Source organism: Gorilla gorilla, chromosome 13 (genome assembly GCF_029281585.2).
Source record: "Gorilla gorilla gorilla isolate KB3781 chromosome 13, NHGRI_mGorGor1-v2.1_pri, whole genome shotgun sequence".
Taxonomy (NCBI): Eukaryota; Metazoa; Chordata; class Mammalia; order Primates; family Hominidae; genus Gorilla; species Gorilla gorilla.
The window spans coordinates 90,985,032-91,045,734 of NC_073237.2; the positions used below are offsets into that span (position 1 = coordinate 90,985,032).

Genomic DNA, 60,703 nt, shown 5'->3' on the forward strand with positions numbered 1-60,703 from the left:
TGACGCTGCCCGATCGCCTCGGAAGTCCCGTAGACCATCACGGACGCTGAGCTTTAGGTAACTCTCACGGAGGGTAAGCCCGTCCCCTTCTTAATCAATACGGAGGCAACCCACTCCACATTACCTTCTTTTCAAGGGCCTGTTTCCCTTGCCTCCATAACTGTTGTGGGTATTGACAGCCAGGTTTCTAAACCTCTTAAAACTCCCCAACTCTGGTGCCAACTTAGACAATACTCTTTTATGCACTCTTTTTTAGTTATCCCCACCTGCCCAGTTCCCTTATTAGGCCGAGATATTTTAACCAAATTATCTGCTTCCCTGACTATTCCTGGACTACAGCTGCATCTCATTGCTGCCCTTCTTCCCAATCCAAAGCCTCCTTTGCTCCTCCTCTTGTATCCCCCGACCTTAACCCACAAGTATAAGATACCTCTACTCCCTCCTTGGCGACCGATCATGCACCCCTTACCATCTCATTAAAACCTAATCACCCTTACCCCGCTAAATGCCAATATCCCATCCCACAGCATGCTTTGAAAGGATTAAAGCCTGTTATCACTCGCCTGCTACAGCATGGCCTTTTAAAGCCTATAAACTCTTACAGTTCCCCCATTTTACCTGTCCTAAAACCCGATGAGCCTTATAAGTTAGTTCAGGATCTATGCCTTATCAACCAAATTGTTTTGCCTATCCCCCCCATGGTGCCAAACCCATATACTCTCCTATCCTCAATACCTCTTCTCCACAATCCATTATTCTGTTCTGGATCTCAAACATGTTTTCTTTACTATTCCTCTGCACCCATCATCCCAGCCTCTCTTCACTTTCACTTGGACTGACCCTGACACCCATCAGGCTCAGCAAATTACCTGGGCTGTACTGCCGCAAGGCTTCACAGACAGACCCCATTACTTCAATCAAGCCCAAATTTCATCCTCATCTGTTACCTATCTCGGCATAATTCTCGTAAAAACACACGTGCTCTCCCTGCTGATCGTGTCCGATCCCAAACCCCACGTGTCCGTGTCCCAAACCTCAATCCCTTACAAAACAACTCCTTTCCTTCCTAGGCATGGTTAGTGCAGTCAGAATTCTTACATAAGAGCCAGGACCGCACCCTGTAGCTTTTCTGTCCAAACAACTTGACCTTACTGTTTTAGCCTAGCCCTCATGTCTGCGTGTGGCAGCTGCCACTGCTTTAATACTTTTAGAGGCCCTAAAAATCGCAAACTATGCTCAACTCACTCTCTACATTTCTCATAACTTCCAAAATCTATTTTCTTCCTCATACCTGACACATATACTTTCTGCTCCCTGGCTCCTTCAGCTGTACTCACTCTTTGTTAAGTCCCACAATTACCATTGTTCCTGGCCCGGACTTCAATCTGGCCTCCCACATTATTCCTGATACCACACCTGACCCCCATGACTGTATCTCTCTGATCCACCTGATATTCACCCCATTTCCCCATATTTCCTTCTTTCCTGTTCCTCACCTTGATCACACTTGATTTATTGATGGCAGTTCCACCAGGCCTAATTGCCACACACCAGCAAAGGCAGGTTATGCTATAGTACAAGCCACTAGCCTGCCTTTCAGAACCTCTCATTTCCTTTCCATCGTGGAAATCTATCCTCAAGGAAATAACTTCTCAGTGTTCCATCTGCTATTCTACTACTCCTCAGGGATTATTCAGGCCCCCTTCCTTCCCTACACATCAAGCTCGAGGATTTGCCCCCACCCAGGACTGGCAAATTAGCTTTACTCAACATGCCCTGAGTCAGGAAACTAAAATACCTCTTAGTCTAAATAGACACTTTCACTGAATAAGTAAAGGCCTTTCCTACAGGGTCTGAGAAGGCCACTGCAGTCATTTCTTCTCTTCTGTCAGACGTAATTCCTCAGTTTAGCCTTCCCACCTCTATACAATCTGATAACAGACCAGCCTTTATTAGTCAAATCAGCCAAGCAGTTTTTCAGGCTCTTAGTATTCAGTGAAACCTTTATATCCCTTACGGTCCTCCATCTTCAAGAAAAGTAGAACGGACTAAAGGTCTTTTAAAAACACACCTCACCAAGCTCAGCCACCAACTTAAAAAGGACTGGACAATACTTTTACCACTTTTGCTTCTCTCAGAATTCAGGCCTGTCCTCGGACTGCTACAAGGTACAGCCCATTTGAGCTCCTTTTTATTAGGCCCCAGTCTCATTCCAGACACCGGGCCAACTTAGACTGTGCCCCAGAAAAAACTTGTCATCCCTACTATCTTCTGTCTAGTCATACTCCTATTCTCCGTTCTCAACTACTCATACATGCCCTGCTCTTGTTTACACTGCCGGTTTACACTGTTTCTCCAAGCCATCACAGCTGATATCTCCTCGTGCTATCCCCAAACTGCCATTCTTAACTCTTGAAGTAAATAAACAATCTTTGCTGGCAGGACTATGCTGAATCTCCTTAGGCACTCTCTAATCAGATGTCCTGAGTCCTCCCAATTCTTAGACCTTTTATACCTGTTTTTCTCCTTCTCTGATTCCATTTAGTTTTTCAGTTCATACAAAACCGTATCCAGGCCATCACCAATAATTCTACACAACAAATGTTTCTTCTAACAACCCACAATATCACCCCTTACCATAAAATCTTCCTTCAGCTTAATCTCTCCCACTTTAGGTTCCCACGCCGCCCCTAATCCCGCTTGAAGCAGCCCTGAGAAACAGCGCCCATTCTCTCTCCATACCACCCCCCAAAAATTTTCACCGCCCCAAGACTTCAACACTATTTTGTTTTATTTTTCTTATTAATATAAGAAGGCAGGAATGTCAGGCCTCTGAGCCCAAGCCAAGCCATCGCATCCCCTGTGACTTGCACGTATACATCCAGATGGCCTGAAGTAACTGAAGATCCACAAAAGTAAAAATAGCCTTAACTGATGACATTCCACCATTGTGATTTGTTCCTGCCCCACCCTAACTGATCAATGTACTTTGTAATCTCCCCCACCCTTAAGAAGGTTCTTTGTAATTCTCCCCACCCTTGAGAATGTACTTTGTGAGATCCACCCCTGCCTGCAAAACATTGCTGTTAACTTCACCGCCTATCCCAAAACCTATAAGAACTAATGATAATCCACCACTCTTTGCTGACTCTCTTTTCGGACTCAGCCCACCTACACCCAGGTGAAATAAACAGCCATGTTGCTCACACAAAGCCTGTTTGGTGGTCTCTTCGCGCATGAAATAAAGTACAGCTGGCATTTCCTCATTTAGCCTGCTGTAAACATAGGCAACAGTTGTTACTACATTACATAATGGGCATTATGATGAAGAACCTCAACAAAGATCTGAAGCAAGAGTGCCAGCACGGTGTGAAAACATCTAAAAGCAAAATGGAAGAACTTGTGTAGAATGGCATCTTTCAGGAACAGAAGTCTCTAGGCATAGAAGCAGAGATTAACAGACGAGACAGAGCAAGAGGGGTGGGCTAGGGAGGGAGCACAAGAAGAAAAGAATACAGAAAAATCATTGGGATGAAGAGATTTATAGAATCCAAAGTTTTTATCCTAAGATAACTGCAGCCCAGTCATTGCACGCTTAACCAAAAGTAGGTTTCTCTTCATCCTTCAAGCCTGCTCCCCCAAAGATGTTTGCCATCTTTCCCTTTGACTTGCTGCATTACCTATCTCATCTCACTTTCACTGGAGGTTCTGGTCCCAGGTAGATGATGGGTGACAGCTGATGACTGAGAGAAAAGAAGCTCCTAACTTCTGTCTGTAGAAGTAGATAAAGAAACTATAACTGCAACCTCTCCTGTTCCAACCAACACTTGAGTCCTAACAAAAGCAGCTCTTTTCCTAGAAAGCTGGTCACATTCCTAAAAAGAGTTTGCATTCTGACCTTTACGAGTTAGGTGGAGACTCTCTCAACATTATTCCAGCTATAAGAAGGGGATGGCCTGAGAGTCAGGCAACCTGGGGCTCTTTAGCCTCATTACTTTTTAACCCTATTATCACACTTTAATCTCTCTGTGCCTCAACTTCTCTATCTAAAAACTAGATATGATTAATCATACCCTTGCAATTTTCATAGACAGTTCTCCATGATCAATTAACGTTTACCAAAATGTTTTCCCCATAGAAAAAACCCATGAAGCCTAGACAATACTATTAGCATTCCCATGCACACCTATGAAACAAATACCTGCTTATGGCTATCAACATGTGGTGCTGGGCTGACCTCCACACAAGTTAGGTAAACTGAGTTTTGCAATCTAGCACTATGTTGTTCCAATTTAGCTTATGATGGGAGAACACAGAACATTATTGAGGAATTTTTGAGGCAATATGTTGGGGAGTCAGCAAATGTGAGTTAGGGGAAGGAAGGACTTGTCCCATCAGATATTAAAATATATTTTAAAGCTCTGTTGGTTAAAATATCATGATATACTGGATCAGGGATAGACAGATAGCTCAATGAAATGTAATGGGGACCCCATAAACAGATCTACGCACGTATGAAAATGCTTGGGAATGCAGATCAATAGGGAAAGAAAGAAATATTTAAGACAGTGTTGGAACCATTAGTTATTTGTGTATAAAAAAACTGATTCTGGATCTACACCTCAAACTACACAAACTCAATTCCAGATGGATCGATGAAAAAGCCACATGTTTCAAAATTTGGAAGAAAATACAAAATATCTCTTTATAATCTCAAGATAGGAAAGGATTTCATAAACAAGACACAAAAACAAAATTCACAAATAAGATTGATAAACTTTGCTCCATAGAAATTAAGAATTGTGTTCTTTGTGGTGGTTGTTGTTTGAGATGGAGTCTCTCTCTGTCACCCAGGCTGGAGTGCAGTGCCATGATCTCAGCTCACTACAGCCTCCATCCACTGGGTTCAAGCAATTCTCGTGCCTCAGCCTCCCAAGTAGCTGGGATTACAGGCATGTGCCACCACACCCAGCTAATTTCTGTACTTTTAGTAGAGATGGGGTTTTGCCACGTTGGCCAGGCTGGTTCAAACTCCTGACCTCAAGTGATCCGCCCACCTCCGCCTCCCAAATTTCTGGGATTACAGGAGTGAGCCACCACACCCAGCAAGAATTGTGTTCTTTGAAAAGACAAGGAGAGAGTAAAAAAGGCAATGCATAAACTGGCAGAAAATATTGCAGAACATATAACCAGGAAATTAGTATCTAGCTTATATAAAGAACTCTTCTAAATCAGTAAGAAATCCAACAATCCAATAAAAAAAGGGCAAAGATTATGAACAGGCATTTCTCACAAGAGGAAGTATAAACAGCAGGTAAACACATGAAAGGATGTTCAACTTCATTTGCAGTGAGTAAAATACTTGCACATGCACATTTATAGCAGCACAATTCATGATTTCAAATGCTCATCAATGAGTGGATTAAGAAATTGTGGTGTGTGTGTATATATATATATATATATATATATATATATACACACATATACCATTTAGCTATAAAAAGGATAAAAATAATGGCATTCACAGCAACCTGGATGGGATCAGAGGCTATTATTCTAAGTGAAGTTATGTAAGAATGGAAAACCAAACATCGTATGCTCTCACTTGTAAGTGGGAGCTAAGCAATGAGGATGCAAAGGCATTACAATACTACAATGGACTTTGGGGACTTGGGAGAAAGGGTGGGAAGGGGTGAGAAATAAAAGACTACGAATTGGATAGTGTATACTGCACAGGTGTTGGGTGCACCAAAATCTCACTAATCACGTCTAAAGAACTCACTCATATAATCAAACACCACTTGTTCCCCAAAAACCTATGGAAATAAGATAAAGAATTTTTTTGTGTGTGCATACACATATTTTTTAACTTTTTTCCACAGGTTCATTGAGATATAATTTATGTATTATTTAATTCACTCATGTAAAGTATAAAATTCAATTTTTTTAGTGTTATTAACTGGGTGGATAAACAATCACGACATAATTTTAGAACATTTTTATGCTCCTTAAAAGAAACCTTACACCCATTAGCAATTTTTCCCACTCTTTCTTTAAACCCCTCCCAGCACTAGGCAACCATCCATCTATTTCCTAAGAATTTGCCTATTCTGGAAGGATTTGCCTATTCTGGACATTTCATGGAAGTGGAATCATAATAATATACAGTTACGTGTGACTCACTACTTTCACTTATGTTTTCAATGTTCATCCTTTTCAGAGTATGTATTAATATCTTTCTTTTTCATTGTCAATATTTTATGGACAGGCCACATTTCATTAATGATGGACATTTCTGTTGTTTCCTACTTTTTGTTGCTATAAATACCTGTATGCTACTTTTTGTGTAGGCACTTGTTTTAATTTCTTTTTGAGGTATACATAGGAGTGAATTTACTGAGTCACGTGGTAATTCTATATTTAACCTTTTGAAGAAGCGTTTCATTTTTCTGCATGTGGCTTGCCAATTATCCCAGGACCATATGTTGAATAGGGTGTCCTTTCCCCACTTTGTTTTGTTTGCTTTATCAAAGATCAGGTAGTCTGATGCCTCCAGGTTTGTTCTTTTTGCTCAAGATTGCTTTGGTTTTTCAGCATCTTTTGCGGTTCCATACAGATTTTAGAACTAATTTTTCTATTTCTGTGAGGAATGGCATTGTAATTTGATAGTGGTTGCATTTAATCTGTAGATTGCTTTGGGTAGCATTGAAATTTTGACAATATTAATTTTTTCAGTTCATAAATATAGGATGTTTTTCTATTTATTTGTGTCACTTTCAATTTCTTTCATCCATGTGCTATAATTTTCAGTATACACATCTTTCACATCCTTCATAAAAATTACTCCCTAGTCTTTTACTTATATATTTGTTTTGATACTATTATAAATGGAATTATTTTATTATTTTTCAGGTAGCAGTTTGTTACTGGTGTATAGAAACAAGAATTATATTTTTATGCTAAATTTTGTAACTCTCAACTTTATTGAATGTGTTTATAAGCTTTAACTTTTTTTTTGGTGGAGTCCAAGATTTTCTCTATGTTAAGATTACACTGTCGGAAAACAGAGACAATCTTACCTCTTCCTTTCCTATTTGGATGCCTTTCATTTTTTTGCCTTGTATAATTACTCTGGCTAGTTGATTATATGTAATGTTTTCCGCATTTGTAACCTGACATCAAATCCATCTGTTGTAATACACTAATTGTTACTTTTCTAACTTGAAAACCTGGACTTTTTCACTACTCTCCCTTTCTGTTGGTCTGCTTCTTATTAAAAAAAAAAACCTATCAATGTAAACCAGGACAGATCATTATTTTTCTATAAAACAATTTCAAAGGCATTAAAAAATTTTTAATCTAACAATTTTAAACTTTGTATGTCAATGTTTAAACTGTGGTCTCGCAAAACAAATCCATTAACTTTAGTGGCAGAAATTATGCTAATTCCTACACTATCACTGGGTCTAGCCAAGAGTTGACCAAAGATGCTATTATTAGATATGCTTATTTATTACCTTGTTCTCACAGTTCTAGTGTAAGTCTTGAAAATCTAGAAAAAATTTGTAAAGATTATAGTTGCACAAACTCCCTCTCTCATGAGTCACAGTTAACCCAGAATATTACTTCTAAGTTATCATAAAGCCAACAAGTATGATATACTGTTTAAAAATAATCCTAATTTTATAAATATATTCTATAAATTAAACATGTAATCGATACTATTTATTGAATATCTCATAATTATATTTATTTACATAGAAACAAAGGAATCAAAAGCATCTCTTATGTAACATTTAAATGACTAAAAATACTTGATAGCATTGCTACATAAATGCTATGTAAAAGACAACAATAAAAATGTCATTCCCTACATTTGCTAAATATATTGAGACATTATTTTTAAAATATATCACTAATGGTTGGTTCAAGTGGGCAAAAATGATTCTAAGTATTTAATTGTGGAAAAATGTAGTACAGGGGATAGTATTCATGTGATGGATGGGTTTTAAATGGAGTCCAGGGATTAGCAGCAGCAGGAAGTTTTAATTACCAACAGGTGCAGAGTCTAGGATACAAGACAGAACTGTAGATAAGTCTGAATCTTTCCAGCATATCTAGGAGACATGGCTAACTCCACCTGTTCCCAGGCCTTACCTAGAAATTTAACAGCTCCAAGCCAGGTAAACAGAACAATTTTCCAAAGTCAAAGAATCAATTTATGACATTAAAGCACTTCTAAAATTTAACCTCTGACTTAAATTACACCAAATGGATAGATTTTGAAGATATTTTTATTCTACCAATGATTTTAACACCGTCTTTATTTTCCAAAGATTAGTGAAGTCACGTGAAATAAAAGGCATTAGAGCCTCTGTTTTTCTGACAAAATATTTAAGAGCTTTCATTTTCTGTTAAGCCGAGTACTTAGAGCTCCTTTATATATACATCACATACACAACACTTCTGGACAGGACACGATCTAGCAGTTGTAAGTTTTTCTTTCACATTTTATGAACCCTAACACAACTTCCACAGACCATCTAGGACATGATTGAACTTTGTGACTTGTCCTGTATTTCCCTCTGTTGTGATTAGTCATTCTACTTTAGGACAAGAATTTGCCATACAAGATCCTCTCTCACATAACATTTCTTTCCTTCATAATATTTCTTACTATAAATACATCTTCATATCCACAACTTTCTTTAGATCTCTTCCCTCTACTAATTTCTGATGCCCACTCAAACCAAAAAGGTCAGATAATGCAAGGCAAAACAGAGGAGAGCCTTAGATTTTGAGAGGGACCTGTCTGCTTAAAGTTCTTGGGGTTCCATGAGGAAAACAGAGGTTTCTCCTAAAATGGGTTTGTGGCACCTTCTGTTTTTCCTTCAGCAGTCTCAGGCTATCAGAAATTACCTTAGATCCTCTCATGTGGGCATCAAGAGTGGCAACAAGAAAGATTAGGGAAATAATCCAGACAACTGAGCAAAAAAAGAACTACTGTCCCTACTGTAAAGGTGGATAAACTGAGGCACCATGCAGTTTAAAAATTCATGTTCACAGAGAGTCAGGCTCCACAGCTCACTCTCTTAACCATCCTGTAATTTTGCCGACTCTATGCCCAGTCACGGATGCACCTGTATGGTAGCTCATGGCCCCCTTAGAGCTTAGAACCTGGGTTTCATTCCTGCTCTACAGCTATATAACTTAATAATTTTTCTCTGAATTTGTTGGATTCTAATCCTACATCTCAAATTTTATTATTACTGAGTCTTAAAGGAGGCTGTGATGTCCTTAGTCTTTAGAAATATTAAATCTATAAATAAAGGGCTATATGAGGTTAAACAGTATTCAAATTTCTATATGGTTTAAAACATTGAGGAAATGTATTGACAAACAAACTTAGGAAACTGCAACCAATCTACTCTGGACAAAAATTTAGATACTATCTCTTCAAAATAAGCTATCTAGTGGATTTACACACATTCTTCCATATATCAACAGTATTTCACACGCTCATAACCTTAAAAATAACTGAAAAGTGTCAGAATTATAGGCCTTACACATTTCTGTGGGCTTGAAAAATGATACAATACAGATTGTCTTTAACGCAGCTAAGAAAATGCATAAACTTCTAGAGTAATCAGTTTAAAAAAAAAAGAGTTCATACCAAAGGTATGATTAAAAGAGATTAAAAGAGAGCTCAACACTGCAGGTTCTTAAAGGCAAAAGTTAATAAAGCCTTGTTTTTGGTAGTGAATCTCTGCCTTGCAAGATTATACACATGATTCTCCCCCCTTCATTTGCCTCTTGCAAAAATGTGGTAATGAACCAGGTTTGCTCATGCAGATGATGATACTCTTCAAAATGGTTGCAGAGAAATAAAATGAAGGGAATATGGTTCACTTAATAATCTCATAAATTAGAACTTATTACCCCAGTGACTCTTACATAGCTCCAGACAAATATTTGAAAGAGATGAAATGGCCTTTTGCTACCAATATCTTATGTGATGCTTCACTTTTTGATTGCTTGGATAACTACTTACAACTCATTAGCCCATTTATGCCAGAGGTTGCAATTTTCTGAATTTTTGCATGAGTGAAAAATCAGACCTTGTCAATGACCTTGAGCAGTATAAGTAACTCCCACATGCTTAGCGTTCCAATAATGGAACACTAGGCCTAAGTGGGTTAACACAATAATGAAATCATAGCTATTCAACTAATTATACAACTTATTTGTTTACTCATCTCTAAAACATAGTAAGGGACCAGTTATTTTAAAAATACATCACAGTGACAAGTTTATTTTTCACTCAGTTTGGGCTTGTTGTTTAAGGTCATTGCTTGGCATAAAGGAAACAAAAAGAGGAGAAACAAGAATAGAAACATCAAATAGAAGCAGCAGCAGCAAAAGAAAATGAAGAGGAACAAGAAGAAAATACAGACTGGAAGAAAGGAAAAAGAACAGGTGCGTGAATTAGAAGGCCTATTATACCTTTTATCCCTTCCTCGATTCATGAAATTTGAGTTAAGTCCAAGAGTATCACAACAAAAAACAAGCAAAAAGATACACAAAGAGTCACCCCCTGAATTTCGTTAAGAATTAGACAATGCTGCCACTCATGCCTGGCTCAGGCGCCAGCAGGAGGGCACCCTCCAGAGATTGCAGGACAAGGGGGAAGACTCCTCCTTACCCTACATGCACCTCCACCGCTGCCACCAAGGCCCGCATTATAGCACCTTAAGGTTCGTCCCCACCCCAGGACAGGATGGGCCCGTGAGCGCTCCTACTCCCCTTCCCAGCCCGCAGACTTGCCGCTGCTACCAACGCTAGCACCGATGCCAGTACAACCGCTGTCGCCCTCAATGCACCAGCCCACCCTACAAGGCTCCTATCACTTGGCCCCCACGGGTGCCCTCCTACCACTCTGGTCAAGCTACAGTCTCTGTTGCTGCCACCAACCTCATGAGGCAAGCTGCAGAGCCACGCCATCTACAGGCTCCAGCATACCACAGGTGACTCCTCCTCCTCCTCCAGCCTGGCTGGGAGCAGCTGCGCAGGTAAAGCCAGAGAAACCTAGAACAGGATGCAGGGAGTGGAAGTGTTAGAGCTTCACCTTGTCACGCTGGCCACTGGGCGGCAGGGACCAGTTTCATTAAAGGCACTCACACCCACCCTCCAAAGTCCAGCCTCTCTTTCTGGCAAAAGCTGGCCAGGAACTGGGGCCTGGGCTGGGTGTGAGTGCCTTCACTGAAACCGGCTCCTGGCCAAGTCCAGCTGGCCAGGAATTGCTGGGCCCATCGGCACTGTGCTCTTCGGGGAGCCCGCGTAGGAGAAACTCAGACCCAGCCAGCCCTCTCCACCCAAGTGCTGGTTCCCATTCCTGACGCCTCCACCCACAGTGCCCTGTCCCCCTCCCTCCCCCGTGGTGCCCTCTATTCCCTGCCCGGTAGTCCCAGGTGGTCTCCACAACACAGAGCGTGCGTGAGGGCGCGGGCCAGGGAACCACAGTGGGTGTGAGAGCCCTGCGGTGCTCAAGATTGCATGAGCACGAAGAGATCACCCTCTAGAGTCTGGAGTCCGGGAAGAGGAGAACTCCATCCTCCCATGGAGGCCACCAGAAAGAGGAAGGAGGCCACAGCTGTTGCTGCCGCTGCTGCCTCTGCAGCCCACCAACCCCACTGGCAGTATAGCCCCCGATAGCACCCCTAACCTGTCCCCTGTAACCCTGGGATAGCACACCTAACAGCTGCAGGCAATGTAACCAATACCCCCCCAAACCATCCCAACTCCTCGGCCGCAGGCAGTGTTAGCACCCGATAGTGCCCGCCTGACCCAGCCACGGGTATTGCTGCACTAGACAGCGCCCCAAACCCGCCCCACCCTCACCCCGCCATGGGCAGTGCAGCTCCTGATAGCGCACCCCCAGTCACAGGCAGTGCAGCACCGGACCACGCCCTTAAACCATCCCCCACTGCCAGCATTGTAGCCCCAGATAACTCCACCCAACCCGCCCCTGCCACGGACAGTGCAGCAGAAGACAGCGCCCCTAAGCCATCCACCGCCACTGGCAGTACACGTTAGTGTACACAACCTGCCTCTCCCGACCACCCCTGCCACCTCGGGCAGTGTAGCCCCCCACTCCACCACCAGCAATGCAACCCCAGAGAGTGCCCCCAAACAGTCCAACGCCACAGGCAGTGTAGCCTTTGGCAGTGAGCCCCTATAGGACATCCAACCCTTACCCCCAGAAGAGGGCAGTGCAGCCCTGCATAACTCACCTACCCTACCACATTTCTACCACTGTGGCCGAGCTGCGGTCTCTGATGTCACCACCAACCGCAGCGAGGCGAGCCGCGGAGGCGCAAGCTCCGGCTCCAGCCTCCAGCATGCGGCGGTGCCTCTTCCTTCTGTCTTCCAGCCCGGCAGGAGAAGCTCTCGCTGCTAGCCTCCCTCCTACCGCTCCGTCACCACCACCACCAACAGGGAGGGAGTGCCCCAGGCTCCAGACTCCAGCGGGCGAAAAGTGACGGAGCCTTCCAGTTCTCTAAGCCGGGTACGTAGTAGCTCCCCACACCCACACATAAGTGCCAAAAATAACGCGCCGCTGCCTCAGCATGTTTATATACTGAGGTTACGAGACCCTGGACTACATGTTCTGATTGGATGAGAGAAAAAACCTCTAGGCCTACTCTGATTGGACTTTATTTTCATGCTGTGATTGGTTGTCTTAAGACTTGCTCTCATCCAATCAGAACATGCAGTCTAGGAACCGGCATGCGCATAACCTCAGGATATAAATCATGCTGAAGCAGGGTTACTTTTTTTTTTTTTTAGGTTTCCGTATGTTTCTATTGAGCTGCTCAGTGCCCGGCTTAGAAGACCAGGAAAAGGAGTCACAGGTCGTATGCTGGAGGCTTGAGCCGCGGCACCGTGGCGCGGCTCGCCTCGCTGCGGTTGGTGGTGGCGGTGGACATTGCAGCGCGGCTGGAGGGGTAGGAAGAAGAAGATAGTTTTGGGATAGATAGAGGTGGGTAAAGAGTGCGGTTAGTGCCAAAGGGAAAAAAGGATAGCGAGGAGGAGAAGGCGTTGCAAAAAGACGATGGGGAAAAGATGGTGGGGAAAAAAGTTTTTGGGTAGATGGAGGTGGAAAAACAGGGTGCAGAGCAGGAGGGAAGGAAGGTTTTGCAGAAAGACGGTGGGTAGAAAGTTTATGGGTGGATGAAGGGGGAAAAGAGGGTGGCAATTGGGAAGAGGAAAGAGTGGTGAGGGGGGGAAAACGGGCGAGCAGTAGGGAGAGAAGGTTTTGTGAAAAGACGGTGGGGAGAGAAGTTTTTGGGTAGAGGAGCAAAAGAAGATAGCAAGTGGGAGAAGGAAAAAGAGGGTAACCAGCAGGAGGAAGACAAGGTTTTGCGAAAAAACAGTGGCAGAAAAGAAAGATGGTGGAGAAAAGATGGTAGGTAAAAAGTGTTTGGGTAGATGGAGGAGGGAAAGAGGGTGACAAGGAGGAGGAGAAAAGAGGGTGGCGAGAGGGAGCAGGGAAAGAAGTTTGGGAAAAAGACGGGAAAATAGTTTGGAGTAGATGGAAGGCAAAAAAGAGGGTGGCAAGCAGGATAGGGGAGAGAAGAGAACGAGTGGGAAGCGGGGGCAGACTTTGTGAAAAGGTGGGGAAATTTTGGGGGGTAGATGGGGAAAAGAGGGAGGTGAGCAGGAGTGGGGAAAAGGCTTTGAGAAAAGATGGTGGGGAAATGTTTTTGGGTAGATGGAGAAGGGAAAGAGAGTGGCAAGGAGGAGCTGGGGGAAAGACGATGAGGAAAACAGTTTTTGGGTAGATAAAGGGGGAAAAGAGGGTGGTGAGCAGCAGTAGGGAAAAGGCTTTGGGAAAAGACAGGGGAAAATGTTTTTGCTTAGATGAAGGAGCAAAAGGGCGTGATGACAGCGGGAGGGGGAAAAAGAGGGTGGCCAGGGAGAAGGGGGAAAATACGGTGGGAAAAAAAATACGGTGGGAGAAAGTGTTTGGGTAGATGGATGGGGAAAAGCGTGGTGAGCGGGAGAGTAGAGAAGGCTTTGCGAAATGACGGTAGGGAGAAAACGGTGAAAAAGTTTGGGGTAGATGGAGGAAGAGAAAGGGTGGTGAGAGGGAGAGGGCCAAATGCGGTCAGGAAAAGAAGGTGGGGAAATGGTGGGGGACAAAGGTTTTGGGTAGATTTTTAAAAATAAGATTATTTGTATTTTCACTTTTGAGTAGTTTGAGTTCTTTAGATGTTTTGTGTATTAACCTCTTGCCTGATGCATAGTTTGCAAATACTTTCTTCCATTCTCTGGGTTCTGTCTTCATTATACTGATTGCTTCCTCTGCTTTGGAAAAGGCTTTAAGTTTAACGTAATTACATCTTTGCTTTTGTTGCTTGTGCTGTTGATGTCTATTTGAAAATTCCTTGTCCTAACCAATTTCATGAAGCATTTTATCCTATGTTTTCTTCTCTGGTAGTTTCATAGTTTCAGGTCCTGCATTTAAATCTTTGAGTAGATTTTTGTATATGGTAAGGTAATGGCCTAGATGTATTCTTGTACATGTGGGTGTTGGGTTTTCCTGGTACAGTTTATTGCAGAGATTGTCCTTCCCGAATGTGTGTTCCTGGGGCCTTTGTTAAAAATGAGTTGACCGTAAATGCGTGAATTTATTTCTGATTTCTCTATTCTGTTTCACTTGTCTATGTCTGTCTGTCTCATTCGTTCAGCTCTCTGTCTCTCCCCTGCCCCTTTTATTGATAGTACCATACTGTTCTGATAGTACCATGCTTACCATAGATTTGTAGTATATTTTGAAATCGGGTAGTGTGATGCCTCCAGCTTTTCTTTTTATTCCAGATTCTTTTGTCTATCTGAGGTATTTTGAACTTCCATGTGAATTTTAAGATTCATTTTCTATTTCAATGAAGAATGTCTTGTAGTTGAACACGGATTGCATTGATTCTGTAGATCGCATTGGGTGATATAGATATTTTAACATTCTTCTAGTGCATGGACATGGGATATCTTTCCATTTACTTGTGTCTGCTTTAATATCTTTCATCTATGTTTTATGAAGTTTTCATTTTGGGAAAAGAAGAAAATCTTTGTTCCTTTTTGAGAAGGTGAAAATTTTTTGGTTGTGTAATAAGATTTTGCTGCGTCTCCTAAAGCTGCCAAGCCATGCTAGACTGAGGAACGATGTTGCGTACAGAATGACACTCAAGTTAAAATGTGTCTGTGGGCTGTATGCCCCACCCTGCCCAAGCTAAAGTGGGAAAGGAGAGCCTTGCTTCCTCCAGGGCCTTGCCTGGTCCCACCCCTGACAGTGCCTTCCCCTAACCTAATGAATTACTGTAATAGATTTTTCCGTGTTGAATCATTCTTGAATTTCTAGGTTAAGCCTGACTTTCTCCTGATGCACCTTTGCTTTAAATACTTCTGGATTTGATTTGATTTGTCAATCTTTCATGAATGTCTTTCTTAGCCTCCAGGTCCATAGATATTCAGAGCAATTCTTCCTAAAACAAGATGAGATTTCAGATGCATAAGCCACCCCCTCCCCAGTCTTAACATAATTTGGACAAGTGACGAGTCATTTAACCAGTGTACACCAGTTAGTCCCTAGAATAGATTAAAACATTTCCCCAAAAACTGAAAATGCAAGGTTAAGAGGTTTAGAAAAGTAGTTAATTTCTAAATATTGACTCTGTTTCTGGCTTTAACAATAAGTGACCCCATTTTCCATTCAAACTGTGATTGGTCATCCAAGTTATAGACTCTTAAGATAGGCTCAATCAGAAATTTCAGAATTTAATTGCCATGAGATTTCTAATTCAAGTTTATCCAAAATAAGACACAAATACTCTTCTAAGATATTAAGTTGGAAATTTACATGTGTTTGAGGGAGGTAATCACTACAGGATAAGACACTAGGTTCAAATTTCAAGCCAATCAAGACAATTTTTATTTTTTATTTTTTTAGATGGAATCTCACTCTGTCACCCAAGCTGGAGTGCAATGGCGCGATCTCGGCTCACTGCAAGCTCTGCCTCCCGGGTTCACGCCATTCTCCTGCCTCAGCCTCCCGAGTAGCTGGGACTACAGGCGCCCGCCACCACGCCCGGCTAATTTTTGTATTTTTAATAGAGATGGGGTTTCACCGTGTTAGCCAGGATGGTCTCGATCTCCTGACCCCGTGATCCGCTGGCCTCGGCCTCCCAAAGTGCTGGGATTACAGGCATGAGCCACTGCACCCAGCTGACGAATTCTTAACTAATCTATGTACTCTTTGCCCACAAGCATGCAGCCACCAATTATGTGGGTTGACAGAATTATAACCATATTTGCCACTGTTTCTGACAGAAGACAAGCCAAAGTCGCTCTTTCCACATGTGGGTTTTTATTTCTAGTCCTTCACATTGACCATAGAATCGCCTGTGGCTTCCAAACCTGTCGTAAGCAGTTTGTTGTTGCTCTTCTGTATGTGATTAAGTGGATTTACCTTTTGTATACTCATAGCTACCATCTCTGTTTATCATTCATTTAGGGTCCTTAGACAAGGTGCAAGACAAACAGAAGAGGGCATGTGGGGTCAAACTCGCTAGCTGCCTGCCTGATTTTTCTGCACACAGGTGAGATATTCCTGCACATCCTCTGGTGACCCCAGAATGAGGGGGACTCGCTGGTGAATTGCCTCGGGCTTCACGTCCAGTACAGGCTGGGTCCCCGTGGTCGCCAAGCCTCCTGCCTGCTCAATGATGTAGGCCACGGGATTGCATTCATACAGGAGCCGGAGCTGTGGAGGAACAGAGGCAGGTGAGTAAACTCTGCAAGTGGCCAAATGTCCCGAGCCATGCCCCTAAAGCTGGGGGAGGAGTTTGTACTGCGGCGCTTCCATCTGGCTAGCATGAGTGCACCATGCACCTCGCAAGAGTGGGCCCGAGCTTTAGAGCCTACAGCAGGCCAGATGCATCAGATGGCACTCATCCAGAAGCCTTGGGGGCCCCTCTGGCCAGGTGACTGAGCCATGTATCTTCCCATCTTGTGATCCTTGTGCTTATGAGAGGCCTGCCTCTTGACTTGGAGATATGAGATCTAGGCATCTATTTCTTGGTTCAACAAGCAGCGAACTGATGCTGCAGGCCTGGGTGGAAGCCTTTATATGTGAGACCTCAAGGCTGGTAAAGAGTCAAGCTTGGATGGGACAGTAAGGTCACCTTGACCATGCCGGCTTGTCTCTCTGGGGACAGCCACAGTGGCTGGGATTGTGTGGAGGAACTCCACATCTTAAGCTTTGACTTTTCTAACTAGTTTGCCGGTGTTTCAATGGTCTTGTCTTTCGACCCTTAGACTAAGTGAAATCCCATCGTTTGCACTCCCATAGCATCCTGTACTTCCCCTCTGGTACCACTCATCACACTGAGGCCTCTTTAATGCCTGGCTTCCTCTCTAGGCTGCTGTCCATCCTAGCTGGTCACTGTACTATCTGTATTCTCAGTAGTGCCGACACAGAGAAAGTGTTGGCTCCAGCCTGTAATCCCAGGATTTTGGGAGGCCGAGGCAAAATGATCGCTTGAGTCCAGGAATTTGAGACCCCATTTGAGATAGTGAGACCCCATCTCTACAAAAAATTTAAAAATTAACCAGGTGTGGTAGCGCACACCTGTGATCCCAGCTATTCAGGAAGCTGAAGTGGGAGGATCAACTGAGCCCCGGAGTTCAAGGCTGCAGTGAGCTGTGATCGTGCTACTGCCCTCCAGTCTAGGTGACAGAGCAAGAGCCTGTCTCAAAAACGAAGAAAGTGTCCAAGCAAGGCCACTGTGTTTCCTGCACGAGGGGTCCCAGTCGAGGGCAGAAACTGGGTTGAAATCAGCCTGTGTCCTGCTTGCCAGTCTCTGCACAAGACCCAGGGCTGCTGTTCAGAGGAAGGAAGGCCTTCTCTAACCCTCCTGCAGGCACGTGAGAACTGGCAGGAGGCTGCCTGTGTCCTGTGAGTACGCAGTGAATTGAAATGAATGGGGTTGGATTGAATGGACTTTCTAGGTCTATTTCTGTGATGATGTCATGACGCCCCCAGCGTGACTCACGACACACACCCCCATCACCTTAGATTCAGGGTGTCATTCTGGCCGAGGCCCTGCTGCTGTGCATGACTCAGTATCATCTTCTCCTTTCTCCCCATCAGTGCAACCTGTGTAACTTCCCAAAAGTTCATTCTCCATTATCACCTTACGAAATGGTTGACCCAGCTATGTGCAGCCTTTCCTTGCCATTCTTTTCTTCCAGTCCGTTTTGGTGATATGTTTAAACTACTTTGAGAAAGAGTCATATATTATGGTAATTTTTTTCTATTTTTCTATTATATATTTATATGTTATTATATATTATATCATATATATTTACATGTTATATATATACAATGTTATTATATATTTTTTGTGTTGTATATATTATATATATTAAGGAGAGGAACACGATACCTTTGGTCTAGGCTGGAGATCCAGGCATTCGAGAGAAAGTAGGTGAAGACTCCATGGGGGTATTTACTGCCATTTTGGTCAGACAGTGTAAGATGCCCTCACCCTAGACCTCTGGCTCTTAAAGTAGTGGGTGCCCAGAAGGGTGTAAAAAAGCTGTGCTGCATGCGGGCTGTCTGGGGGCAGATAGTTCTGTCCCTCATTACCCACAGGAGGGACACTGGAGGCCATGCTGTCCAGTACAGTCTAGCCAAGGAGACTCTCACCTTGACAGCTTATAGCGCTCAGCATTTTTTCTCCCCTTTTATGTGGGGGATTTGGGGTATCAGATAATAAAGTCTCAGAATGTAATCAATTACCCTGTTGAGTCAACTACTTTAACCAAAAAAAGCTCAGCATTAGTACATAATGTGCTTGTCTTGCAGCCAAGTTACTTTTGCTCTGACCTCAGATGCCCCTGTTGTAGGAAATTTAATACCAAAATGCCTAGGGCTTCATGGCACCTTGGCCTGCAGGCCATGTGACATGTGACCTGTAATTTTTTTTTTTTTTTTTTTTTTTGAGATGGAGTCTCACTCTGTCACCCAGGCTGGAGTGCAGTGGCGCGATCTCGGCTCACTGCATGCTCCGCCTCCCAGGTTCACGCCATTCTCCTGCCTCAGCCTCCCGAGTAGCTGGAACTACAGGCACATGCCACCACGCCTGGCTAATTATTTTTTGTATTTTTAGTACAGACGGGGTTTCACTGTGTTAGCCAGGATGGTCTCGATCTTCTGACCTCGTGATCCACCCGCCTTGGCCTCCCAAAGTGCTAGGATTACAGGCGTGAGCCACCGCACCCGGCCATGACCTGTACTTTCTCTGCAATTAAATCTACACAGCTATACAGATGCAGACACACACAGGATAGGAGTGTGCACATGCACACACAGACACACACACACACAGAGACGTCGGCACAGGGACCATGACAGCAGAAACGCGGAGATTAGGATCCAACAGCACTTTCAGTATGGGTGGTGGTTATGCGCAGCAAACGCAGATCTATCTATGGAGTGACATGTGCTTACAGGACATGAGTATGTGATCCCATGTGGGTATTTTCTGACTCATTTACGATCATTTGAATAATTAGTAATAACTGATCTTTATGTTCTCCCCAATGTAACTGAGTAAGTGACCAGAGTGGTTCTAAGAATTTCCATGTCTTCGCCGGGCGCAGTGACTCATGCCTGTAATCCCAGCACTTTGGGAGGCCGAGGCGGGCGGATCACGAGGTCAGGAGATCGAGACCATCCTGGCTAACACGGTGAAACCCCATCTCTACTAAAAATACAAAAAATTAGCCAGGCGTGGTGGCGGGCGCCTGTAGTCCCAGCTACTCTGAGGCTGAGGCAGGAGAATGGTGTGAACCTGGGAGGCGGAGCTTGCAGTGAGCCGAGATGGTGCCACTGCACTCCAGCCTGCGCGACAGAGCAAGACTCCATCTCAAAAATAAAATAAAATAAAATAAAGAATGTCCATTGTCCATGTCTTCTACTTGCCTCACTTAGTCCTCCATGGTGCTTAGCTTTCCTTCAGCACCACTTCTGCAGGTGTACCAGTGTTCTTAGTTCAGTGGGTGAATACACCTGGGCTAAGCACTCACATGAAGAGAAACACCTGATACACCAACCTATTAAAATCTCTCTGGCTTCATGTGCTGTGTTAGATCTCTCAGCGTGGCTTTGATTCTTAGCATTCGAATAATTCAAATCTCAAGGTGACTCTGAGAGACAGAAAAATGTGTCGCTGGTTGTTGGTGTGTCAGAGAAAACAGAGGCCTTTATTTGATTTGACTACTTACCTACGATTTCTGTGATTGGCTAAAATTCAGATGCATTTTTATGGGAGGTTCTCTGCAAGATAGCTGGATCATAAGGTTCTCACTTGATAATACAAGTATTTTAAGTTTTGCATCATTAAGTTGCAATTAGACCTTCCAGGAACTACCTTTCCAGATATATTGGCTGAGTTCTGAGTAGAAGTTCTTATTCTGGGGTTTGGAAATTCTCTAGGGGATACTTGGGCGGACTTCAGGGCATCAGTGAACTCCCTCAACATGTAATGTGTATGTAATGTGTACGTTTACATGCATTTGTTCTGGGAAGTGTGTTGATAAGTTTTATTAGGCTCCCTATAGGGACCATGATCCCAAATCAGCTGGTGCTGAAGCTGAAAGTCAGATGCAGCCTGTGGAAAGTGAGACACACAGCTGGCTCATGGTGAACGGTGGGTGTGAGGCCGGAGGGGGTAAGACCAGTGAGAATCACCAGTCACATAACGTCAGCCTGTCGCCTTCTTCTTCAAACCTCCCACAGCCTGGAGACTCACTCAAGGGAAACAGAGTTCATTTTTCGTCCCCTGCCCATCCCCACACAGACATGCCATGAAGCAGTGCAGTAGCCAAACAGCAGGCGTGACGGGAGGGAGCTCCCCCACCTCCCTGACCGGTTGCACAGCCAGTAGACAAAGGAGAATTACCTTGCCCTTAGGGCTCTTCTGGTTGGCTGGGTACAGGAAGATTCCTCCATAGACCAGGGTGCGGTGCACGTCAGCCACCATGGAGCCCACATACCTGGCCCCATAAGGAGCACTGCCATCCTAGAAGATAGAAAGCGAAGAGACAAGATCCAGTGGCTTTCAGGATTAGCCAGCACCTGCTTGTGGTCACAAGTCCAGTTGGTGTGACCTCTGCCTTCTTGAACCCCTATCCTCCACCCACTAGTGTAGGAATTGAAAAGATATAATTGTGCATTTCATTCATTATGAGCTCCTCAAACCTTATCATGTGACTGGACTTACCAAATGCAGGACTGCTTAAAGTATGAGACAATATCCTGCAGCAATCTTAAAAGAGCCGCTAAACAAACAGAAAGAAAAAGGAAGTCACCCATCCCACATGCAGTGCCACCTATAGGCTCAAAATAAAGGGGTGGAAGCCAAACATAGAAAGCAGAAAAAAGCAGGGGCTGCAATCCTAATTTCAGACAAAATAGACTTTAAACCAATAAAGTTCAAAAAGGACATTACATAATGGTAAAGGGCTCAATTCAACAAAAAGACTTAACTATCCTAAATAATATGCACCTAACACGGGCACCCAGATTCATAAAGCAAGTCCTTAGAGACCTTCAAAGAGACTTAGACACCCCCCCACAATAATAGTGGCAGACTTCAACACCTCACTGACAGTAATCACTGAAGCAGAAAATTAACGAAGATACTCAAGACCTCGAATCAACACTAGACCAAATGGATCTGTTAGACATCTATAGAACTCTCCACCCAAAACCAGAAAAATATACATTCTTCTCATCACACACAGCACATACAGTAAAATTGAACACACAATCAGACATAAAACAATCCTCAGCAAATGCAAAAGAACTGAACTCATTCCAACCACAGCCATCTCATTACTGGGTATATACCGAAAGGAATAGAAATCATGCTATTGTAAAGACACATGCACATGTATGTTCACTGCAACACTATTCACAATAGCAAAGATATGGAATCAACCTAAATGCCCATCAGTGGTAGACTGGATAAAGAAATGTGCTACATATACACAATGGAATACTATGCAGCCATAAAGAAGAATGAGATCATGTTTTTGCAGGAACATGGGTGGAGCTGAAGGCCTAATTATCTTAAGTAAACTAACACAGAAATAGGAAACCAAATGCTACATGTTCTCACTTACAAGTAGGAGCTAAATGATGAGAACACATGGACACAAAGAGGGAAACAACAGACACTGGGGCCTACTTGAGGGTGGAGGGAGGGAGGAGGGGGAGGAGCAGAAAAGATAAGTATTGGATACCAGGTTTAGTACCTGGGAGACAAAACAATCTGTACAGCAAACCCCCATGACAGGAGTTTACTTATATAACCTGCACAACTACCCCTGAATCTAAAATAAAAGTGTAGAAAATAAAATTACACCTGCACCATAGGAATATGTTATAGTGTTCTGAACCACTGTAGGATGAATATATTTAATAATATATGACATATTTTCAAAAAGCTAGGAGGAGGATATGAATGTTCCCAACACAAAGAAATAATAAATGTCTGAGATGATGGATTTCCTAATTATACTGATCTGATCACTGTATAGTATATATAATGAAACATCACTATGTATCCCATAAATATGTACAACTATTATATGTCAATTAAAAATAAAACAATGGGTCTGGCATGGTGGTTCACGCCTGTAATCCCAGCATTTTGGGAGGCTAAGGCAGGTGGATCACCTGTGGTCAGGCGTTCAAGACCAGCCTGACCAACATGGTGAAATCCCATCTCTACTAAAAATACAAAATATTAGCTGGGCATGGTGGCGGGAGCCTGTAATCCCAGCTACTCAGGAGGCTGAGGCAGGAGAATCGCTTGAACCAGGGAGGCGGAGGTTGCAGTGAGCTAAGATTGTGCCACTCCAGCCTGGAGACAGAGCAAGACTCCACCTCAAAAAAAAAAAAGATGTTCACAGTGGGGTTTTTGAGGGTGCAGTATCTTACATATGAATTTTGTTTACATTTTCTTATATTTTTTGTTGTCTTAATGTGATGTGTTACACAGGAACACAATTTTTATATTTGGGGAAAACATTAAGTCATAAAATCAAAACATTTAAATACAGAAAGAATCTTTCAGCAGACACACAGTGAACTATCAGGAACTAGAGATGGAACCCATATTCCTAAGCTCCTAGTTTTTTAGCCCAGAAGGACTTGACATAACAGAGACAGGTGTTTCTACTCTAACTTACCTTTGCTCTATAAAGAAAAGCTACAAGAAATCTCTCAGTTAAAGATACAGATAGATAGATGATAGATAGATAGAAAATAGATACATAGATGATAGATAGGTGAGAGTGAGGGAGGGAGCGAGGGCAGGAGGGAGGGATAACTATAGATGCTCGTAACTTGGGGGAGGAGAGCAAGGGCCTCTGAAGGTGTAGGATACAATTTGCCCTTGACTAATTACACCCATTCATTTTTACAACATTGGGGAGAAACATCCTTGGCCCACATCTGCTTATTTTGAGAGTGTTCTGAGAAAGCCACAGTTTTAGCAGGAAAAGCCCAGGAAAGTTCACCATAGAGTTCTTCTCCACCACATGAATGCTCCTGCTTAATCTTCTTATCAAACAATGGCAATTTTGCAAGAGTTTTGATGGAAAATCACTATAATCCTGATTTAGCTCTTTTTGACTTCTTTTTGTTTCCTAATCTTAAAAAACCTTTAAAGGGCACTGTTGGGAACAGGCCCCTCAAAACCTGGCCATAAACTGGCCCCAAAACTGGCCATAAACAAAGTCTCTGCAGCACTGTGACATGTTCATGATGGTCTTAATGCCCACGCTGGAAGGTTGTGGGTTTACCGGAATGAGGGCAAGGAACACCTGGCCCACCCAGGGTGGAAAACCGCTTAAAGGCATTCTTAAGCCACAAACAATCGCACGAGTGATCTGTGCCTTAAGGACATGCTCCTGCTGCAGTTAACTAGCCCAACCTATTCCTTTAATTTGGCCCATCCCTTCCTTTCCCATAAGGCATACTTTTAGTTAATCGAATATCTATAGAAACAATGCTAATGACTGGCTTGCTGTTAATAAACACGTGGGTAAATCTGTTTGGGGCTCTCAACTCTGAAGGCTGTGAGACCCCTGATTTCCCACTTCAACCTCTATATTTCTGTGTGTGTGTCTTTAATTCCTCTAGCTCTGCTGGGTTAGGGTCTCCCCCACCAAGCTGGTCTTGGCAGGGCACCCATTTTTCTTCAGCAAATAACATTAAAAAGACTGCCTTAAGATTAAATTCCCAGTATCTCAGTTCATTACAGATGGATTAAAGGGTTGGTATGAAGCCTTACAAAAGCATCTGAACTTGATGGAACTTATGTTGAGAAATAAAGTTTATATTTTATGTTTCTAATCTCTTTTAATTTCATTTTTCCATGAACTTTTTGAAGGCCTCTCATATAATTATTTATTCTAAAAGCAAATGCAACTGAGTGAGTCTATAGGTTGGAGCTTAGATTAAACAAATGACTTCAGAGAGGATCTGGCCTGAGCTCTGAATTTTGTAAATGTGATCCCTGCCTTCTTTATAAAGAATTTATCCTGGAAAAACTCAAATGTAAAGATAAGTACTACCTTTAGAAGGTAAATTTTAGCTATATACGATACTGAATGCTTATGAAGAAAGGCAGAGTCCATCATCTTCATACTGACCACAGCCATAAACAGTGGCACCAACCTCTTTCAGCAAAGCCCCTGAAGCCACCACCCAAACAGGACCCCATGGGGACAGCATTCTCTCTGCCACCCACCTGGCTTTCTTCACTCACCTCAGGGAATTTCTTTTTCTGCACATATTCAGTGGTGGCCACATCAAAATACTTGGCATAGCCCTCATTCAGGCTGTAAATCTTTCCTTTCTTCTTAATCTTGACATCTTTTTCCACCAGGACAAATTCACCAAGAGCCTAGCAACGTGAAGAGAGATGCCAGGAAGAAGAGAGAAGCCAGGAAACAGAAGCCAACCACACGATCCCCACATCAGAGCAGGAGAAGATGGGGGCCTGCTGGCAGAGCTGGGGCTTGGCTGTGGTCACTCTGAGCCTGCTCTTTGGTGTTTTCATGAGTGGTGGGAAGAATAGGGACCATATGGAGCCCACACAGGAAGCTCTAGCAGTAACACAGCAAGCAGGAAGACAATTCTAAGGAAGCGGCCCATAGTCTTGTTTCTTTTCCTTTGCATCTTCCACTGTCAGTGAGGCTCCTCATTTATGGTGAACCCAACTGTGTGTATCTCCCAAGTTCTCACCCCCAGATTAATGTTTTCAGGAAGATAGGCCATCAACAGTGAGAGGAAGAAGTTACATTGTTGTATGAGGGATGCATTTTAACCATTAATTTGTGGTACAAGCTGGGCGCAGTGGCTTACGCATGTAATCCCAGCACTTTGGGAGGCCGAGGCAGGTGGATCATGAGGTCAGGAGATCGAGACCATCCTGGCTAACATGGTGAGACCCCGTCTTTACTAAATATACAAAAAATTGGCCGGGCATGGTGGTGGGCACCTGTAGTCCCAGCTACTCGGGGGGCTGAGGCAGGAGAATGGTGTGAACCCGGGAGGCGGAGCTTGCAGTGAGCCGAGATCGCGCCACTGCACTCCAGCCTGGATGACAGAGCAAGACTCCATCTCAAAAAAAAAAAAAATGTGTGGTACAGTTATTTTGTTTATGTTAGTGATTCAATCATAGAAACTATTCAGTTTCTGGTATCCCACTCTTACCTGGAGAAAAGAGGAAGCCGCTTTCATCAGACACTGTGTTCACCCAGCATAAGGAAAAAGTTGGTAAAATCTAAAGGAATCCTCAGACATATTAATAAAAGTGTGCCCAGTCCCTCTCCACAACCCGTGTAGCCACTGTGGTCAGTACCTGCAGGGCATCTCTCAAATACCCCTATGTCTAGTTCTGGTGATATCATTCACTAAAAATGGGATCAGCTTGTGGCAGATACCACCTTAAATGCTCATGTCTGTCTAAGTCACTAGGAGGAAAACCAGAGCCTGGAAACCAGATCCATTTTGATGAATGTCCAAGATTTTGGGAGTGAAAAACTCCAAAATGACAGCTCACAGTTGGCAGCTACGCCAGAAGGTTCCCAAGGAACATCAGAGGTATTCCTGGAATATAAAGAGGCAAGGCCACAGAATGACTCCACATAGCAGAGGTGTTGCTACGAGAGGTAACACTGTCCATGTCAGAAACAAGTCAGTGCCAAGGAGACTCAATAACAAAAACAACTAAACAATCCTTTCCTGCCTAACATGAGTGACAACTGCTTCTATATAAGTGACTTCAATCTCTCTGCCTCCTAGATAAAAATGATTAAGGTAACTAGTCATTAATTGCACCCACTTCCAGACAATATCCAATCCAGACTGACCCTCTCTTCCTCAAATCCTCTTTAGAATCACCAAGCAAAACCCCAAGTCCTATAAGCCCATCTCAACTCCCTCCTTATGCAACACCCCATGGTTCCTCTGCAGTGCCTGCTAAATCTAACTTCGGGTTATTACAGGTGCACGAGTGATGGTCTTTGACTCATGACCTTTAACTTGCTGTGGGTGTCTGTTGCTTTGGAGCAGCCCAGCGCTGATTTCTACTTCTGAAAAGTGCCCTGACTTGCTTTGAATTGGATGCCAGTCTAGGAAGATTCATATCTGGGTCTCTTGTAGGCCAAGGTCAGGCATGTACCTTAACTTGAAAATGAGATACGCCTCCCTAGGATTTGAAACCTGAGTGAGAGGCGCAGCGCTGGGGGTGGTGTCCAGGCCAGACCAGCCATGTTGCGAGACCACTGCCGTGCTTCCTGCTTCCTGGTCCTCTAGTCCTGCCCGTTCCTAGCCAGGGTCCTCAGCTTTCCCATCAATGCAGTAACTCCTTTCACTTAATTGAGCCGGGGTCAATTTTGCTGTTGCTTTCCAGCAAAGAGGATGGAGATGCACAACTGTCATCTGAACAGTGGCACTCACTCACCACCTGAACAGAGGCGCTCATTCTGCATCAGGGCGGGTGAAAACGCCTTACGTTGATCCACTCCTGGGGCTGGGGCCGGGACTCTCAGGCCCTGGGAATATTGTTTCCACAATTTTATTAACCTGGAAAATGTGTTCCTTTGTTCTGATTGTGTGGTCACCAACAACAGCTGATTTTTAATATGGGCTCTCATACACTCTGTTACCGATTATCAGACACCAGATCCTGGTCACAAGAAACAACAGCTCCCATTTGTAAGTGAATGCCTTGACATTGAGCTTTACCCACAATGGAGAGTTGGTTAACAGGAGGTGGTCTCTCTGTGCCTGAACAATATGTGTGTTCTGACAAAATCAAATCACCAGCCCTGCAAACCCACAGACCTCACAGGCTCAGTTTGACCCACCAGGGAATGCTGCCTCCATAAGCTACTGGCTGCCTTCCATGGCATTTCTATCTGTGACAACTGCCACAAGCTACCTCCGCTGGATGTCAAACAGGCACTAAGCTTTGTGCACTGGGTCTTTGCTCAAATGTCCTTTTTAGTAGGGAGATGTGATCCAAAGGGGTTTCAGGCTAATACATAGAGATCCGGAAAGATGCTATGGTTCATCTCTTCCTTCTGTCATGTTGACAAGCTCTGGTGCCCACCTATGTCCAGACTGGGCCCTGTTGTCATGACTGAGGGCAGAAAACAGAGGCTCTGTCTGTGCCTGGGAATCTTTGAGTTGGGTCCCTGAGTCAAAGCATCTCCCATCACCTTTAGAACTGCTCAGAATGTTCATGGAGATATTTTGCTTGTACTCAAGAGCAGTTGTGTTGGAAATTTAGTGTGGTAGAGTAATTCAAGCACAGACTGCTGGAGCGTGACTCCTGACACCAGTCACTAGCTTGACCTTGCGCAAGTTACTCACTCTCTCTACGCCTCACTTTCCCCATCTGAAAAATGGGAATAATAGGACATATCTCATAGGGCCACTGTGACATTTAAATGCATTAATAGATGTAAATTTCATAGGACAGGTACTTTACATTCCTACCACTTACGAAGAATTATCTAACTCTTAGCTGTTATTCTACAACAACTTTAGAAAGGGTGTTTTATTGTCTGAGGGTAATATTTGTAAGCCATAGAATTTCTCAGGGTTTGCCAGCTTCTTTGAACATAAAGGGAAATTGGGGCATTAGCAAACTGACACAGCAATGGGTCTTGGTCTAATGGGCATACAGGTGAAAAGATTCTATTTGAAAAGTTTCTGGGTTTCCATACTGTAAACTGTTTTGTGAGTTAACTCCATGTCATTTTGAAATTTTGCAAACCCCTCTCTCCACACATGTGCACTAACACGTGAACTCCACAAGGGCTGTCGTGTGTTTGATCAATGCTCCATCTCCGCTGTCTGGAATGGTGCTTTGGGACACAGTAGATGCTCAATAAACAGCTGTAAATCAAAAACTTAAATACTTAACCTTTTGTCTAAGTGAACAAGAGGTTTTGACGTGTTCTTTGGTGGATATTATCTGAGTTTTCACAAGACCTCAGTATACTTGGCAAAGCATTTCACAATTCATGGGCAAGCCATCCAGCATTTAAAAGTGAAATTCATGGAGCATTCTACTGGATGGTGCTGCTCTAACGAACCCACGCTTCTGCTGGAAATTTGCAGCATTGTGATTCTTAAATCATGGTGTTCTCATAAGCCAAAGAGATTGAGTGCATTTTTGGAAAATGAGCTCCTTAAGGAGAGGGCCTGAGTTGATGCAACTGACTCTGCAGGACACTCCTCCCCCCGAGTGCCCTCACTGGGACAGAGGCCCTTCATGGTTTCTGATGATGGTTTTGGCTCCCCAAACTAGGCTCTCAGGACCCCTGGTCCCCGAAACAAGTATTAGGAATAACCAGGACATTATCGCAGAGAACTGGCATTAAGGCACAGAGGCCCATGGAGTCCCCAGGCACAGATGATGCCATATTCTGTACCTACCGGGTCAAGCATGAAGAGGTCCACGCCTTGCCCTGTGGAGAGAGCCACCAGGGTTGCACTACCGTACAGCGCATAACCTGCGGCCACAATATTGCGGCCACACTGCAGGGCATCCTTTTCAGAAGGCTCATCCTCTGAGGTCTGTGGAAGAGAGGGATAAATGCCATGTGTTATTGTTGTCTCTGGAGAGAACACTTTGCCAGGGGCCTGGGCTTCAGATCTCCTCGAATCACTGAAGGAAGCGCGGTTCTTTGAATTTTAAGCTGCTGCAAATCTATCCAGAGGAAACAAGGGGCCATGTTGCCAACAGTTCTAGCTGAGCCATGGCAAAGGCCATTCTTGGACTTCTTCCTTCCTGTTTTCCAAACGCATGTGTCTGTAGCCTGACAAGAAAAGCACTCCCAGATGCTAAAACCATAGCCCCTCTTCATCATAAGCCATGTTCCCAAGCCACGATACTCACAACTCAGATCACTGAGCTGAGTGTGCAGTGTCTCACTCTGCACACTCAACAGCCCTTTGGGGAAGATAGCACCATCACCTCCATGGCTCAGAGGGAGAACTCTGAGAGCAAAACCACCTAAGATTAACAACCTACTGCAGCTGGAGCGGCTGCACAACTTGCCCAGCAGCAGGAAGCCCTGATTCTGCCTTTCTCTCTGACTCTGTGGATGCTCCTTCTCACTTGCTTCTCTTCCCCGCAGCACCTCTTCCTCTGATTCCTTAAATGTTGGTGCTCCTTCTGTGGCCTTGGTACATCCAACCAGTGCAAAATGATTCCTCCTCACCCCCTTATCCAAAATGGGGACTCTTAGCTGCTACATTTGTATTGAGTTACCCCATCTCCCACGACACACACACACACACACACACACTTATTTGATGGGGTCAAGGATAGATTCATAGATTTGTGATTCATACTGGCCCAATGTGAGTCTCTCCTCCAGAAACCTAGAATTGGAGTACAGCATTGTTGTGATGTACGTAGAAGCTTTGTAAACCTGAATGTTCTTGCCTCCATGTTCTGACCTCATGGTCTGGTCTTCCAGCGCTTGACGCCATGAGCACTCAGAGCTGCTTCTCTGAAGCTCCCAACACATTTTCATTCATGGGCTTAGTGTCTGACTTCCCAGCTAGACTGTGAGCAACTTGGTGGCAAGTACCAACTCCGTCTTGTTCCTGTCTGTTTACCCATCACCTAGCACAATCTGGTCCACAGATATTGCATTTAATTCACACACACACACAACACACACGAGTTTACACACACACATATATACATGCATACATGTAGTGATTTTCAGCATAAGAATCCTATACACATTTTTTGGATTTATACTATTCCATTTTTTGTGTGATTGTAAATAGCACATATTTTAAAATGTAATTATGAATTAGTTTATTGCTAATATATAGAAATCTAGTTGATTTTGTATCTTGATCTTGTATCCTGTGACCTTGCTAAACTCACTAGTTCTAGGAAGTGTTTTGGTTTTCCGTTTGTAGGTTCCTTGGGATTTTCTACATAGACCATCATGTCGTCTGCAAGAACAGTGTTATTACCTGCTTTCCAATCTGTATGTGTTTCATCATCTTCCTTGCCTTATTGTGCTGGCTACAACTTTCAGGATTACATATGTTGGGTAACAGTGGCGACTGAGGACATCCTTGCTTTGTTACTGATCTTAGAGTATAAGCATTCACTCTTTCACCATTAAATGTAATGCTAGCTGTAGATGTACTTGACAGAGTTAAGGGACGCTCCTCCTCTATTTCTTGTTTTCTAAGACTTTCTTTTTTTTCAGAGACAGGGTCTTGCTCTGTTGCCCAGGGTGGAGTGCAGTGGCTTGGTCATGGCTCACTGCAGCCTCCAACTCCTGGGCTTAAGTCATCCTCCCATCTCAACTTCTTGAGTAGCTGGGACTACAGGTATGCACTACCACCCCCCTCTCCAGCTAATGTCTTTTTTGAGATGGGGGTCTTGCTATGTTGCCCAGGCTGGTCTCAAACTCCTGGCCTCAAGCAATCCTCCTACCTCAGCAAGTTTCTTTTTTAAATAATGAATGAGTGTTGAATTTGTTCAAATGTTTTTTCTCCATCAATAGATACGATTGTGTGATTTTTCTTCTTTAGCCTGTTGATATGGTGGATTACACTGACTGATTCTGAATACTGGATCAGTCTTCCATCACCAGAATAAACCCCACTCAGCCATGGTGTATAATTTATTTTATGTATTGTTGAATTCTATTTGCCAATATTTTGTTAAGAGTTTTTGCATTTATTGATAAGGAATATTGGTCTGTGGTTTTTTTTTTGAACAATCTTTGTCTGGTTTTTGTATCAGGATAACACTGGTTTCATGAAATGAATTGGGAAGTGTTCCTTCCTATTCTCTTTTCTGGAAGAGACTGAATAATCTGTGAATATTTGTTACGTTTTTCCAGTAAACCATCTGAGCCTGGAGATTTCTTTTCTTGGGCATGAGTTTCTTAATAGTATTGAGCCCTGTAGATAGCCATTCAAAGTATCTGTTTTATATTGGGTGAGTTAGAGTATTGTAGTTTTTGAGACATTGGTTCGTTTCATCTAAGTTGTCAAATGTATGCATGTGGAGTTGTTTCTAATATTCTCTTTTTATCCTTTTTAAAAACAAGGCAACCTGAGATTAACAATCTACTGCATAAATACACAATTCTCTGATCATTTTCCCAAGATAAATTCCCAATAATTAAATAATTGGGTAAAAATCTTTTGATACATATTGAAAAATTGTCCTCCAGAAAGAGTGCATCAATTTATACCTTTACCACTAATAATAAGAGAGTTCATTTTAATTCAGCCTGGTAAACACAAGATAGCATTGTCTTTTCAACTTTGTCAATTTGACAGGTGCACAAAATGACATCTCTTTTGTTTTAACTTCTATTTTTTATGAGTCAGGTAAAACCTTTTATATGTTTATTTTGACCATTTTTATTTTGTAAGTTGTCTCTTTCATGTCTTGCTTATTTTTCTATCAGGATATTCAACTTCTTGTTTATTTTAATAGCTCTTTATATATAAAGGATATTAATGTCTTGTATATGTCACAAATATTTTCCTCCATTGTCATTGCCTTATTTATGGTGCCTGTTTTTGCAGTGCAGTTTTAAAATTAAAATTATTCATGACATTCCATATGTTTTCTTCTCTTGTCTTTATGTTTAGACTGAATTTCTCCTACATCAAGACAGGATGACACAAATATTCTTGTCTTTTCTTTCTGGTTTTATTCCCCACCTCTCTACCAAACTCATCAACTCATCTGTAATTTATTTCTATGCATGGAAAAAAAAGAATGGTTCAGTTTTTGTATTTGTCTAATGGTCCTGAGATTTCAAAAACCCAGTTTATATCAGCAATCTTAATTGCCATGACACCTTTCTCAGTAAATTTTATAGTAGTTTGCAAATGATTTAGTGCATCTTTTTATTTTTTTCTACACCAATAAATATCTAAGCCCATCAGATAAGTGGTGCTTCCTACCACTACTTTTTGGTAAAATTAATGAAAATTGCAAGAGCTCCATGTATTTGGTGGTAGAAATTATGAAATGTGGACTTTTTTCCTTTTTGTTGAGGTATAAAGCAATATAGCAGAGCATACAAATCTTAATGGTACATCTTGATAAATGTTTACAAATATATAATATACACTTATGTGTATTTATAGAATATTTTACATAACATCCAGATCCATTTATATAACATTTCCAGCAACCTAGTGGACTTTAAGCCTAGTGAAGCCAGGCCTAGTAGTCTCTTCCAGTCACTATCACCTCCTGCCAAAGGTAACCTCTATTCTCACCTTTATCACCAAATCTAACTTTATCTGGTTTGGAACATCATATAAATGAAATGACACTGCATGTGTTCTTTTGTATGGCTTATGATTTTCAAGTTTATTTCTTTGCAATTTTACCTATGTTGTTATACATAGCAGTAGTTTGTTCTTTTTCATTGCTGCGTAGTTTTCTGTTGTATGACTATATCACAATTTATTTCTCCATTCTCATGTTGATATGCATTTGGATTTTTCCGGTTTGGGGCTACTATGACTAATTTCTCCATCTTTGGGCAGACACAGCATTCCTTTCTTCTGTGTGGGTCCCAGGAGTGAAATTGCTTGGCCATAGTGTGTAAATATCTGTTTAGCATTAGTAGGTCCTATCAAATGTTTTCCAAAGTAGTTATACTATTTGATAGTCCCACCAACGAGGTATAAGAATTCCAGTTTCTTTGCCAACACTTGGTATGCTTAGTCTTTTTAGATTTAGCCACTCTGGAAGAGGAGAATGGTGTCTCACTGTGGTTTTAATTTCCATCTTCCTAACGTAACTGGGCAGCTTAACTTCGTAATATATTTTAAAACATTTTTCCCTTCTCTTGGGTTTCAAGATATAACCTTGAAGCAAACTGCAGAAGCCTTTTCTCTTAGCTATAAAATAGCTCCCTTTCTCACCGTATATACTCCCTGCACATTTAGCTAACTGAATGCTAGTATCTATATGTGCCTTCTTAGAAGTTCCAGGAGGTAATCTTGAGATGGACAGACCAAGCATGGAGACCTAGCTGCAAAATTCCAGAGATTACTTCCATGCAGCTAATTAACAACTCGGCCACTGTTGAGATGATGTCAGCCTGAGGTCCAGGTGGACTGGCACCAAAGATAATCACAAAAACAAGACCCAGAGATACTGTACTCAGCACAATTCTTGCATGCCCTCCTTAATCAAGTTTTCCTCTTTTAAACCCCTCCCTTCCCCCGAAATAGTCAAAGTGGTTGCTTTGATGGGAATCTGGCCACTTCCCCTTTACTAGTTGTGGTTAATAAAGTCACTTTCTATCTACCAGGCCTCACTCTTGTTAACTGGACTCTGCAGGCAGTGAGCATGTGGACCTGCATTCAGTTACAATTTTAGTGGCCCATACAGTGTGCTCTGGGGGCCCAAGCCCATGGTCTGGTTTCTATTGGACAGGGCCTGTGGGGCTGCCTGTGGGCTCCAGTTGCTTGTGGCTACCTGACCCCTTGGCTGGAATGCTAGGGAGTCTCCTGCAGCTGCCTAGATGCTTTTGTCTTGGGGATCCTCTCTTTCTCTTCCTGCTGCAGTGCCTGCTACCTCCAATATTTCACTGGTGCACTGAAAGTGACTTTTAGAGAAGTGACAAACTTTGGAATTTTGGAACTTTGAAACTTTGGAACTTGGTGAGTTAGTCGGAGTGCATTTGACCACCATCTGCCTCTTTTGGGATGTCACTGGGACTCTGCTCTATTTAGACTTGGCCACTAGTGACACCATTTGAGCATTTTATGCATTTGTATTTGTTTGTATTTGTGGCACCCTTGGGGCCTTGCTGGGTTCAGGCTGTTCCAGGGCTGGGGTTGGGGGGGCATTGGAAACTGAGGTGAGGGATTTGGGACTCTACTCAGCCCTCCCTCCCCCCACTTCTTCCAAGTCATCCTCCTGATAATCTTGGAGCACCTACAGCCTTATTCCTCTTGGCCAAAAGCACCCATAGCTCTCTCTGGCTAGAAACATTTCACCTTGACTGGTGACTTGCAAAGGTGGGAAGGGTTCATCCCACACCATGTAGGTCTGGGGCACTGAGGCTCTCCCTGACAGGAGATAAACCTGGGTGGTGAGGGTACTGACCCCAAGCCTTGCAGTGGCTGAAAGGCTCACAAGCCTCCCCTCCTTCCTTTCTCTTTCCTCTTCCTTCCTGTAAAACTTGACCTTTGTCCTCTACATCTCTTTCTTTTCTTTTTCTCATTTCCTGTCCAATCCAGGGGTTCAGCCTTGAAGGAGAAAAACAGTTTCCAACATCATGGCCTCTGATTTTGTCATCTTCTCTGGGACTGGTTACATATTCTGGCCCATTTTTGTGCACATTTTAAACTGATGGGCAAATTACAACAAGAAAAATTCAGAGTTCAAATGGTTAACCTACACTGTGGAGTTAAGTAGAATCTTCTTTAGCTCTCTACCTTCCTCTCTTTTCTGCCTGCTTTAAATCTGCTCTTATTAAACTGCTGGTGCGAGACAAGACTCATTATTTATGGTCTAAATTGAATATAAACATTGAAAACTCATTTGAAACTGAACAGCAAAAAGGGGTAAAAGATTTAAAAAGAAAAAAACCCAAACTGCCATAGAGACTGCTTTACCCCAAATTTTGGCTGCCAGCTTTCCTTGGATTACCTATCAGGGCAAACAAAGTTAGCCACGTGGACAGCTTCCAATTTTGTCAGAAAAATAACTTGAAGCCAGCTTTTATAGGTCAGTGAGTTTGTGATGCTATCTCATGATTAGAGTTCTCAGATAAAAGCTCTTAGACCTTTGTTTGTGTATGGATGTATACATGTTTAGATATGTTTATGTAATGTACATGTTATAGTTATGTTCTGTGTCGTGTCTAGCATGCTACCAAATTGGCTTATAAGTAAGTGAGTACACATAAATTAAGTTCAAATGCCTTCCAAGTTCACATGAATCTTTGATAAATAAAACTGGCTTCAAAAATTATTAGTAAAATAAAAACAAAAATGCCTTCAGAATCATCAGCATACATTTGTGTCTAAGCAAATAAATTTTATATTTGTCTCTGCTAAATGTTTAAAGTGTCAGGGTTTGGCGCAAAGATTGTAAGACTATAACCCAGCCAAACACAGAGTAATCTTTGTGTAATTTTTTTGACAAATAAGACTAAGTTAGGATTGTTAGTTCAATGAAAGCAACTGAATCCTCTAAGTTATTGGCAAAATGCCCATGGATTTAACTTTGAGGTTCTTACTTAGGTGTTCACCTAATGTTCGGACTTTTAAAATGGTTAACAGGGAAATAACTTTAAATAATGACTAACTTTGTATAATACCTGTTTTCAGAAAGAATCTAGATAAACTTAAAGATTAAAAAATTAAATACACATAAATGAAATATATGTTTTTTAAGTGAATTTTTTCTGTAATTTAAAATCTTAAAATTATTTTAAATTAAATAATAAATGCTTATTGGATGTCTGGTTTACTTCTAATTTTTTAAAAATTATAATAAATTATGGGACTAATTTACAATAAAATATGGGAAAACATGGTTCTAAAATTGTGAAATGACTTCATCTATAAAATGCTAACATCTGACAAACCGTTCAGGACTTCTTGCTTACTAAGTTTCCACTAAAATTTAAAGTTAGTAGAAATAAAAATTCTAATGACTATATAATTCTATGAATTGTATTCGTATTGTAAAAATAATTTTATAGGCTGGATGCGGTGGCTCAGGCCTGTAATCCCAGCACTTTGGAAGGCTGAGACAGGCGGATCACAAGGTCAGGAGATCGAGACCATCCTGGCTAACACAGTGAAACCCAGTCTCTACTAAAAATACAAAAAATTAGCTGGGTGTGGTGGCGGGCACCTGTAGTCCCAGCTACTCAGGAGGCTGAGGCAGGAGAATGGCGTGAACCCAGAAGGCGGAGCTTGCAGTGAGCGGAGCTTGCACCACTGCACTCCAGCCTGGGCAACAGAGACAGACTCTGTCAAAAAAAAAAAAAAAAAAAGGTTATTTTAAAAGAAAGAATAATTTTATATATTAAAAAAAAACTTGGCCAGGCACGGTGGCTCATGCCTGTAATCCCAGCATTTTGGGAGGCCAAGGCGGGCAGATAACGAGGTCAGGAGATGGAGACCATCCTGGCTAACACGGTGAAACCCCATCTCTACTAAAAATACACAAAATTAGCCGGGCGTGGTGCCGGGCACCTGTAGTCCCAGCTACTCAGGAGGCTGAGGCAGGAGAATGGTGTGAACCCAGTAGGCGGAGCTTGCAGTGAGCCGAGATTATGCCACCGCACTCCAGCCTGGGCGACAGAGTGAGACTCTGTCTCAAAAAAAAAAAAAAAAAAAAAAAAGTTGTATGGTAAGTTCTTGTCCTAAAAATAATGACTGATATCTAAAGAAACAAAATTCAGGACAAGTCAAAAAGTTTAAGCATGTCATAAATGGTTTGTATAAATTGTATTAAAGTTTGTGGAGAATTTATAAAAGAATTTTGCATGTGATTAAGTTACCTATAATTAAAAGGGGATTATTTATAATAGCCCCCTATGTTTAAAGCAAGGTTGTCTGTCTTAAGGTATTTATTTGCTCCTAATAACAAGAAATTTTACTTTTATAACCTCTTTCTCTTAAAAACTTCTCAGAATCATATCTCAGAAGTTTGGCTTTGCTGTGTCTTGCTGCTTTCAGCTTTTTCTCCCCTTGAGAAGGCCTGAGAGGATAACTCTCTCATTCAGCTTTTTCCTCAACTCTTGTGATCTTTTTCCTCCAATTTTATTATTATGGCCTGGCACTAAAACATTTTATCTTAAAGGTCTAGGAAAGCAATGTTTTCCTACATTATTACTTGATTCTGTACTTTCCTTGATATGTCTAAATTTGTCAATATGATTAGAAAGCTTCTCATGCAGTTACTGAGAATTATCTATTTCCCTGATACACTCCCAGTTTGACTTCCAGGTTATCCAAATAGGCTTCCCCTAAAGAGAAGCAGCTACACTGCAGGTTTTTCTTTCCCTGTCTGGTAATTCACTTAAGAAACAACATTTTACATTTTATCAAAATAATTCCTATGTTGTCTTTATTAGGTTTTAATTGCTTAGAAAAGTTGAGATCTAAAAGGGTTAAAGTTTGTACAACCATATAACGTTCTGTATTGCCTTTTATTTGTTTGTTTGTTTGTTTGTTTGTTTGAGGCAGAATCTTGCTCTGTTGCTCAGGCTGCAGTGCAGTGGCACAATCTCAGCTCACTGCAACCACCGCCTCCTAGGTTCAAGTGATTCTCATGCCTCAGCCTCTCAAGTGGCTGGTCCAACACACCCAGCTAATTTTTGTATGTTTAGCAGAGACAGTGTTTAGCCATGTTGGCCAGGCTGGTCTTGAACTCCTGGCCTCAAGTGATCCACCTGCCTCAGCCTCCCAAAGTGATGGGATTACAGGTGTGAGCCACCATGCCCAGCCTGGATTGCCTTTTAAATCTTTCAATTATCACTCTGGTTAAATGAGCAACTATTGTTTAACAATGACCTACAGTTCTGTTTTAATCAATTGTTTTGAGCCTTTTAACATCTTTAACTTTTTCAAAATTGAATCCTAAATTAAGTTTCTGACTTTCTGCTGGGGTTTACCAAAGCTATAAAAATTAATCACCGCTAGGTTTTAAAATCATTTTACAGGTTCCAGACAGGTCAAAGTCTCTAGTATCACTACCTCTAGTCCCTAAAAAAGGCCCTTATCAGGTACTATTAACAAATCCTTGTACAGTTAAGTTACAGGGCTTTGACTCCTGGGTGCACATATTTCATCTAAAGAAGGCATTGGCTCCTGCCAGTATCTGATACCAAACTCAAGCCAACCAAAGCCTTGTCTCTGGATCCAGGCAAAGGTGACAATCAAAGTCACCTGCTTTAATGAGACACAAGGACAGCCTTGTAGTCAAAACCAGTAAGATTAATTTATTAATTTTGCCTCTGTCTAAAGTAATATGATTTATTCTATGCCTTAATACCAAATAATTAAAATGCTTAACTACCTATAAGCCTCCTTTCCTGTCATTCTCAGAACTAGGCTCGGCTTCTGATACTTTAAAACATTACTAATTCTTTGTATTTTGTTTTACCTCCAGAATTGAAACTATTCAATCCCCCAGGCCTAAAGACTATCGTGGAAGAAGTGAGCATCTGAGATAGTAAGGGCCAGTCTTATGGGATCAAATTAATTCAGAGCCTCCAAATCCAGGACAGACACAGAGAGGCTTCAATGGCTGAACAAAATGCTTGTGTTTTGTGCAGCTAAGTGCTACTAGCAAAGCTCACAGTAGCTTGGTGTATAGATTTGTAGATAAGTCAATTTTGGAAGCTTGCCTTTTGGCTTTGGGTTTTTGGCTTTTACATTGCTTAAAAGGGGTTTTAAGGTTAATGAATGCCTGGCCACCTCCATTCCCATCTGGCCTGGAACATTTAACTGGCTTCCACTGTTTTGACTCTAAGTCCCTGGGCCATAGGGGTCCCATCGAGGAACATCATGGACCCTGGGAAGGTAACCATACCACCCCAGCATCCACATGGGACAAAATAAAAGCTTGGCCATCAATACTGCCCCTGGAATACCTTGACAAAAAAGGGAGAATATAAACTAAAATAAAATCCTAAGACTCTCAACAGACTGAATGGACCTGCCTCTTGGCCGAAGGAAATCCCCAGATAAACTGAAAAACGAGTTCAGGCCATGGCAGGAAGCGGGATCAGACATGCCTCCCTATACCTTCCCCCACTTTTTGGAATTAGGCACAACTGAAAACCCTAAGATTGACAAAATAGGCTGTTTGTCACAATAAAATACCCAATTAGAAACGGGACCTAAGGCCACGCCAGGCAAGGGTTAGTCACTCCCTCCTATTTTGAAGAGGAAACAATGTCCTAACTGCCATAGGTTTTTCTTTTTCTCTAGCAGCCAAACAAGCGCTGGCCTTAAGATCAGCTGACTAACTCACCCCCAGCCTCTTGTTCCACCAGCCAAGACTACAGCTTTAATTAGACAAAAGACTAAATTTCAGTAGCTCTCCTGATAAAAGACCACCAGCCATGGGCTAGGTCTGGCCAGTTTACAGAAAGCACACTCTGTGTGCCTTTATGTCCTAGAAAGATCTTTTGATATACAGGACCTAAATGGAATACATTCCACCTCAAAATAAACATGGGTCATACATGCATATTTATTCAATACACATATGTCAGGACCATCTTCATAAATATTCATAGCTCCTCCTATAATCTGTTAAATATGTGTGTGTGTGTGCGTGTGTGTGTGTGTGTATAGTTTGTTTGTTTTGAGAGGGAGTCTTGCTCTGTTGCCCAGGCTGGAGTGCAGCGGTGCAATCTCAACTCACTATAACTTCCACCTCCAGGTTCAAGCAATTCTCATGTCTCAGCCGAGTAGCTGGGACCACAGTCACATGCCACCACTCTTGGCTAATTTTTTTTTTTTTTTTGAGACGGAGTCTCGCTCTGTCACCCAGGCTAGAGTGCAGTGGCGCGATCTTGGCTCACTACAAGCTCTGCCTCCTGGGTTCACGCCATTCTCCTGCCTCAGCCTCCCAAGTAGCTGGGACTACAGGCACCCACCACCACGCCCAGCTAATTTTTTTGTATTTTTAGTAGAGGCGGGGTTTCACCATGTTAGCCAGGATGGTCTCGATCTCCTGACCTCATGATTCGCCCGCCTCGGCCTCCCAAATTGCTGGGATTACAGGCCTGAGCCACCCTGCCCAGCCCCGCCCCCCCTTTTTTTTTTTTTAAGACAGTTTCACTCTTGTTGCCCAGGCTGGAGTGCAATGGTGCAATCTCAGCTCACTGCAACCTCTGCCCCCGGGTTCAAGCAATTCTCCTGTCTCAGCCTCCTGAGCAGCAGGGATTATAGGCGCCCACCACTATGCCCAGCTAATTTTTGGTATTTTTAGTAGAGATGGAGTTTCACCATGTTGGCCAGGCTGATCTCAAACTCCTGACCTCAGGTGATCCGCCCACCTCAGCCTCCCAAAATGCTGGGATTACAGGCGTGAGCCACCATGCCCAGCCTGTTAAATATGTATATTTTGCCAACCTGTTGTCAAGCCCCACAGGAACCCCAAATATAATTGACAGTGGGGACCATGAAGTATAAGTAAAACTAAGTGCTGTACATACTTCCTGAATAATGCCCAAAACATACCCTCAGCCCCACAAGACACAGAAAAGCAAACTGCTACTATGTCTTACTCCCACAGTGTCTTTAAATCATATGGCTGTAGATATCCTAACTACAACCCAAGGCAACACTTGTGCATGAATTAAGGCTGAGAATTAGATATCTACCAGATTATTCTCACAATATAACCCAAACTATACAGGCCTTAAATACTCATATTTCTGCCATAGATTCCCTATCTCAAGACTCTGTAAGAGCACGGTTTAATCAACTTCCTAATACATAGAAGACTCTCAAATACAATGTAACTGGCACTCTGCTTATTGTTCTCTTTGGTTGCTATGGATTGTTTGAGAGAGTCTTGCTCTGTCCCCCAGGCTGGAGTGCAGTGGCATGATCTCAGCTCACTGCAACCTGCACCTCCTGGGTTCAAGCAATTCTCGTGCCTCAGCCTCCTGAGTAGCTGGAATTATAGGCGTGCACCATCACCCTGGCTAATTTTTGTATTTTTAGTAGAGACGGGGTTTCACCATGTTTCCCAGACTGGTCTCGACCTCCTGGCCTCAAGTGATCCGCCTGCCTCGGCCTCCCAAAGTTCTGGGATTACAGGCGTGAGCCACCGCAGCTGGCGAGGTTGCTATGGATTTTATTGCTGTTGTACACTTTATATAGAATGAAGGACAAGTTTTCTGAATTGTGAAGTTTCTAGTCCTGCTGGATGTCACAAACCCACCCAGCTCTCTGTTGCTAGGATTTCAGGGTAGGCAGAATGGCCCAAAAGATACGCCAGTCCCCAGGATCTGTGAATACCCAGCATTACATGGCAACAAAGACTTTTCAGGTGTACTCAGGGGTTCGGATTTCAAATAGGGAGATCACCGTGGACCTTCCAGGTTAGATTAGTTCAATCTAATCCAATGAGCGTTAGCATAAAACTTTCTGTGGCTGGGGACAGGAGAGATGAGGCAAGAGGGGGAGAGGATGTCAGAGATTCAGAATGCCACCTGGAACCTAATGCCATGTCTGACATTTGTGTTGCACCCAGACTTTCAAAACAAGATCTCAGCTGTCCTTCTGTGTTACCCTCCCAGGAATGCCAGAAAGTAGGCAGATAAAGAATCGCCAATCCAGTTCTTCTAATGAGGAGCCCCAGGCAGAGAAAAGTTGGTGGTTTGCCTACAGTGGCTTTTCTCGTTAGTGGAAAGACAGAGGGTAGGACTCCAAACACATGGTTTTCAGCCCAGGCACCTTCCAGAGACCACCACAGGAAGGTGGTGTAAAATAGCCTGTCTACTCACCTTTCTATAGATGGCAAAGATGGTTCCGATGGAGGCCAGGCAGTCAATATTGGAAGATCCATCCAGTGGGTCAAAGCAGACCACGTATTTCCCCTAAATCAGAGAGGAAAGCACCAACTGGTCAGCACATCTTCCCATTAGCACAATTGCTCTGTGTCAGGGCTGTGCGTGGCAGAGTACACCAAATCGAAAAGAGATTGAGAACCACAGCATATCTTTATCAAAAAACACCATGACTTACGGAGGGCAGGGTGCCAGTTTATACACAAATACTCCTCTGGGTTTTGTATCCATCTCACCTGTCTGATGCGAAGACCAGAAGATAAAGTGTGTTTTGAGAGACCAACGTCCCCCACACCCACCCACTCTGCTGTCACAGGCAGCTCAAGCCACCAAGGGAAGCCCCAGGTCCTTTTTATAGCCCCCTGTGTGCAAGGTCACAAGAGACCCTTAGTGATGGGGACCGGAAACCCCAGGCCAATTAAACACGGGTAATGCAACTTCAAGAGAAATGAGGGTCATTTCTCCCTCCACTTGATTTAGTTTTCCCTGACTTTCCAGTGAGTATTGGCCTAGCTTCATTTGAGCTTTGTTTCCTGTTTTTTTTCCTTGCTCAGCCAGAGTAGAAAAGAAAAGTTAGATAATTTGTAACCTTGGAAATTCCCCAACATCTCTATAATAATCCAATTTTTTAAAAAAAAATCTAATTTAGCCCATTCATTCATGCATGCATGCATTCAGCAGATACATGTTGAGCTTCCAGCATACGCTGGGAAGTGTTCAAGGCCCTGGGGTTTGTTTCCGGGGGGTCAGTGATCCCGGCAGCAAGGCTGGATTTCATGGCACCGACATTCCAGTGGGAGAACAGACAGAGAGCACACAGGTCAGGACACACACAAGCAGGCTGTGGCACGTGCCCTAAGGAAAACCCACGCAGGCTGGGGGCTGGAGAGCCATGAGGGGGGTCACATTTGATGACAGGCCTGACTAGAATTAAGGAATGAAGAAACACACAGAGACCTAGAAAGCAAAATTGTTTTTTTTTTCTTGTTTTTGTTTTGTTTTGTTTTGACAGAGTCTCACTCTGTTGCCCAGGATGGAGTGCAGTGGTGTGGTCAGAGCTCGCTGCAGCCTAGAGATCCTGGGCTCAAGCAATCCTCCCACCTCAGACACCCGAGTAGCTGGGACTACAGGTGCACACCACCATGCTGAGCTAAATTTTTATCTTTTGTATCTTTATGTTGCCTAGGCTGGTCTCAAACTCCTGAGCTCAAGCAATCCTCCCACCTCAGCCTCCCAAAGCACCGGGATTGCAGGTGTGAGCCACCGCGCCCATCCTAGAAAGAAGAATTTTTGACAGAGAGATCAGCAGGTTTGGAGTATTCAAGAGCTGCCATGGGCCAGGCATGGTGGCTAACGCCTGTAATCCCAACACTTTGGGAGCCTGAGGCGGGTGGATCACCTGAGGTCAGAGTTCAAGACCAGCCTGGCCAACATGGCGAAACCCCGTCTCTACTAAAAACACAAAAATTAGCGGGGCGTGGTGGTGCATGCCTGTAATCCCAGCTACTCAGGAGGCTGAGGCGGGAGAATTGCTTGAACCCGGGAGGCAGAGGTTACAGTGAGCTGAGATTGCACCATTGCACTCCAGCCTGTCCAGCCGGGCAGTAGAGCAAGACTCCGTCTCAAAAAAAATAAAATAAAATAAATAAATAAATAAAGGAACTGACATGAAGACCTATGTGGCTATGTGGCTCAGGCCAATCGGAGAAGACAATGGTAGATCAGACTGGAGAGAGAAACAAGAGTCATATCAACTGAAACTGAAAGTTGGAAGTAATAGGTGTGATGTAGCTAAAATTATGTGAGACGAGGGCAAAAGTGCCTTGTGCAGTACCTGGCATAGAGCAGAGGTTAAATAAATTTGGCTTTACTTTAAATTCTTTTCCATTCCTCCAGCTAATCACAAAGAAATGGCCTCTTGTCTATTGACTATATTGCAGCTGAACATTGATTGAAACTTTTGGCCATTGGCAAACGTCTCTGTATAATAAGCTGTGTGTGAACCCACAGTGAATGCAGACCCTCCCTAGCCGTGCCTTCCTTCACCGACTTCACCATCCTACGAGGCAAGAGCACAGGAGGCTTGTGGTTTTGTTTCTGGACCAGTCTAACAGCTTGTCAGGCACAAAGAAATCTCTGCTGAAACTGTAACCCCTCGCAAAGTGCCGGCTGGCGGAGGGGGTGGAATGAGAAGGCGGAGCAGTGAGAGGCTGTACAGTACAGCTCTTCCCTGGACTCCACAAGGTTAAGCCCCCAAAAATTTGGCTCTTGTTACTGATTAAGTGAACAGCCACAAACAAGCGCCCACTGAGGCGGTTCCTGCATCACTCTGAACTATTTCCTGAATGAATCACTGTCCTACTGTGGAGTCTTCTTTCTCTAGACAGCACGAGATTTCCAAGTAGAGAAGTATGCAATCCTTTGTTTCCAGAAAACAAATGTTAAGAAATAGAGGAGAATCCCAGGAATTAAAGAAAAGCAAGGCAGCTTATTTCCGGCTCAGTATCATCATCTACTGGCGAGCGGGCACCGCAGCCCCATGACGCACCCTCTTCTCCTTGGCGGTGATGATGGCGTCCTTATTCTCTTCTGAGACCAGGACGCAGGTACTATAGGAGGATTGGAGCATGTTGATCACCAGGGAATTGGATAGCACGTCCAGTTTCTTCACCTCATCTCCCGTCACGTTCACGCTTCCTGCGATTCCATACCTGAGAAGACAAAAGGCTGAATGAGGAAGTCACTCGGGGGTCTTAACTCCAGCAAAGAGCCCGGGACCCTAAAACGCCAGCAGTGAAGTCCCCTCTCGTTCTGTGTCTCTGGAGTCTCCAAGTCACACGTGCAGAAGAAGGCGATTATGCCTCGCAGGATGCCTCTCAGCCTTGCCTCCCTTACACCTTGGAGTCGTTGTCATATTTTCTTAGCCTTCCAATGAGATGACCCAGGATTCAGTCTCACTAAAACACAAACCCAGGCTCAGCACGGGGAGATGGAGCAGACGGGGGGGCTCATCAAATCAGACCCATTGACATAACTGAGGACTCCAAAAGTAAAGGACCGTGGCCTCCAGCTCCTGGAATCTGTTTTTTCTTTTTTCCTTTTTTTTTTTTGAAACGGAGTCTTGCTCTGTCGCCCAGGCTGGAGTGCAGTGGCACGAACTCTGCTCACTGCAAGCTCCGCCTCCTGGGCTCACGCCATTCTCCTGCCTCAGCCTCCCAAGTAGCTGGGACTACAGGCACCCGCCACCACGCCCAGCTAATTTTTGTCTGTATTTTTAGTAGAGACGGGATTTCACCATGTTAGCCAGGATGGTCTTGATCTCCTAACCTGGTGATCCACCTGCCTCAGCCTCCCAAAGTGCTGGGATTACAGGCATGAGCCACCGTGCCCGGCCAAGCCCTGGAATTTCAAGTCTTTGTGGATTGTCCTCACACAGTGCCCTGCTGGAATGAATTAAAATTGCCCTGTGGTAGCTTGGTGTTACTTGAACTGAGAAGGAAATGTGGGGGCAAACTTATTTCATTTTTTTCTTCACTGCCATCCCAAGCAGTATAAGAGAGTGCTACTACGAGAATTCTATGCCAGTCAGGGCCAGGGCCTCGTGCCTGTAATCCCAGCACTGTGGGAGGCCGAGGCGTGTAGGTCGCTTGAGCCCAGGAGTTCAAGACCAGTCTGGGCAACACAGTGAGACCCTGTCTTTACAAAAAAATATAAAAATTAGCTGGATGTGGTGGCACACACCTGTAGTCCCAGCTACTTGGGAGGCTGAGATGAAAGGATCATCTAAGCCTGGGGAGGTGGAGGTTGCAGTGAGCTGTGATCACACCACTGCACTGCAGCCTGAGCGATGGAGGGAGACCCTCAAAATAATTCTATCTAGAGGCTTTGGGTTTTAGAGCATTCATATGCAAAGGTCTCCCCACTTCCACCCTCGCCCCTTCAGGGGGTTCTCAACACACCAGCAGGAGGGGTCCTCCTAAAGTGCCCCCCAGTCTTACCCAGAGGCAAAATCCAAGTCCCCACAAGTGGGTGTCAGGCACCACCATGGAATCTCTGCGCCCGGGTTGGCATGGCTGCCCGTCTCTCTCATCCTCACAGGGCCAGCCCCAGCCTCTGAAACCTCCAAGGCACACCTGCCTTGTGACTGACTGCCCAGTGGCCTTGCTGCCCCACCCGGGACACTCTTCTTCAAGAGCCATGTGGCGGCCACCCCAGTCAAGCTTTGGCTCAAGGATCATCTCTCAGTGGTGCTTTCTCTGGCCGTCTGTTTGGAGCAGCATCCCCTGGTCCCCAACATCTTACTCGATGCATTTTCTCCTCTGCCCTGACCACCATCTAGGTCCTGTTTATTGTCTGTGAGCTTCCACAATGGCAGGATTTTTTTTTTTTTTTCCATTCTGAGGGAAGCCGTATCCTTCATGTGTCCACCCTGCACCACTACAGCAAGGTTCAGCCACCCTGCCACCCTCTCACGTTCCAACAGCCACAGATGTCCCTGGGCCAGCACCCAGCAAGCGGCTCTGGTCCTTCTCGCCTTCACTAATGGTGTTCCCACCACAGCAGTGCTCTCTGCCCAGCTTTCTTCCTGCTATTCCTCCTTTTCCTCTCTGGGACACCTCCCTGGTCCTCTCAAGTGGGCCCCACACACCAGAAACACCCCATCATCCCTCCTCAGTGTTCGCCACACTCACGGACTGGCTTCCTGCTGCATGACCTGCTTGCAGAGGGCAGGATCCGTCCTTCTGTCTGTTTCTGCAGTGCCCAAACACACAGCCCATGCTCCATGTCTGCTCACTGAGTTATGAGGAAAGGATGGCAAGAAAGGAATTTCCTTTGCCTACTGATGTGAATGCTATTTATTTGTTGAAGGAAATTCTCAGGTGGTTCTAACAGGTAGCCAGGGTTGAGAACCACTGATCTACCTTAAGCTGGGGACAAACTCATTTCCCACCCTCTTCCCTGAACGGCACCCCCACCTCACCCCCCAACACCAACCCCCACCCACAGCACATCATTTGGTGTCTGAGGAACTATGACGTGAGCAGTCAGCTGTCTTGGAAAACACTCCTAGCAGCCCTACCCCAAAGACTGTGCCTCCTGGTCAAGACAAAAGCAAGCAAACAACAGCAGCAACAAAACTAGGTTGACTGCATCTGAGTTTCAGGGGACCACAAACGCAGGCCCTGGTTCGATATGGAATCTGAATGCGCTTGCCACTGGAGAATGAACAGCGGGCCCAGGCCTGTGGTGGGCAGAGCTGAGAAACAGCCTCTGTCTTGCGCTTTGCAAATCCCCCCTCATCCGCCTAACCCCACCCCTCAGCCGACCCCCTGCACCCTCCCTCCAGGTAGTGGCCAGCACCCCTCCTCCTGGAAAGGATGGAAACTCACCAGGAGATGTGAGTTCCCGGCAATAGCTTCACCTGAGATGATGGGTGAAAGGGGCTCTCTAGCCCGTAGGACAGTATCTTGCAGAGTTCTGACTGGCACTAAAGCTCACTAACAGTCTCTGAAGGAATGATCCCCCACGGCCATGAGAAAGCCAAGGAGAGGCTCCGGGCGGGCACTCCAGCCTCTCTTGTTCCCACCATAAGCAGAAGAGGAAAGAGAAGGGTAAAACGAGACTCTCATAACTTTTAAATTGCATTCACGGAGCCCTTGCTAGAAATATCTCCCCAAAAGGAGCCAGGGGCTTGCGGTCCCCTGCCTGGGTGGTGGTGTGTCCGGAATTGGTGGGTTCTTGGTCTCACTGACTTCAAGAATGAAGCCGCGGGCCCTCGCCGTGAGTGTTACAGCTCTTAAGGTGGCGCATCTGGAGTTGTTCGTTCCTCCCAGTGGGCTCGTGGTCTCACTGGGCTCAGAAGTGAAGCTGCAGATCTTCACGGTGAGTGTTACAGCTCATAAAAGCAGCGTGGACCCAAAGAGTGAGAAGTAGCAAGAGCAAAAGAACAAAGCCTCCGCAGTGTGGAACGAGACCCAAACGGGTTGCCAATGCTGGCTCAGGCAGCCTGCTTTTATTCTCTTATCTGGCCCCACCCACATCCTGCTGATTGGTAGAGCCGAGTGGCCTGTTTTGTCAGGGCACTGATTGGTGCGTTTACAATCCCTGAGCTAGATACAAAGATTCTCCACGTCCCCATCAGATTAGTTAGATAAAGAGTTTCCACACACAGGTTCTCCAAGGCCCCACCAGAGCAGCTAGATACAGAGTGTCGATTGGTGCACTCACAAACCTTGAGCTAAACACAGGGTGCTGATTGGTGTATTTACAATCCCTGAGCTAGATATAAAGACTCTCCACGTCCCCACCAGACTCAGGAGCCCAGCTGGCTTCACCTAGTGGATCCCGCACCGGGGCTGCAGGTGGAGCTGCCTGCCAGTCCTGCGCCGTGCGCTCGCATTCCTCAGCCCTTGGGTGGTCGATGGGACTGGGCGCCGTGGAGCAGGGGGAGGCTCGGGCCGCATAGGAGCCCATGGAGTGCATGGGAGGCTCAGGCATGGCGGGCTGCAGGTCCCGAGCCCTGCCCCGCAGGAAGGCAGCTAAGGCCCGGCGAGAAATTGAGCGCAGCGCCGGTGGGCCAGCACTGCTGGGGGACTCAGTACACCCTCCGCAGCCACTGGCCCAGGTGCTAAGTCCCCCATTGCCGGGGGCCAGCAGGGCTGGCTGGCTGCTCCGAGTGCGGGGCCAGCCAAGCCCACGCCCACCCGGAACTCCAGCTGGCCCGCAAGCGCTGCACACAGCCCCAGTTCCCGCTCGCGCCTCTCCCTCCACACCTCCCTGCAAGCTGAGGGAGTGGGCTCCAGCCTTGGCCAGCCCAGAAAGTGGCTCCCACAGTGCAGTGGGGGGCTGAAGGGCTCCTCAAATGCCGCCAAAGTGGGAGCCCAGGCAGGGGAGGTGCCGAGAGGAAGCGAGGGCTCTGAGGACTGCCAGCACGCTGTCACCTCTCAGTGGGAGTGTGAGACAGGCCACACACAGCCTGGCTGCTGCAGGATGGAACACCACCTTTTCCCTTCCTGAGAAACAATGCCAGGGTCTTTTTAAAAATAATCCAAGTGTCTTCTTAGAATTTCTAGCCACTGGGCTTCCCCTGCTGCCTCCCTGGGTGTCTGTTACACAGGAGCCAGGGAAGGTTGCTGTCTGACTTGGCAGAATATGGGGTCCCGGCTGGGATATGGGGCCCCTGTTGGCCCCAGGACCCTGCCTCAGCCGCCCAGAGGCTTCCACTGGCTGCGCCTGCCACCCAGTGGTCATTGACGGCTCAGGCACAGGCAAATCTGGTCTGGGCTTAGAACCGCGTTAGTGACAGGCACTGTGCGTGTCTTACGGGGCCGGCACAGTTGAAGTCGTCATCACATGCGCTCGCTAACTGCAACAACCCTAAGAGTTAGGGGTGCTACTATCCTCTCCATTTCACAAAGGGAATCTAAGGTCCTAGCAAGAGTAAATCACGCCCATTATCACACGGTAGGAAATGCCAAATTAATAAGCACCTCAATTATCCAGTTCCTAGGGCCACTTTGTCTCCTTGCTCAACCGCCATAAAGTCAGAGTTTTGCAGCAGATAAGCAAAACCCCTACCATGGCAGCCACTGCCTAGCCAAGAGCCCTGCACAGAGGGGGAGCCCGATTTATGTGGATGAATCACCCTGAGATGGACTCAGGCAACCGCATTGAGGATAGCAGGGTCTGCACAGGGAGAGGCAAAGTCCCTGTCTACCGTCACTCAGCAGGGCTGTCACCCACAGGAGAACAGGGCACCGCCTGCCCTCACATTCTGGAAGGCGATTAAATGCAGAGAGTGGCTGTTATTGCCAAATGAGGTAAAAACAGAGCTAAAGCATCCACACACAGGAAAAAAGCAAGGATAATGCACCGTTAACCTGGGTCCTGCTACTGGGTCACCACCCCTAAATAAATAGTCTGTGGTGATCAAATGATAATTACATCTTGTAATCTAATGCTATCACTTTTTGTGTTAAAAGCACTTAATTGTTCAGAGTAAATATTTTAAATGATTGGACTTTGTTAGCTCCTCATTTTGAGTCTCTTTCATGCCCAAAATATGTGTTCCTTCAGCTCCTGAGAGGACCTCCCCTGGAATTACTACAAGGGAAGCCCAAAGAAAGCTGGGGTTTTGTTTGTTTGTTTGTATGTTTTGAGATGGAATCTCGTCCTGTCACCCAGGCTGGAGTGCAGTGGTACGATCTCGACTCACCGCAACCTCCATCTCCCAGGTTCAAGTGATTCTCCTGCCTCAGCCTCCCGAGTAGCCGGGACTACAGGCGCCCGCCACCACACCCAACTAATTTTTGTATTTTTAGTAGAGACAGGGTTTCAACATGTTGGCCAGGATGGTCTTGATCTCTTGACCTCATGATCCACCCACCTTGGCCTCCCAAAGTGACAGGATTACAGGCAGGAGCCACCGTGCCTGGCCACCGGGTTCTTTTTATTACAGACTTAAACTGGACACTGGGCTGTGACCATCAGCAGTGTAATGTGAACCTGGCCTCATCTGTGCTCGGATAAAGCACCAAAGAGAACCCTGTGGAAGAAACCTCTGCGCTCCCCTCCCAGGACTAGCACCTCCCGGCTTCCTGCACACCAAGTGGAGGTGAAGATAAAGAAAGAGTCACAGAGAAGAAATAAAACACGTAGCCAGCAAAACACTCCTTTAGATGATGAGAGAGCAGATGCAGGAAGGGGCTCTACCAAGCTTCCTATGTCGTAAATAATTTCCAGCTCCTAACATATTTGCAAAGCTTATTACAATAAAATACTCATGTCTGCAAAAGGCATAAAGAGATATTTCACATCACCCCTCTACTTCTTTGTTCCAGTGAGACTCTCTCTGTGCAAATACAAGTCATGATAACACAATACATATTTTAATGCAACAAGCCACTGCACTTGGTATCATTATAATAACTGGAAAAATTATATGTGTATTTCTTTATAGCATGTTTTCGTTCCTTTCTCAAAACAAGTCAAAGGCCCCTTTATCAAAGCACACGTGATAGGAACTTGAAATGCAGCTTTCATCTAGGGCACACAGGGCCAATAAGCTTTGGACCCAGTTTCTTGCCAAAGCACCTGCAGCTCCCACACCCCTGCCTGGGCCTGGGGTGCTCTGTGCCCCATGCCTGCTCCCCAGGACTCACAGGTGGGCCAGGCCGGCCTTGCGCACAGCCGAGGAGATGGCTTTGATGGCCGTCAGCATTGAGTTCAGCAGCTGGGTGAGCTCCCCAGTCCCTTTGGCCTGACGCCCCTTTTCCATAACGTAGCGGGTCAGGGTGAGCATGTCAGTTTCGAAGGGGCTTCTGTCCGTCATTTTGGCTGGAATGCTTCAAATCCTTTTCTCCCGGCAGGAAACCTTGCTTCTGAGGGCTGCAGCTCCGCAGTGTGGAAGCCGATAAGAAATCTGTGCTGGCCCTGCCAGGATCTCTAAGGAAAAGGGCCCAAAACACATGACTCAAACAACTGCTGGGGCCCTCAAGGAACTCCCTCTGGCCTCAGGGACTGTGGCAGCTGCCAGGGAGCCGCAGCAGTCTGTAAATAGGACGGGCTGCCCAGAAACATGGAGCTGCTTTCTCCTGCTGAGCACCCCCTTTCAAGATACCAAGAAGCCACCATTTAGGCACAGGTGGGAGGTGAGAAATCCAGTTGATTAAAAAATGATGCATAAAACCCTCTTATTCCAGGCTCCAAAGGATTCTTCACATATAGTGACTGCAGGGCCTGGCTCTCCCGAGGGCGGAGGTGGCAGATTCACAGGTTCCTTATCTGGGACATAGGTCACATAGTAACATAATGGCAACCCCAGAATTCCTTTAGCCAGGGTTTGGAATAAGTTAGGAAAGAATGCTTTTTATTTCCAGTAGGCATGTATGACCAGTGGATATCCACAGTAGAGATCCAGATCTGGAAGAAAACTATTATATTCCTAGCACAGTTCCTGGCACCAGTGTTATTTTGTCAATATCTCTGGATGTCCACTTTTGTAACAAAAATTGCTTATTAAAAAGGAAACACTAAAGAAGTGGATAAAGACAAACCTCCTCACCACCAGCCCATCCTCCCATCCCACTCTCCAGAAATCACTGCTACTAGGGCTGGTGGCGGTCTGTGCAGCCAGTAGGCACTGGTGGGGTGCATATGGTGGTGGAAGCACTTTCTCTAGGGCCAGCCAGACCTGGCTCTGAGTCCCAAGCTAGCTATCTGTTGGTTGCATGATTTGAGAAAGTTATTAAACCCCTTGGAACCTCAGTTGTCTCACTCTTAAATGAGCATAACCGTGAAGCATCCATCTTATAGAGTGGCTGCAATGAGATGTACCTAGTATAGTAGGTGCTCAGTACTTTGTTACCTATTATTGCCCTTCCAGTCTTTTTTTTTTTTTTTTTTTTTTGAGATGGAGTCTCGCTCTGTCGCCCAGGCTGTAGTGCAGTGGCATGATCTCGGCTCACTGCAAGCTCCGCCTTCCAGGTTCACGCTATTCTCCTGCCTCAGCCTCCCGAGTAGCTGGGACTACAGGCGCCTGCCACGACGCTTGGCTAATTTTTTGTATTTTTAGTAGAGACGGGGTTTCACCATGTTAGCCAGGATGGTCTCGATCTCCTGACCTCGTGATCTGCCCGCCTCGGCCTCCCAAAGTGCTGGGATTACAGGCGTGAGCCATCACGCCCAGCCGCCCTTCCAGTCTTTCAATGTGCTCACAACTATTGTGCAATCATACATAATCTCATTTCACAAAACAGTACAACATGCACATTTCTCTGAAGGTCTTTTCCCCTGACAGTTATGTCGATTAGAATGTGTTCAGCTGCAAGAAATAGAACAACTAGAGCAATTTACACATGGGGGTTTATTTCCTGATAGACCAGGAGTGCACTAGGAGGTGGTGGCTGGTGTTCATTCAGCTGTTCTTGGTTCCACTGGGACCCCTCTCTGTCTCGTCTCTGTCATCCTTGGTCGGCTGGATTGTGCCCCTTGCTTGGCATCCTGGGGGCACAAAATGTCACTGCAGTTCTGAACATCTGGCCCACGTTGAAGATGCAAAGAGGGGAGCAAGGGCAGCTCCAACCACATCAGTTCCCTTTTATTAAGAAAGAACAGTTTCCCTGGAACCCATCCTCACACCCCCGTAGACGTCCCTGTGCACAGCATCTGCCAGATCAGGGTCGTGTGGTGATGCCTGCAGTGGGAGCTGGGCGCTGGCATTGGATCAACCAAACTGGTTGAGGAGGGCAACCAAATGGTTGAGATGGGCATTGGTGCTCACAATTTATGTGGAAACTTTCAGATAAAACTAAGATCTACCAGTAGATCTTAATATGCAGGTTTAAGATCCCAAATATATATATATGTTATTTATATATTTTTTTAGTTCCAGAAAGCAAATATTATGGGAAGATGTCCAAGTCAGCACACAGAGGCTTGGATCATTCCAGCTTGTGGACATTCAGATAATTTAGGTAAGTTTGCTCCTCAAATAGTAATGCAACAATCATCTTTATATTGGGGCAAGTGCTTCAGTAAGATACAACCCCAGAAGAGGAACTGTGATGTGACAATGTTCTAATTCTTTTTGCGGGGGTGTGGGGGTGTCTATCTTCACTTACCAAGAAATATGCTACCTCTTAATAGAACAAATACAGGATTCCATACCCTTTTTGTGATTTTCATTCAATCTATTTCAACTTTCAACACTGAGGTGAATGGATAGATGGAGAGAGATGACACCTCTAATCTCAGTGTGTGGCACACATTAATCCACCCAATTATTTGATCCAGTAGTGCTATTTTTACAGATGAGGAAACTAGGGCTTCCTAGGGATAACACAGCTACTAGCTGGAATCTCAGCCCAGAGCTACCTGAGGTCAGTGTTCTTTCTCTTATGTGATACTTTCTCCCATTCTAGGATGCTCCTCCTCCCTAGATGACTGAGCACCATACACGACAATGCACATACGCCTGTTAACACAATTAGAACATAGAATAAGACATGAGCTTAGAATCGAGTTCTAACAAGAGAGATCACTATGTATAATAAAACAAGAACATCTGCCTGGGTCAGACCAGAGTATTGCTAAATCTATACCCGAAGGAAAGAAGCCTGGGCCGGGAATCAAAGCCCTCTGGGACTCAGATGCCTCAATTTAAAAATGAGATCCAGCTGAGCACAGTGGCTCACACCTGTAATCCCAGCACTTTGGGAGGCCAAGGCAGGGGGCGGGGGGGAATCACTTGAGCCCAGGAGTTCAAGACCAGCCTGGCCAACATGGTGAAACCCCATCTCTATAAAAAATACAAAAATTAGCCAGTGTGGTGGCGTGCACCTGTAGTCCCAGCTACTCAGGAGGCTGAGGTGGGAGGATCACTTGAACCTGGGAGGCAGAGGTTGCCGTGAGCCAAGATGGCACCACTGCACTGCAGCCTGGGTGACATTGAGAGTCTGTCTCAAAAAAAAAAAAAAATGGGATTAGACTTCATGATCCCTAACTGTATTATCTTCACTTAGTTTTAAAAACACACATTTTCGGCCGGGTGCAGTGACTCACGCCTATAACCCCAGCACTTTGGGAGGCCAAGGCAGGCGGATCACGAGGTCAGGAGATCGAGACCATACTGGCTAAGATGGAGAAACTCTGTCTCTACTAAAAATACAAAAAACTAGCTGGGCGTGGTGGTGTGCACCTGTAGTCTTAGCTCCTTGGGAGGCTGAGGCAGGAGAATTGCTTGAACCTGGGAGGCGGAGGTTGCAGCGAGCCGAGATCGCACCATTGCACTCCAGCCTGGGCAACAGAGTGAGACTCCATCTCAAAAAAAAAAAAAAAAAAAGAAGAAGAAGAAGAAAAGAAAAGACACATTATCACTGTTTCCAAGTATTTCTGAATCCAAATGAAAAGTGGTTGCCTTCATCATTCAGAACAATACTGTCACATTGAGAAATATGCTGGGGAAAAAAGTTATTAGCAAGAGAGCCTTCTGCAATGGCTTCACTTCTGTCAGTTGCCAAGGGTAAGGTAAAGACTTGGGTGTCATTTCTAGCTCATGTTTCTTCTGGAAGGTGCTCCACTGCCAACATAATAATCAATCCAACTTCCCTATTGGAAGCTGGAGAAAGGGCCATTCCAGTGTGTTTTACTCTGTGTGTTCCTGTTTAATGAAAGACTCATCTAAATAGAGATGCCACTTTGTATTAATCTGTTCACCCCGTCTGACACTCAGTATCAGTTTAATAATAATAATAAGCTAATAACAGGAGTTATCATCTTTTGGGTAAGAACATTTTAATTTTGATATCATGAGGATCAAACTTGGAAAACTCTTCCTTTCCCAAGAGCTCTGGGAATTGTGAAAACTGCGGAATGGACCTTTCCTTGATCCTAACACGTCACGTTGCCATTAACAAATAAGCTTTGCCTTTCACATGGGGAAACCAGTGATGATTCCTTTGACATCATTACAGAAACAGAGTGGCTGGATCTTCCAAGTTCTGGTCCAGTAAATGACTGCAGGGTGAAGACGGAGGCCTGGTTGATTAGTTTTCAGGTTTCGTTTTGAAGCTAATGTTATCTGATTAAGAAGGTCTCCGGCTGGGCACGGTGGCTCACACCTGTAATCCCAGCACTTTGGGAGGCTGAAGCAGGCAGATCACGAGGTCAGGAGATCGAGACCATCCTGGCTAACATGCATCTCTACTAAAAACACAGAAAAAAATTAGCCGGGCATGGTGGCGGGCACCTGTAGTCCCAGCTACTTGGGAGGCTGAGGCAGGAGAATGGCGTGAACCCAGGAGGCAGAGCTCGCAGTGAGCTGATATTGTGCCACTGCACTCCAGCCTGGGCGACAGAGCGAGACTCCATCTCAAAACCAAAAAAAAGAAGGTTTCCCCTGTGATGGCGCAAAACAATGCTGAAAATGTGTATTCACACAAAAACCCACACACAGATGTTTATAGCAGTTCTAGTTAAACTAGAAACTGCAAACACCCAAAATCTCCTTAACAGTGAATGGGTAAACACACTGGGAGAGCCATACAATGGAATACTATTTTTTTTTGAGGCGGAGTCTCGCTCTGTTGCCCAGGCTGGGGTGCAGTGGCATGATCTCGGCCTCCCGGGTTCACGCCATTCTCCTGCCTCAGCCTCCTGAGTAGCTGGGACAACAGGCGCCTGCCACCACGCCCAGCTAATTTTGTTTTTGTATTTTTAGTAGAGACGGGATTTCACCGTATTAGCCAAGATGGTCTCAATCTCCTGACCTCGTGATCCGTCCGCCTCGGCCTCCCAAAGTGCTGGGATTACAGGCATGAGCCACTGCGCCCGGCCACAATGGAATACTATTAACAACACAAACACTAGTGTCACGTGTGGCACTTAGGCGAGTCTCAGAGGCATTGTGCTGAGTGACAGCAGTGGTCTCCAGCGAGTATCTACAGTCTCATTCCATTTGTAGGGGACTCTCCAGAATGCAAACCTGTGGGGACAGATAACTCTCATGGCTGCCAGGGGTAGGGGTGTGGGGAGGGGACAGGGCAATGGGGGTTTGCATGATAGAACAGTTCTAGACCCCGATTATAGTCATAATCCCAATTTCAAATTTTGCAAACTGAAATTCTGTACCCATTAAACAAGAACTCCCCATTCCCCCTCCCAACACCTAGTCCCTGGCACCCGCCATTCTGCTGTCTCTATGAATTTGGCTACACTGGGTCCCTCATAGACCATACAGTATCTGTCCTGCTGCGACTGGCTTATTTCACTCAGCACAATGTCCTCACCATCCCCACATGCTGTGGCATGGGTCAGAGTTCCCTCCTCTCTGAGGCTCAACAGCATTCCCTGGTATGGACACACCACAGTCTGTTCACCCATTCATCCTCTATGGCCGCTTGGGTTGCCTCCACCTCTGGGCTAGTGTGAGTAATGCTGCCATGAGCACAGCGTGCAAACATCTGTTCAAGGCCCTGCTTTTGATTCTCTCGGGGATGTGCCCAGAGGTGGACCTGCAGGATCATATGGTAATTGTCTGTCTAATTTCTGGAGGAACCGCTGCACCATTTTCCACAGCGGCTGCACCATTTCACACTCCCCAGCAGTGAGCAAGGGTCCCAGGGTCTCCACCTTATTGCCAGCACTTGTTATTTTCTGTTTGTTTGTTTTTACAGTAACCATCCCAATGGGTGTGAGGTGGTATCTCACTGTGGCTTAGAGTAGTTGCATCTTCCTAATGATTAATGATGTTGAGCAGGTGCTTATTGGCCACTCCTGTAATTATTTTTATTATGCTTTTTGTTTTTTTGTTTTGTTTTTTGAGACAGAGTCTCGCTGTGTTGCCCAGACTGGAGTGCCGTGGCACGATCTCGGCTCACTGCAACCTCCATCTTCCAGGTTCAAGTGATTCTCCCGCCTCAGCTCTTGAGTAGCTGGGACTACAGGCACGCACCACCATGCCTGGCTACCTTTTGTATTTTTAGTAGAGATGGGGTTTCACCATATTGGGCAGGCTGGTCTCAAACTCCTGACCTCAGGTGATACGCCTGTCTTGGCCTCCCAAAGTGCTGGGATTACAGGCGTGAGCCACTGCGCTGGGCTTATTATGTTTTATTAACATATCTGTTCACAACAGATTGGAAGTGAAACAAACAAGCCAGTGTTATGAGCAGATCTCTGGAGAGGCGCCGGTTGTCCGGCACTGTGGGTGTCAAGGATGAGCAGAAGCCTGGATAATTTGGGGATCAGGAGGGAGGGGGATTGGCCAGTGCCATGTATAATTCAGCTCCCCCCGTAAAGGGATCCAAGGGAGGGCCTGCTATTTCTGCCACCCTCCAGCCCAGGCTGGCACCTGTGCAGCTGTCATGCCCCTTTCAGCTACATTTAAATGTTGGAAGTTCGAGTTACCTACATGATCTGAAATTGCAGCTGGTGACCTTTCAGCAAATGCCAAAGTTCTTTCAGGGCACACAACAGCGTGGACACACGGGGCATCTGGAAGGCCCAGAGGAAGGGGGGGCAGCGTCCAGCTCACGCTTTTTTCAGCGCCACTGATGCATTGGTGATCACAGAGCTATTTATGGGCTTGCTGTGCTTGGTGAAAGGCCTTCGCAGGCCTGGGCAGAAGTAGTAAGGACAAACAGAGTCTCTGAACAGTAAGGCAGTCTTAGGGCAGTTCATAGGGCGGGGCCCCCACCTGAAGTCTAGGATCTGGGCTGTGACTGTACAGTACTAGCTGAGAGCATATTCTCTGTTAGCAAAACTCTGTTAGAATGCCTTCCATGCCCCGTCTCCAGTGATCTCAACAAACGCTCTTTCATGAAACCTCAGCATTTCTGCTTCCAGCACGGCAGGCCCTTTAGGGTATCTGCTCAGCCCACGATCCCCATCTTAGAGAGAAGCGTGCCCTGCCCATAAAAAGAAAACCCAAGGCCACGTTTGTCTTATATGACCCGGGTCTATGGCTGCAGCTAACTGGACACAAGCTAAGACGTCAGGTTTTTTTCTCCGGGGAACTTGGTGTGAGACATGGAGACACAGTGGATTGGCTGACAATGCCAGGACGGACTAAGGGTGTGTCCTCGGGGTTAGGAAAGCAGTGGGTGCTAGGTTTCATGAGAGTCCCCTGAAGCTTTACAACAAATTGCCTTTCTGCTTTAGCAGAATAAATGGGTTTCTGTTACCTACAATGAAAATGGCCTTGACTACAATAGATATTACAATTAACATTTTGCAAATGAAGAAAGGGAGACTCAGAGAGGTTAAAAATATTGCCAAGCTTGGTCTAGTTTAGTCAGGATAGCGTATGTTATCGTGCAGCAACAAATAAACCTGAAATCCCCGCGGCTTAGCACAGCAAAGGTTTGTCTCTCCTTCTGGTCCCAGGCTGACATCGACAGGGCGGTGGCTCAGGCCTCCAGGCTCCTGCCATGTCATGAACCTGTACAAAAATGCATGGCTTCAGAGGAGGACCCATCCTAATGTAGGTAATCTAGGCTCATCTCATCTTAATCCTTACTTTAATTAGATCTGCAAAGACCCTCATTCTTTTTTTCCTTTTTTTTTTTTGAGACGAGTCTTGCTCTGTCGCCCAGGCTGCAGTGCAGTGGTGTGATCTCGGCTCACTGCAAGCTCTGCCTCCCGGGTTCACGCCATTCTCCTGCCTCAGCCTCCTGAGTAGCTGGGACTACAGGCGCCCGCCACCACGCCCAGCTACTTTTTGTATTTTTAGTAGAGACGGGGTTTCACTGTGTTAGCCAGGATGGTCTCGATCTCCTGACCTTGTGATCCGCCCGCCTTGGCCTCCCAAAGTGCTGGGATTACAGGCGTGAGCCTGTATATATATATCAGCCTGATATATATATGGAAAAGGCTCCCAGACCATATTTCTCTCCCTTCATGCTTTGAGAACCAGATGCCAGCTGAGTTACAAGAAGTTTAAAACTCAAGAGGTGCTTTGTGCGTCAGGGGACTTTCCCAGAGGGCAGCCCCAGCTGGAGTGGAGAAATACTGGCTTTGGGTCTGTCTGGTCAGTGGGCAGAAGCAGATCCAATGCTCAAGATCAGTTTCCTGCTGGGAAAATGTGAAATGAATGGGGAGTGTTTGGAGGGGAAGAAGCAGGATTCACATACACACCTGTTTTCAGTTCCCAAGTGGAATCATATGGATAGATCCATTTTATACCTAGAGCTCAAGGAGGGCCACAGATGTTACTTAGTGCCTGACAGAGCTTGCCACGATCTTGGACTCTGGTCCAGTAAGACCAGGGTTAGCGGAGGGAGAAACTGTTTCTATAGAGAGTTTAGTGAGAAGCCTGCTTGCTTGCAACAAATTGCATTTCCTTAAACCCTGTTCTTGTAGTGAATCCTTTTTCTTATGGTAACTAGACTGTAGGAACTATTAGGCTTTGTGAGTTAAGTGCCGTGCTTTTATAGAAAAATCACCACTGGGTGGCTGGGCGCAGTGGCTCACACCTGTAATCCCAGCACTTTGGGAGGCTGAGGCGGGCAGATCATGAGGTCAGGAGTTTGAGACCAGCCTGGCCAATATGGTGAAACCCCGTCTCTACTAAAAATACAAAAATTAGCTGGGTGTGGTGATGGGTGCCTGTTATCCCAGCTACTCGGGAGGCTGAGGCAGGAGAATCGCTTGAACCCAGGAGGCAGAGGTTGCAGTGAGCCGAGATTGCGCCACTGCACTCCAGCCTGGGAGACAGAGTAAGACTCCGCCTCAAAAAAAAAAAAAAAAAAAAAGAAAGAAAGAAAAAGAAAAATCACCACTGGGTAAACAGTAAACTTTCACTTGGGATTCAGATGGTTACATCCATGTTTGGGAGGCCAGAGGGTCACATGCAGGTACCACCACTAAGCCATTAGCTCCCCCATTTCTAGAAGGGCGTGAGTCACCATGTTCAGGCTGCATGGTTCCTCAGCTGCAATTCTGAACAAGGCTGGGGAATGATGGGCCAGGCCTG

General features: G+C 44.9%; 1 protein-coding gene and 1 long non-coding RNA gene across 3 annotated transcripts; one reads left to right on the forward strand and one right to left on the reverse strand.

Moving 5' to 3' along the window:
* Positions 1 to 12,800: 12,800 nt before the first annotated feature.
* LOC109028210 (uncharacterized) lies at positions 12,801 to 28,610 on the forward strand. The gene is made up of 3 exons (XR_002007234.4): positions 12,801 to 13,039; positions 16,656 to 16,839; positions 25,023 to 28,610. It is a non-coding gene; the product is annotated as an uncharacterized lncRNA (long non-coding RNA).
* Positions 16,407 to 51,667, reverse strand: FBP2 (fructose-bisphosphatase 2). Of its 2 annotated transcripts, XM_055349980.2 has the most exons (8): positions 47,622 to 48,220; positions 46,923 to 47,025; positions 44,780 to 44,942; positions 42,169 to 42,261; positions 29,090 to 29,230; positions 24,903 to 25,040; positions 21,024 to 21,143; positions 16,410 to 16,819 (listed from the first exon to the last, which is right to left on the reverse strand). In XM_055349980.2, exons 2-8 carry the CDS (start codon positions 46,940 to 46,942, stop codon positions 16,625 to 16,627), a joined length of 870 nt encoding a protein of 289 aa, XP_055205955.2. In that variant the 5' UTR covers positions 46,943 to 47,025; positions 47,622 to 48,220; the 3' UTR covers positions 16,410 to 16,624. The 2 variants fall into 2 exon arrangements, with proteins under 2 accessions (XP_004048344.3, XP_055205955.2); XM_004048296.4 differs by lacking the exons at positions 46,923 to 47,025; positions 47,622 to 48,220 and adding an exon at positions 51,393 to 51,667 and having other exon boundaries at positions 16,407 to 16,819.
* Positions 51,668 to 60,703: the final 9,036 nt, after the last annotated feature.

What these genes read in the sequence shown, in the direction of transcription:
- FBP2 (XM_004048296.4), bottom strand. Translation starts at nt 51,562, where the DNA reads ATGACGGACAGAAGCCCCTTCGAAACTGACATGCTCACCCTGACCCGC. An exon ending in TCACCGCCAAGGAGAAGAGG is followed by an intron (nt 42,262 to 44,779) that starts GTGCGTCATGGG and finishes TCTCTGATTTAG; the next exon opens with GGGAAATACGTGGTCTGCTT. An exon ending in ACCTCTTCATGCTTGACCCG is followed by an intron (nt 25,041 to 29,089) that starts GTAGGTACAGAA and finishes TCACGTTGCTAG; the next exon opens with GCTCTTGGTGAATTTGTCCT.